Source organism: Mustela putorius, unplaced genomic scaffold (assembly GCF_011764305.1).
Source record: "Mustela putorius furo isolate JIRA1106 unplaced genomic scaffold, ASM1176430v1.1 tig00003987_pilon_pilon_pilon, whole genome shotgun sequence".
In the NCBI taxonomy this organism is placed as follows: Eukaryota; Metazoa; Chordata; class Mammalia; order Carnivora; family Mustelidae; genus Mustela; species Mustela putorius.
The window spans coordinates 16,658,339-16,730,232 of NW_025422126.1; the positions used below are offsets into that span (position 1 = coordinate 16,658,339).

General features: G+C 44.3%; 1 protein-coding gene and 1 long non-coding RNA gene across 5 annotated transcripts; one reads left to right on the forward strand and one right to left on the reverse strand.

Annotated features, from left to right (window-relative positions):
• Positions 1 to 8,879: 8,879 nt before the first annotated feature.
• PRSS23 (serine protease 23) lies at positions 8,880 to 30,009 on the forward strand. Of its 4 annotated transcripts, none has more exons than XM_004763552.3 (3): positions 8,880 to 9,011; positions 10,250 to 10,397; positions 26,381 to 30,009. In XM_004763552.3, the coding sequence occupies exon 3, from the start codon at positions 26,394 to 26,396 to the stop codon at positions 27,525 to 27,527; it is 1,134 nt and encodes a 377-aa protein (XP_004763609.1). In that variant the 5' UTR covers positions 8,880 to 9,011; positions 10,250 to 10,397; positions 26,381 to 26,393; the 3' UTR covers positions 27,528 to 30,009. The 4 variants fall into 4 exon arrangements, 3 of the variants coding, with proteins under 3 accessions (XP_004763609.1, XP_004763607.1, XP_004763603.1); XR_006604190.1 differs by lacking the exons at positions 8,880 to 9,011; positions 10,250 to 10,397; positions 26,381 to 30,009 and adding exons at positions 18,435 to 18,619; positions 19,849 to 19,899; positions 20,600 to 20,671; XM_004763550.2 differs by lacking the exons at positions 8,880 to 9,011; positions 10,250 to 10,397 and adding exons at positions 18,452 to 18,619; positions 19,849 to 19,899.
• On the reverse strand, positions 20,759 to 26,440 carry LOC106006941. The gene is made up of 5 exons (XR_006604191.1): positions 26,359 to 26,440; positions 24,721 to 25,388; positions 22,040 to 22,147; positions 21,266 to 21,381; positions 20,759 to 20,834 (listed from the first exon to the last, which is right to left on the reverse strand). It is a non-coding gene; the product is annotated as an uncharacterized LOC106006941 (long non-coding RNA).
• Positions 30,010 to 71,894: the final 41,885 nt, after the last annotated feature.

Consider the following 71,894-nt stretch of genomic DNA (forward strand, 5'->3'; position numbering starts at 1 on the left):
GATGGTATCTAGGTCCAGTAGTGCCCTTCAACATCAAGAGGGACCGTCCATCACCCTAGACCCTATAACGATCACTCAGGGAATAGACCTTCGTGAATGAGTAGATGAAAAAGGCCAGGAAACACAATTCATGAGCACTGGTATAATGGTCTTTGAATATTTGTGATTTATCTTTTGTTTCTTTTCTTTCAGCACCAAGGCCCTCAGATTTGAATCATTTGAGGAGTTTAGTAAGAATGCATATTCCCAGGCCCCAAACCCTGATTCATTTGGTTTGGGTGTTTTTTGGAAGAGCTTTAGGAATATAAGGTGCAACCAGAAAAGTATGCATACCGTAGTGTATAGCTTATTGAATTTTCACCATCTGGATATACCCATGCACCCAACAACTAGATCAAGAAACAGAATATTATTAGAACAGTTTTGGGAGTTTCAAACAAAAGAGTTCCCATGATTCTCATGACGGTCCCCTGAGCACTGAGAAACTCTTATGGAGTGATTAACAGTAAAACACTTAAAACTCTGCATGAGCTCCTGTCTGCCTCTTTGGGGACAACAAGGACAAGAGGACTAGGAAAGGACTCTCAGGGACTCAGTAGGAGGCATTGGTCTTGGGATGGGGGGTTTAAAAGGCCAACTGCGTCACCAACTGGCTGTCAAGGAATAAGCAGAGCTCCTAAGTTCATAATACCTGAAGAGGGGCCCTGAAGGCTGCATGAGAAAAAAGTCCACGGATACCAGGTGCAGGCTCAGGTTACTAAACTGCTGAAGCAAACAAGCTTTCAAGGCAAAGACATAGGGGCTCTGTGGACCTTCATCATTGAGCCACCTGTTTCCAAAAGGATGTGTGTACCTCCTACAGTTCCATGTGAACCAGACTAGAAAGAGGCCTTCAGAAATTCATTCCCAATCTCAATCTCTCTTCCTCTCGCTCCTACACACACACACACACACACACACACACACACACACACGCCCAAGACTTGCTTTGGAATGTTCTTTCCCATGCTCTAGTTAAGGTCTTTCAGTATGGGTCAAACTCATTTTGATTCTTGAAATACCTCTGCCTTTTTGCTCCTGTTTTTCCTTTCTTCAAAATTTTTGGATTCCCGATGTTCAAACCTCATGACAAAACTAGAAGTTGCAAACCGACCGTCCACAAAAATAAAAATATTGAGTGCTGAGAAAGTGAAGAGAAGGCATTGTTCTCATTACCTCTTCATGGCCCATGTGCAGATTCACAGAGGTCTGAAGTCAAATCAAGCTTTCTAAGGGGTATCGGGGAGGTTCCCTCTTGTATTTCCCATCCTCCAGAGCTTTACCTTTTTGACTGGGAGACTGGGGGTGTCATTTTGGCTTTGGACCTCAAACAGCTTTTCTGGTTTTCTACTGTTAAATCATTAACAATTTCTCCAACTTTAACATGAGTGAAATGTATATTCAACAGAGGGTTGGACCTTTGCTTCTGATTATGGACTTTGGCGCCTAAATTCCTTTTCCCAGAATTTGTCTTCTGTGGGAAAAGAGTTTGAGGTTTTTCCAAATAAGTCTGGAAAGGAGTTACTGGGCCTCGTAAGATTCAAGATTATAAAGATGAGTAAGTTTTCTGCATGATTCCTTGTCTCTCAGCCAATCAGGAGACAAAATGACAGTCTCCATCCCGTGACCCTATGGAAAGCATGACTATAAGCCACTCCCAGAAAAATCACACCGAGGGCACTTTTCATAACCTACACTCCCCGTTCACCCAATCACACAGTCATTCGCTCATTTATTCAACAGATTGTTACTGAGTGTGTACTATGTGTCAGGCATTATGCTGAGTATAGGTGGCCAAATGCAAGTTCTTTCTCTGGTCCCTTCTTTTTATTTCTTGGGGTGGGGGCACTTAAATAAGAGAAGGGAATACAAATCACTGAAATCATCTTTCCCTTTCCAGCTGCCTCAAGTCTTCTCAGGCCCCAGTTTGAAAGCTACAAAATTAGGAAAAAGTGATTCTCTCCCCAACAGGGTCTTCTCTCAGCATTGTTGTTAATACCTGTGCTTCTTTTGGGAGAAATAGTCAAATGAGGGCCAAGAGGCTCCTGGGCTTTGCAAATCAAGCTGCCATATTGCTGCAAGCCCACAGCACCCTAGGGCATGTTGGGGGTTAGAGGAGTGATGGGTTCTGGCCAGACCGGGACATGGGTCTGCTTTGCAGAATCAAAAATCCAGTGTTCCACCAGGATTGTCTTTTCTCATTTTCAAACTTTTGATCTCATTCCAAATTACATGTTACAATAATTTGCATCAGCAGGATGATGATCATTCTGGAAAGATGGAAGAGCAGCTTTGCCATATGTTTAAAAATGAACAGTGTGGGTTTTTTTGTCTTTGTGTGTATGTATGTGTGTTTTGTTTGTTTGCTTGTTTTTAAAGATTTTATTTATTCATTTGACAGAGAGAGACACAGCAAGAGAGGGAACACAAGCAGGAGAAGTGGGAGAGGGAGAAGCTGGCTTCCCGCCAAGCAGGGAGCCCAATGCTGGCTGGATCCCAGGACTCTATGATCATGACCTAAACCGAAGTCAGATGCCCAATGACTGAGCCACCCAGGCACCTCTGTTTGTTTTTGTTTTTGTTTTTTGCTAACAACTTAATTCAGGCAGTGTTTCTTCCTTTAACACTTTTTAAATTGATGTTTCCTACATCATAAAAACAGACCCCAAATTTAAAATCTCATAATGGGATTCATCATTTTTTCATAATGCAGTGCAGATGTACATACCTGACTTTGAAGGCAGTACGTTCTGTGAAAATGGATGTACATCCTTCAGCATGGGGGAGAGAAATTCACTTTACAGGTTGATCCGTTCACTTCACAGCACGAGCCTTTTCTTTACCAGAGCCATGGTGGCAGGGACGGGGGGGGGGGCGTTCTGAAAGGGGTATGCTTTCGTAGTATCCTTAAACACTTTTGTAAAATTTCAAAACACTGTTTAGACATCACCTGTACTAGGTAAAATGAAAACTGCTCAGTTCAGGCAGAGAGCCCCGGGTTATTTTTAGAGCCGTTACTCCACTTCAAATGGAATACAAATGACTTGACAATATCTGGCTGGCATTCAATGTTCTGCCTAGATGGTTCTGAAATAAAGCTTATTCTTGGTTCAAGACTTAAGTCAATGGTTTGTCCTCTGTCCAGCCCTCTCCGACAACTCTCCCCTCTTTTCCAGACTTGAAATCCCTTTGGCACTTATGTACCGTTTCTACTGCCCAGTTTGAATACTGCCCTAGAAATGGTCTTGGTTTTATGCATTTTATGAGCTCAGCTATGTGCCAGATCAAGCAACTTGCCTGCAAAAATTATTGCAGTTGGTGAAATGGAATGAGGAGCCATCACTGTTCTGAATCAGTATCTTTTTAAAGTTAGCAAGAATTCATCAAAATGATACCTGACTTTGGCCACAGAGCAGTGTTTTATAGTGGCCTACAGTTAGGCTATCTTCATGAACAAATTATTAAAAATACCAACAGAAAATAAAAGACCAGATATAGTTCTAAGCCAACCTGCAGGGATCTCTTAGAGCAGAGGGAATGTTTTAGGAATGTGCAATGGGAGACAGGTCCAGAATGTTTGTTGGAGCTGATGGGGAAGACAAGCTCTGTCTCTCTTCCACCACATTTAATCATCAAGCAATATAAATTAGTAGCTTCTGGGGGTTGCCATAAAGTGAAATCAGCACAGAAGTAAAACTGACGGGTAGGGAAGCCAAAGTCCTGATTGATGTCACGGGAGCCCTGGGATCCAACTGTTGCTGAGGGTGAACACCTATTTTCAGTTAAGTGAATAGGTATCCTGCCACGTTGCTGAATTGTTGTATGAGTTCTAGTAGTTTGGGGGTGGAGTCTTTTGGGTTTTCCATATAAAGAATCATGTCATCTGCAAAGAGAGAGAGTTTGACTTCTTCATTACCAATTTGGATACAGATGAATAGATAAGGAAGATGTGGTCCATATACACTATGGAGTATTATGCCTCCATCAGAAAGGACGAATACCCAACTTTTGTAGTAACATGGACGGGACTGGAAGAGATTATGCTGAGTGAAACAAGTCAAGCAGAGAGAGTCAATTATCATATGGTTTCACTTATTTGTGGAGCATAACAAAAAGCATGGAGGACATGGGGAGTTAGAGAGAAGGGGGTTGGGGTAAATTGGAGGGGGAGGTGAATCATGAGAGACTATGGACTCTGAAAAACAATCTGAGGGGTTTGAAGTGGCGGGGGTGGGGGGAGGTCGGGGTACCAGGTGTTGGGTATTATAGAGGGCACGGATTGCATGGAACACTGGGTGTGGTGCAAAAATAATGATACTGTTATGCTGAAAATAAATAAATGAAAAAAAAAGTGAATGGGTAAATTCACTTCTTCACTTAGGCAAATTTGGGTAAATGTTTTGTCATTTGTAAATGAAAGACTCTTAAGTCTCCGCTTCCCAACTGGTCTTTCTATCAGTTACCAAGAACTGTGATTTCTCCGTCCAAAATATCTCATATTCGTTGGCTTATCCCCATCCCGATGCTCATCATCTAGTTTAGGTTCTCATGACCTCTTACTTGAACATGCAGACTCTTAGTCTGTCCCTTAGCCTCTACTTTCTCTCCTTCTATCTTTCCAGAAGCTGCCCCCTTAATCCTCAAAAAGCAGTTTTAATGAAGACTCCCATTCCACTACCTAAAAACCTTTACTGACTCTCCACTGCCAATTGAATTAAAACAAACCCAGTCTTACCTCATCCCCCACCCCCAACATCTTGTTTGTCTCCTTTACTACTCAGATGGAACACTTCACCTCTGATACCTCCAGAAATGTGGGAAGAGGGGTTCCCCCACACCAAGCAGTTTTCCATGACACCAGCTGGGTGTCCTACAATTTAATATAATTCTGATACTGTCTACCTGGTAATAGTGTTAGATCCCACAGGTTAAGGGTTCAGTGCTACAAAACTACCACCCCCATTTTGATGCCAATGGCAAATAATAGGTCCCCAAGGTTTCCTCAACCTCCTTCTCAAGGTTGATTAATTTGGTGGAGTGGCTCACAGAACTCAAGATAACATTTACTCTTACTCATGTATTAAAGGATATAATAAAGGACACAGAAAACAGCCATACATAGGCATATGTAGGCATACATAGGGCAAGGTCTGGGAGGGTCCTGAGTGCAGGAGTTGGGGTGGGCCATTCTCAGGTATATGGATGTGTTCACCAATCTGAAGGGTCTTTGAACCCCATACTTATAGGAATTTATGGAGGCTTCATCATGCAGACATGACCAATTATGAACTCAGTTTCCAGCCCTTCTCCTTTCTCATGAGAATAGGGGGCTAAAAATGCCACATTTCTAATCATGACTTGGTCTTCCTGGCCACCAGCCCTCACCCAGGATCCATTCCAAAGCCCACCCAGAGTCACCTCATTAGAACGAAAGACATTCTTATTGCCCAGGAAATTATAAGGGCTTCCGGAGCCCTGTGTCAGGAGGGAAGTCCGAGACCAAACAGAACAAAAGATGCTCCTAGTACTCTTCTTACTTAGGAAATCACAAGTGGTTTAGGAGCTCTGTTCCAGAAACTGGAGGCAGAGGCCAGTATATATATTTTCTGTTATCTCACACCTACTGATAAAGGCCAGATTCTTCAGTCTGACATTTCCAATCCCTCCATAATCTAAGTGCAATGTCTATCTTCCCAACTTTTATTTCTACTATAGTTTTGTGCTACTTGTACTGAAGGATTGTGTATTCTGGTTGGATAGCTAAGTCCTCAGAGCAAGTCTGAGGTGGAACCAAGGTGAACTTGCTATTTCCATGCCTAAACTCCCAACTCCCTCATCAAATGACACCTTGCCCTAAGCCTTCCTAACCCCATGGCTGGAAACCATGTCAATCCTCTTATCTCTTCCAGCCTTAGGACTTTACCTCTCACTTCCTCTTATCTTTCTATGTATTATAGCCACAAAGATATGTTCTGTCTAGTCTTCTCTCCAGAATTTCTCCATCCTAGATAGCTATCCTCCTTCAGAAAGGGTCTGCTTGGGATTCACTTTTGTGTGCATCCCCATCCCTTCCTCCCATCGTAATATTACACATATGTTTATTGAATTGGTATAAATAAATGAATGAGGAAGGTTGTTTAATAGATTCTTAGGAAACTTTCTTTGTAGCAAATATGAAAAATAACTTAAATAACTGATCCATATATAAATAGATACTATTGGAGTTTATGAGGGTGCTTAAAATTTGGTTTTCTTAAGTACTAAATTTCACTTTTGCCTATTTTGCACTATTAATTTTCCAGCAGAGGGCGCCTGGGTGGCTCAGTAGGTTAAGTGTCTGCCTTGGGTTCAAGTTATGGTCTTGGAGTCCCAGGATGGAGTCCCGCATGGGGCTCCCTGCTCAGTGGGGAGTCTTCTTTTCCCTCTGGCCCTCCCCCATTTCATTCTCTTTTTCTATTGTCTTTCCCAAATAAATAAAATCTTTTAAAAATTTCCAGCAGAAAAGTGAAATTTAGGTAAATCTTTGGAAAAACCTTAAACATTTCAAATTGTCATCTTGGTGATGATCAAGCCCCACATACGAGTGTAATTGAGAAAGTGTCCTATGGCCAACATTTGAACCGTGTTAATAGACACAATACTATGCATCTAAGTTGTGTGTTTCAGTTTGCAAAATGCTTCCATGGTCATTACTCCATTCCTATATCACAACCTATAATATTAGTAGGATAAGAATCATCAGCCCTGTTTACCAACAAGAAAAAGGTAAGATCTAAGAAAGGCTAAGCAACCAGCAATTTCCATAACTAAGTAGATGATAGAACTAGAACCTCAACCCAAGATCTCTGACCCCTCGTCCAGTGCTCTTGCGATTACCCATGTTGCTTATCTCAGGCTAACTAAGGCAACTCATTCCCCTGAGAATAAAGGCCTTGTGGCCATTGATTCTGACCATTGCTATATGAGGAGAGACCTAGGGAGTGGCATAAATTTCTTGCTCCCAAAAGGGAGACATAGGAAGAGAAGCCCCCCTTTTTTGTTCCCCTGAATATAATTATATATGGCAGCTCCTTGTTATTTCTCCCCCTATCTTGCCACAAGTCTGAGGATAGAGACAATGCAGAAGAGGGTCAAGCCAAGAGAAGCAGAGTGCCACTCACCTGGAGCCACCCTATGCTAGACCTTCTTGATATGTGAGATAATCAGTCTCCTTATCTTTTAAACCAGGATGAGTCAGGGTTTCCCATTACTTGCACCTGAAATCATCCCAACACAAACAATATGGGAAACTTCATGATATATAGATTTGGGGTAGAGAGCCCTGGGTTTAAACTAGGAATATTACTTAACTATTTGTAACTTGAGGGTTATTTAGTCTGAGGCAATAGGTAGTGGGAAGTCTGGTGCATGGTAGATAACAAATAGCCATTACTGTTAAGATGAACTCTAGCCATACCAGCGCCATAAGCCCAATGTGGAGCCTGACACGTGAATCAATCTCACCACTTTAAGATGTCAAGAATCAGATGTTTAACCAACTGAGCCACTTAGGTGCCCTCCTGGGGGGCGGGATATATATATATATACATACACACACACACACATCACACACATATTTTTAGAGAGAGGGAGAGTGAACAGAGGGAGAAGAAGAGAAGAAAATCTTAAGCAGGCTCCACACTCAATGTGGGGCTTGATCTCACGACCCCGAGATCATGACCTGAGCCAAAATCAAGACTTGAAAACTCAACTGACTGAGCTACCAAGGTGCCTCCCGAAAAATATTTTTTAAACCATAATTTTACACAAAACAACTTTATGGGTTCACTCCTCCTTTCTTCTCTAGTTGGGCAGGCATTAGAGTAAGTACAAAGGTTGATTCCTATCAAGCTTAGATCAAGAAAACCCAACCTCTGAGTGAACCTCATTTCCCTGAAGCTTTGAGATCATTGGGCAGGGGATGAAAGCGTCGATGATAAACTCACTATTGGAGCTGAGGTCAGGGGGCTGCTACCAACATCGGAATTTGCCTTGAAGTCAGCAATCAACTCTTCAAAGAGTAGTCTAACAAATCAAAGACTTGTCATTTATTTGTTTTTAAATTTCCTGCAGAAAAGGTTTTAAGGATTTAATAGTTTCATTTTCTTGCACTGTTAGAAAAAGAGAAAGAGGGAGAGACCTTGCCATCTCTTGTCCTGAACAGAAAGGTAGCTAGAGTCCCCTTACTTTACCAATATGCTATTTATACAACTGTGAGATCACAGTAGTTTAGGATGGGCTGGGCCTTCCCGGGTCTTCCCGGATTAGAGCCGAGTGCCTTTTTCATTTTAACATTAAAACAAAAAAATATTGCACATCTTGGAATGACTGGTGCCACGTGGCGTGGTAAGAGCTAATTTTTATTGGCAGCAGAATCCCCAAACCTGTTACCTAAGATCCCTCTGTTTGATGAAGTGGTCCCACTTATCCGGAGAATCTGTCCTTGCTCTGACTTTACACAGTTGTCCAATTAGGGCCTCTGCCAGCCTTCAGTGAAGAGACAAAACATCTGTGTGCCCTAGGAAAAGCCCAAGGTCCCACGCTCAGGTCCGCGAGGAGAATGTGAGGTTCAGGGACATGGTGACTTCCGAGCCGCTTATTAATAGTGTTGGTTCATGTCTTGATTTTTCAGGCACAGGGACGATACCGTGAACTACTACTTACGGATGCCACGGGATCTAGGGGCTGAGTGTTCTTCTCACTAATTTTAGTCTACCGGAAACCCGGATAAAAAGTCACTCCTCCTTGAAGGAAGTCCCTACCTGCAGCTGCTGGTGTCAGTACGGGACTCTCCTCCCAGCGTGACCTTCATTGCTCTGTCAGGACGACAGGCTCTGGAGAGGCTCTGAACTTGCACTTCCTCCAAGAGCACCAGCCGAGGCAGAGGGCACCTGTGTGGCCACTGGCTCTGACATCCACTTGCCTTCCTGTGGGTAAGTTCCCCACCCCACCCCAGGCTCGTATGAAAGGCTTTCTCTGGAATTGGCCTCCCCGGTTCAGGCAGAGAGCGAGCCCTTCACAGCCTTCTGCAGGCTTTGAAGTGAAAAGAACAAGGGCAGCTATTCTTGTGGTTTTCCTAATCTGTGTACCAAGGGCCGCAGGAGCCAGGTGATCCTGTGTTTGAAATAAAACAGGTTACCGATCTGAGAACAGGAAGCAAACTGGGGCTCTCTCTAGACACAAACCCTTCTGCTTTACCTTGGGGCTGGCCATCCTGACTTTGTTCTCAAAACGTGGGAAATCCCTACCATTCCCAGGCATGGCTGTGGACGGCTGGTCCAGGGGTGCTGGCTTGGTGTATAATAACTCTCTTTTCTGTTGAGGGGAAGGAAACCCAGAGGCTGCAGACGGTGTCTAAGAAATGCCAAACAACTGGCCAAAAACAAAAAATAAGTCTCAAGTTTAGCTTTTTGTTGCCAGTTTTCAAGGTCAGATTGCCAGATGATGTCACTCAGAACAGCCCAACTAGCTTCCCTCTTGTCTCCTCCATTCAAAAGGGCTCCCTGTCACCTGTACAATACCATCCATTTGGAGCCTTGTTATATTAAATGGGGTTTGGTTCTGGATGTGTAAGGGGTACAAAGTAACCAACATGGGCTATCTTCCTCAACTAGCTTTTATACTAGTCGCTATCCATAGAGCTATTGGAATAAATAATAATAATGCTGAGTAGCTAACCGGACCAGAGAACCAGGCACAAGAGAACATGTTACTGTTTTGACACGTTTCCTAATTTAATCCTCACTCTGATCCCGTGAAGAAAGAATTGCCACTATTCTGTTTTGTAAATGAGGAAACATTGGCTTTCCCAGTGTGTTGGCTCTTCTCGGCCATTCTGTACCCTCCGCCGCCCTGCTCCGTGCCTGTGAGGCTGAGCCTTGCTCACACCGCAGCCCGGCTCCCCTGTGAGCTGACTTTGGCAGGCTCCAGGGATCAGAGGGTAGGAGGAGAAGAGGTCAGGATGTTTCTGTCTCACTCCATCCCTCCCCCATGTCGGATCCTTGCAGCGGCTACAGCCTCCCTGGACCATGCAGCTCTAGCAATAGGCCCCCTCTAACGTGTCCTCCCCTTGGGGCTACAGCATTTCCTCCCCGACCTCCCACCTGAACAGCCGGGATGGCATCTCCCTGTTACTAAGTTGGGTGCTCTCTGTCCTTGTTTTCTCCCTCAGCCCTGTTCTCACCTCTACTTGTAGCTGCTTCATGAAGTCTCTTCATTTGAACCAATCAGGGGCAAACTGAGACCAACTGATACATCCAGCAAAAGGAGTGCAGACCAGAGATTCAAACCCAAAACAGCCAGTGTTGGGGAGAGGAAAGGTAAGCAGATAGTGAAAGAAATAAAATTGGGACGTCCGTGGCTCAGTTGGTTGAGTGTCTCCCAGGGTCTTGGGATCCCTGCTCAGAGGGAAGCCTGCTTCTCTCTCTTGTCCCTGCTCATGCTATCTCTATCTCTCTCTCAAATAAATAAATAAAATCTTTTAAAAAAATAAAATTAAAAGAGCCATAAGAAAGTTGTAGAAAGTGTTATCGAAAAATCAAAGACCAACAAAAGTACTTTGTAGAGGATGAGTCATTGTGTTAGAGTTTTGATATATGAGTGGAAATGAGACAAGTGGATATAAAGAACAGAGTTTCAAATATAAACAAAAGCGCAAACCACGTTTTGAGAACAGAAGTAGTTTAGTACCAGAATAGGAGCAACTTTATGGATAGTGTTTCTCAAAATATATCCTAGGGAATTCTACTGTTCCATGAATGTTCTATCATATTGAGGAAAAAAAAAAAAAAAAGAGTCCACAGTCAAATAAGAATGGATAACTTTGATTTAAAGGAGCTTAACCAGGTTTCTCCACTCAGGACTTCTCAGAGCATTTGAAAGGCCAATACGCATGTTTGACTTTTTTTTTTTTTTCATGGACAACCTATTCTAACATCTTCTAGAGGTGTGGGAAAAAATAAAGTTTGGGAAATAAGATTCTACAACCCTGTAGGAGTCCCTGGCAGACTAACTCAGAACACACTGTGGCAGCCAGAATTCAGAGCATATTCCAAAGTGTTCTACAAAAAAGTCAATGAGAATATTACAAATTGTGAGCAAATAACCTAGAACACCATCATGTAGCAATAAAATGAGTTGTGAAATGAAACAAGCAGTCAAGCAGACATTAAATTTGTTATCTTGACATTTCTCTGTAAGGTAGGAATGGTGGATGGGCATTAAACAGAAATTCAGACTTATATCCCGGAAAACACTGGAGCCCTCGTGGTACAAATGGTACATACAATGTGTCCTGGTTTTAGTGACAGGCAGATCTGATATTTTAAGCAGATTAGATTTTCACTTCTTAATTCATTCAATCATTTGTTAATAAAAATCAGTTGAGCCTCTCCTGGGAGCCAGGCTCTCTGCTAGACTATTGAGGAAAACCACAGAGACAAGAAAGAAAAACAAGCAGAGTTCCTGCTGATAGGGAGCTCGGGATCCCTTGAGGTTGAACATGTACATATGTACACTTGACCCTTGGGCAATGCCTGGGTTATGGGGTGCCGTATCACAGTACTGTACTGTGTTCATTGAAAAAAAAATCTGCACATAAGTGGATCCACACAGTTCAAACCAGTGTTGTTTAAAGGTCAGCTGTAGTTACAATTTAAGATATGTCAATATGATTCTATAAAAACATAGAGGATGAATTTACATATCCAGCAATGAAGGATCTGGAAAACTTCAGAAAAGAGTTGATATTTGAGTTTGAAGGACAAGTAACATTTGCCAGAGGAAAAAGAAGAAAACTCTTAAAAGACCTTGATTTTTAGTATCCAGACCCCATATTTAACCACATGAAAGCTTGCTCCTTATAAGACAGAAAAGAGAAAATCCAGGATTTGTGGATAAATATAAACATAAAAACAAAATAATCCCCCCTCCAATGCCTTTTAACGTTACAGAGATTTGGGAGAAAATTGTATTACATAAATCTAAAGATAATATCAAAAGATTATTAATGTCTATTTCAAAGCCAGTGGCTCTGCTGCTTCTCCTTCAATTAAAGGAAGAAAAAAAAACCCTTTATTTTCCCTTTTGTTTTTTTTCATGAGATCCAGTAGTCAAGTTGGAGGACATTAGAGAAGCCCAGTGCTGGCCTCTGGAGACTTTTTGAATTGGACCAGAGAAAATGAGAAACACATAGTTACTTCAAAATGTTTCTAATTTTTCAGTTTAGAATAGTGCCCACGGTTTACAGGAAATTGCTAGTGCCAAAGCCTGTTTTTCTTCCTGATAATTTTAAATTGCTATATTCTTTTAAGTAGGATTAGAGTAAAGCTTTTCTTTGCTGTGCACCATTTTTTTTTTAAAGGGCACCATGTGTGCCACTATGGCAATTTAACTCTATAACTACTTTATTAATCTTTTGCATATTATACCTTCCCAGATTTATATTCAGAGTGTGCTTATATTTCTAAACATTTAACATGAGTAATCTAAACTTAACAAAAAGAGGAATTTTAACAAAGTTTTAAGTGCGATACAAACACATTTGTTTTATTAAATGCTATAAAGATTTTTTTTAAGTGGTTCTTTTTGCTGGCTTTTCAAAAAACTACGGCTAATTATAGGAGTTTATTGTGGTTTTATCTTTTTACCATGCAAGATTTTAAATCCACCATCACAAAGAAAAAATCTGGTTTTGCTCTCAAAAACACTGACAAACATACAGACCTGGTAATATCAGTGGTTCAGTAGATGTTTGTGGAATAAATAACTGATGGTACCACAGGGGAGCTTGGAAGAGGAGACTAAAAAATATAACCCTGACTCCCATTTGAATCTATAATTACTCCTAAATTCAGTTCCAAGAATCTCTTTGTTGCTACAGACCAGAGTTAAGACAGAAAGCCTTGAGAGTTGTTTAACAGGAGTCCCAAGACCATTTCTTCTTACAAAGCCTGCATTAAACATTTTTGCATTGATGCTATACCAACATAATTGATTGATTGACTCATTCATTCATTCAACAAATTTTAAAACATTTATAACATTTATTGAACATTCACAATAGTAGTAGCAGTAGTAGTAATAGTAGTAATAGGTAAGTTCAGTTTAGAATTTATTTTGTGCTGAGCCCTATACCATGTGCTTTGTACTGATTGAGTCTTTACAATAGTCCTAAATTAGCCCCAGGGCACAGATGAGAAAAATGAGGCACAGAAACTCATATACTTGTCCATGATCACCCAGAGACTAAATGAATTCTGAATTGGATCCAAGAGAATCTGACTCCAAGAGTTCCATATTCTTTGCTACGCCAGGATCCCATGGTAGGTGTGTCCGACGATCACAGAATACATACATCCTCCCTCCTGAGAGGATTACGGTGTCATAGACCCAAAGTCTGCTAGAACAGGTGATCTAGGCTCTCTTTTTACAGATGAGAAATAAGGCTGGTAAGTGAGCTGATTTACCCAAGGTCACATAGACAGGTTTAGAATGCCCCCCGACTTGTACCCCCCACCCCACCGCCAATCTCCTGTATTGTCTCTCTTTTCAAACTCTCTTTACTCACTACATGGAGCTGAAAGCCCTACTTAACCCAGTAACCTTCTAGACCCATACTATACACCACAGAAGAAGCCACATGATCACGAAAGAAACCACATGGAAACGATTTTTAAGTATGTAAATGTATCTCCTTAGAAATAATCCTCATTGATAACTTTTGAACTGACTTAAATTGTTGAAGCTGATTACAGAGCTCAGCCTCAGGAAAAAATAGCCTTCAAAACAGTATTTAGCTGTTTAGGTTTAGAGATGGCCTTGGGTTTCTCACCTACCGGCGTTTAGTCATCTTGTCTGCTGCTCTAAGGTCATTTAACAGGACATTACTTAGTGATTGCACAATAGGAATAAAAGGAAGAATCCAAAGGATGTTTAGAGCTGGAGCGACATCAGCAGCTGATTCAACCTCCTTATTGTAAGCTAGAGAAAAGGCAGATCCGGGAAGCAGCACAGCACCATGAGAGAAGAGTCGGCCAGTTCACTGGAGACCAGATTCTAACTAGCAGACACCCTGTACTGCAAAGCCTCAGTTTTTCCTACCAATAAGGTGTGTCTGTGATTGGGGGCGGATGTAATGCCTGAATATGAACTGATGAAGCTCAGACATGCCGGAAAGGAATCTATCAGCTGCCTCGAAGAATCCTGATTCTCTTGCAGAAGACCTTGACTTTCTTTGAGATCAATGTACTACCACAGAAGTCAGTATGACCAGGGTTTATAACTGGGACATAAACAGAGGAGGAAAAAAAAAAAAAGATTTCTACCAAGAACAAAACGTAATGCTAGCAATTAGAAATGTGGTTCCATTTTCCAAACGTTATTTTAAATACCCCAAGGTTTATCCTTAAAGGTTGATATGACTTTGACTGATTTTTTAACTGCAAGAGTTAAAACTTTCTAAAAAGATTTTTTAAAACATGATGAGTGGAAAAGTTGATGAGAGAATGGGACAGATCAGGCAGAAGTCCCATCCGTGTTACTCAGTAGTGTCACAGTGGGTGTCTTAGCGATCTGCTCTGGACCTCAGTCTCCTCACCTGCAAAATGGGGATAATCCTGATCTCTATTTTTTTCTGTTTGTCTTGAAGATTACATGCAGTAAAGTTTCTTTCACGCTACGTGGCACATAGTATGTATTCAATAAACAATAGTTATAATTTAGACAATCCAGTGCTGGTTCTGCCCCCTCATTCATCCACTGATTCGCTCATTTACACAGTGAAGGCACTCAGTGAGATGAAGTTTATTAGCTTCTCTCAATGAGATAAAGGCTTGCTAAAGCCTTTGAGCTCTACCTCAAACTCCATCACTTCTTGCAAGCCAAAGTGGGAATTAATGATTCCCTCTTCCTTGTTCTCTTGCTGGAGCCTGATCCAGTCTGCATCTCACTTGTTCCTGTATTTGATTTTTTGTTGTTGTTGTTGTTGTTGTTTGCTTGTTAATATCCACAGCATACCTTCCTTGAGGTGAGGGAGATCTGCTCCTCTTGCTCTCTCTCACAGTCACCTTACACAGAGTGAGCACTCAGGAAACACAGGGACTTGCCCTGAATGCATTTTTTTAAAAGATTATTTATTTATTTGACAGAGAGAGAGATCACAAGTAAGCAGAGAGGCAGGCAGAGAGGGAGTGGGAAGCAGGCTCCCTGCTGAGCAGAGAGCCTGGAGCGGGGCTCAGAGCGGGGCTCGATCCCAGGACCCTGAGATCATGACCCGAGCTGAAGGCAGAGGCTTACCCACTGAGCCACCCAGACGCCCCCCGAATGCATTTTTGATAACTGGACTGCTATGCACATGAAAAGTATTTGACAATTACGAACATGGATTTGAACTGAGTTCTTAGAAGCAGGAAGGGTTTGGGTTTTTCTGGTTTTGTTTTGGGAACTGGGGAGTGTGTCAAATACATAAAGACAAATACCTAGGCTCAGCAGGAGGGCATCTGCTATTTCTCTTAGAGATCAAGACACACTACAGATCTGTTGCTTGTGTTCCTGTGGCAATTACCATGATAACCTAAGAACCATGTAGTATCCCTTTCATTTCAATCTTGACAGCCTCAGGAAACAACAGGAATGGGTGGTGCTTGTTTAAGCCCCGAGTTCACGGGGATCAACTGTAGTTAGAGCTTCCTTAGATAGGGAGCATCAGACCTGAGATGAGCTATGGGAGTGGTGATAGAGAAGGGATATGCTCCTGGGTCCTTCCCTGCCTCAGTTTCTCTTTCTGAGTGATGGGAATAATGATCTTATTTTTCACCATCCTAGCTCCCCAAATTGGTTACAGTGTAATTTTTTAAACTATCAGGACAAAGGAGTCATGAATGTCAGTGTGGGTTGAGGTCCTGCTGAAAGAGCCCGCTCCAAAGCAGAGCTAAGGCTTGTTCTTCTCATATGACAGATGTAACTGTGGCTAATATTTATTCAGGGCTTACTCTGTGTCAGGTGGTGTGCTAAGCATTGTATGTATATTAATTCATTCAGTTCCTGAAACAACCCAATGAGGTAGTCTCCATTTCACAGAGGAGGAAACAGAGGAACAGAAGGGGTAAGCCAAAAGCTACACAGCTAATAAATGACAGAGGTCAGAATAGTACTCACATACTTAAACGCCTCTGATGCACTCTTAATTATGTTGCTGTACTGGCTTCCTCCTGCCATCTCTTTAATTTGGTGCCTACCAGCATGGTGAGCATGTAGCAGCTGCTCAATAAATATTTGAATTCGGGTAAAACTAATGATACTCAAGCATGGTTGAGAAGTCTCTCCCTTCATCCTCTCCTTCCAGTTCCAACTCCAGCTCCTCGATTAATACTTGGCTTTTAATGATGTTTTTCCAGTTGGGAGCTGTGATCCCTTGGAGATCCATAATTAACTTTTCTTTGTAGTTTTCATATCGATTGAATACAAACACATTCTGGATCGTTGGGATAACCATCTAATACCAAGAACTGCTTTGTGATTTCAGTGTCTATGTGTGCTGCGCCTTGGTGTCAAGAGCTATAACTTTACCCCTCATACTATTAAGAAAGGAATAGTGTAGAGGTGCCTGGGTGGCACAGTTAAGCCTTTGGCTCAGGTCATGATCCCAGGGTCCTGTCCAGCTCCCTGCTCAGCAGGGATTCTGATTATCCCTCTCCCCTTTTTCCGCACTTGCCTTCTCACTTGCTCTGTTCTCTCTCTCAGATGAATAAAAAATCTTAAAAAAAAAAAAAACCACAAAGTTAACACATATAATATTACACATATATATATTATATATATTAGAGCCAAGTGAAAGCCAAATATTATAATGACAAAGGGTGTGAGTAAAGGTGTGGTTGCTGGAACAGAAGAAAGAAGTGAGAAAATTGTGTCAATACTGAGAGCAGGAGAGCTACCCAGAGCTCAAATGTACCCCTATCTGGGTAGTCAGTACCACATGATGCTAACAGTAGTTGAGTAAACATTACTAATTTAACGTTATTGTATTGGGAAGGGATTTTTATATTTGATTTTTAAATTTGTTTTGGCTTTATTCCAGAATTGTTCATAAGCTGTAATAGAAATGTGTATCTGATTTAATGCTTATATATAGTAAGGTAACATTATAAAAGAAACTAATTTAAGCCAATACTGGGGAAGTTTGAAAAAATTTTGCCCTTAAAATAGTGGAGGGTATCGGTTTCTCTCACACTGAGAAACACCACATAATAGCACATGTTGGGGCTTTCCTATTTAAAATCAATTGCAGACACAAACACATTAGGTGTATCATTAACACCCTGGTGTGAAAGAGTATGTTAGACCCTCCCTTTCTGAGAGTGGGCTTTGATGAGAGAATGGACCCCTAAGGGGCCTGACGGAGAAAATGTGGCCTCTGTACACTGGGCAGGTCATTAACCCTCTAAACTTCAGTTACCCATCTGTGAAACAGTGGTTTCTGCCGCTTCTTCACCGCAACGGTTGATGTATAAAGCTGGTTCCTAGTTACATACTGATGGACTGGGAGAGAAGAGGAAAGCTCTAGCACTAGATTCTTAAATGGCGCAGTCACCGGCCTGGCTAGGGGGAGACCCGGCACTGCGGACTCCTAAGAGAACTCAAGGAAGCAGGCCGGCTGGGCGAGGAGGTGGCTCCACCAGCTGGTGCCCCTATAGAAAGCTGATCAGGGCGGTGGGTTCAGCAGCCCGCCCGGCACTCCGAGGCGGCCAAGGCCTGCCGTGCTCCGGGCCCCACGCACCCCGCGCGTGCGAAAAGGGATTCAAAGCACTGGTGGTCCTGCCCCCCGAACGCACCTTTGCGTTCCTCCGAGGCACTTGAGAAACTGGGTGAAGCGGGAAGGACTTCGGTCATCCCCTAAAAACTCAAGTGCACAGAGTTCTCCCAACTCGAGTTTGCCGAGTTTCCCCGTGCCCCAGGTGTAGCCCGCGTTCACCGGCGGGGTTGGGGGCGACCCTGGGGAGCACTCCGTCTTCGCGAGCAGGCAGCTGCGTGCAGGCGGCGAAGGCCCGAGACTCGCTCGAGAGGCTGCGGTCGAGCCCCGCGGGTGCGCGGGGCCGGCAGGGTGAAGGCGCCGGGCTCCCCGGCCGGGCGGGCCCTCCGCAAGAGCGGCGCAGGCCGGCGCCGAGAGGCCGAGACCCGCGAGAGCCGACGCGCCGCGGGAACCCACCTGCGCGGACCGCACGGCGGCGGAACCCCGAGCTGGCGGCCCCCAGCTCCCGCCCGAGGCGAGGGGCGGGGGCTGGGGCGGAGGCGCGGGCTGGGGGCGGGGGCTGGGGTGGGGGCAGCGGGCGCGCGGCTTCCCCGAGGCCGGAGGCGGGGCGGGCGGGCCTCGGGAGGCGCGGGGGGCGGACCCGCCCGCTGCCGGCGCTGCTAGCTCGCCCGCCCGCCCGCTCGCACTCGGTGGCGCCGCGGGGCAGGCATGGGAGTCGCACGCGTCCTCCCGGCGCCCACACCTGTTGGAGCGGCGCAGTGAGCCGCAGCCCCTGCGGGCTGCTCGGCGCGGGTGAGTGCGGGCGCGGGCTCGGGACGCCGCGGAACTCGCGAGGAGCGCGGCGCGGACTGCAGGGGGACAAAGGGCCGGTGCGCGCGGCGTGGGGTGACTGCTGGCTGCGGGGGGCACCGGGGACTTCGCCCGGCCGCCCTCGGGGCTGGAGGGCTGGGGCCCGCGGCCTGAAGGAGCTCCGCGGAGACTCAGGGGCAGCTGGGCGCCTGCATTCACAGTGTCACCCGGCCGCGGGTGGGAAAGACGGGTGCTGCCTTGGATGCTGGGTGGGAGCAGTGAGCTCTCCTCCAGCGGAGCGATGACAACACCCCCGTTTCCTCCGCGCCCGCACACCCCCCACCCACCACCAGCACTTTCTTTCCTGGGGTTTTGCATACATGTATTCCAACATGATCTGAACATTAATTTTTAACTGGGCGCGTGATTGTGAACACATCTTAGCCAGCAAGGAAAATGCCGCAAGCACAGGTTAGGAACTAGGATCTTTTCTCTGGAGCTTTTATTGATGGCCGTGTGCTTCCTTATAAACTGTGAACTATCACCACCGTTGGAAGCAAATATTTCTTGTTCGGCCTGTGGAACGAGTTAACTTTTAAATAAAAGTTTGAAAAGTTTGAAAAATGTTTTCGAAGAGGAGGGAGAATTATTATTTTGGTGAGGAAAAACCACCATTCCCCTCCGGAATACAAATTAGGGTTGCTTTCCAACATCTTATGAAAAAGCAGCTGATAAAATTCCGGGTGTTTTATTAACCTTCGGGCGACACCCAAGAGGCTTCAGAAAGAGAAACAGCCCCTGGCTGGTGGAAAGCTCCAGGTTGGTCGGGATCAGTGTGGGGATGGACTGGCTTCCCTCAGCGCCCAAAACTGGACTTAAGGAGTCCCTCCCTGTGTGCTCCTCGGAGCAGACAGGCCAATGCCAGTCACATTCACGTGGCCCTAGGGGAAGGAGTGGACTTTATAGTTTGAAGTTAGCCGTGGCCAAAGCCTAATGCCCGTTAAAGTGAGGATATTTATTGCCCTTGTTTCGGGATCCTCCTCGTGCGTAAAAGCACTGGAAATAGACCTTAGGACTGTGTCTCTCAAGAAGCCTGATGGGGGAAGGAATTTAAGAGAAATGCTACAAAAGCCACTATGTTTACTTGTGAAAGTTTCATCATATGTTTCATCATATGTAGACCTTCTGCATTCGAATAAATTGTTTCACTTGTGTTCTTCCCACGTAAATAGTCACTGTCATGCTTTCCTGTACCTGAGCTGGAAAGGAAGCTTTCTTGCCAGGTAACTAATATGGATCTCATTTTTTTAACACCAATACCTTATTCAAGTAGATGGTGAATTTGGGTGCACTTTTCTGTTTGTAGTATTAATACCCAGTACCCATTGGATCTGAGAACATTACTGGCCCCAGTCTGCAGTGTCTAATAGGCTCAGGTTCTCCCACATAGTTTTCTTCTCATAGATCCCTTAGGATTCAGTCCACCGGGCATTATTCATGCATAACTCCCACTGGCTCTGGGGAATTCCTTTCTCCAGGTCTCACCACTGACAGTTTGGTACACTCTGTTCTTGTTCTGCCACCTGGTTTGTCCCAAGCTCACTAGGGTAGTTCATTTTGCCTAAAAGTTGATACAGAAGAAGTTAAACTTGGGTTTGACCACAAGATTATGTTTAGGGTGCCCAGGCTTGTAAATGCCCTATATTTCTTTCCTGTCCGGGCTATAATTCTTTTTTTTTTTTTTTAAGATTTTATTTATTTATTTGACAGACAGACATCACAAGCAGGCAGAGAGGCAGGCAAAGAGAGAGGGAAGCAGGCTCCCCGCTGAGCTGAGAGCCCAACGTGGGTGGGACTCGATCCTAAGACCCTGGGATCACAACCTGAGCCGAAGACAGAGGCTTTAACCCACTGAGCCACCCAGGTGCCCCCGGGTTGTAATTCTTAAACCATTATGTGATTAGGTCTGTTTTCCTTTAACAGGTTCTGTGACTCTGGAAAATGAGACCGAGCCTGGCTCCAGAGAGTTCATAGAGCTTTGTTCATTTTTAGGTATTTGCTTTAGGAATTAGCATGGTTTCACTGTTCAGTATTCCTGCCGCAGATTCCATGGAAAACCCTTTGTTAGCCTTCCAGATGGTGTCCAAAACTTTTATCTCCACAGACTTGCCCACTGTTTGTTTCGACATTAGTGTTTATAGTGGTCACAGGAATTCATCTGTTGTACAAAAGAGAGTGTATGTCCTGAGGATTAGATTTTTTTTCCCCTCTTCTCCCAGCACTTGTTTGCTAGAGGAGTTAGTCATTCTCCCAAACACTTGCCCTCTTGAGGAGAGCTGGGTTGTTGCAGTGTTGAAGATATTGCAGTTCTGGGGCAGAGAAGTGTCAGTGCCCAAACCTCTAAGCAGATGGCGGTGGTTTGTACGTCCATGTGCACAGTCCCTTCGCCATTAGATTATTAGTGGATTTGTGAAGTAGCAGCATCCTCCTAATGTATAAATATTTTTAGATGGTGGACAGCAGGATAGTGGCTCATGCTGAGTGCTGGAGCACGGAATGTGTAACTCTTGTCAGTCAGAGATACAGAGTTGGAAAAGGAATCATTTCTGTATTACTAAGCATGGTTTAAAAAAAAAAATACTTGCTTACCTTAATTTTCCATTCCGCTTTGTCATTCAGGTGAAGTGATACATGAGAATCTTTGGTTGAGAACTTTACAAGATAATTATGTATGTGAGGAATCTTTATCCAGTAAAGGCTTATTCCTAGAAATGAAATGTTATAGACCTGAGTTTTTTCCATCTGGAGTTAGATATAATGAAAATAAGATTTGGAAGGTAAGATCTGGAAATCTTTGAGGTTTTTTTGTTTGTTTTGTTTTTTAAGGGGTGCGTATTTCAGACAGCTCTATAAAGATGAGGTGACTCATTTGTGAAGACAAGAATTTCAAGGTAATGGAATCCATTAGTTTCCTTTCCAACAGTGAGATGATGAATGTTGTTATTATATCTGTTTCTATCCTCGAGTGTTTTTTTTAAGTAGACTTAAATGGGCATAGTGCAGGCTTGCTTAGACTTTATAAAAATGGAAACAATACTTCTGTGAAATTATTCAGGAAATTATCATCAGGTGAGTTGGGAAATTAATGCAAAGCCACCAACCTAATTTTAAAGCATCATGGTTATCATTGGCGTCTTATGAATGGGGAAGGAGTCAGGGTAGGGTGTGATTGCCTTGGGAAAACGCCTTGATGGGTGAGATTACCCCCTCACACTTTTCTGAGAGCCTGCACACCCAGCCATCCTGCCACACCATTCTTGAAAGCCGCCCTCTGCTGGAGGCCTTTGTTTCCTTGGAGAACTGAGGAGGGAAATCTTGTCTCCCAGATAGGCAAGAGATTAGCAAAATAAATTTTCCTCTTACCCTCCGCCTCTGGCCTCCTAAATTCTGTGCGTGTAGCTCCCAAACAGTAAATGATGGTGCAGATCCTGTTTGTGTACAGCAGAGTGCTTGCCCTGGGCTTTTGTGACCCTGGAAAATTCTAAAATTAGAAAATCCTGCGTCTGAAAAGACCAGCACTAAAAAGACTAAAGGGATCATCCATTCAGGTTGTTACTCAGAATTATTTTTAAGCTATACTAAACACACATCTGGTAAAGGGGTGAGCAGTTTATGAAATACATAACCTTAATACAGATGTCAGCTTAAACCCATTTGGGAGCCTGAGAACAGACAACTTTATCTCCCAATTTATAGTCAGTTAAAAAACCATTATGTTGCATACCTCAAGCTAATATAATTATACTTCAGTAAAATTTTAAAAATAATAATAACAACAAACTTAACCACTTTGGAAGAATTTGACCTGCATTAGTCTGCTTTAATTTCTAAATATGAATTAAAGTCTTTTTAATGCAGTTTTATAGCCTTCAGAGTTACAAAGAGAATTTAATCAAGATATAAACCATCAGAACTAGGTCTTACCACAAGTTAATGAGTTCAGTTTAAGCAATAATATAGGGAACCTGCAGGTGGTATTTCTGAATAATGGAAGTTTCTGTTTTTAAGGGATCCGAAAAGTTAATTCCTAAAGGGTGAAATCTTGATACTACCCTGTTGATTTAGCAGACCTTTACTTATAGTTGGGCTAATTTCTCCTTCACTGGCTAAATGATCAGAATTTAAGTTATAAGGACTCTTGAATTAGTAATATCATTGAATGACTGTTAGGTATTAGTTAGATAATATTCTATCTAGAATATTGATATTGATATTTCTTAAAGAATATTAATATCCTAATAAAACTCTCTTTAGAATCCTCTACCAGCATTGTATGATTTATAAATGTTCCCAAAAGTTCTTGGCACAGTCACTTGTCCTCTCTCTGAGGAACAAATTCAGTCCTGTATTTTCGGAAGCCAAGTGAAGCCGTGGCCAGGGAGAGACCCTAACTGACTGCCCAGCCCTTATGCCCACGAAAAAACTTGTCTCCACTTCTCCAGACCCCTAACTCTCCTAAATGTTCTCGAGAGCTGGTTCCAAAACATTTTTTGAAAAGACCGACCTTAACAACAACAACAACAAACAAACAAACAAACAAACAAATCCGTGACCTCGTTTCAAGGACTGATACTTCTCAAATGGGTTTGCTGTAGAGGCAAAGCACTTGGGAAAGTGAAATTAGAGTTAATTTTGCCTAAGGGGAGGTTAATTCATTAAGACCCAGTTGCTAGTTAAATACTGCAGACTCTTTCCTGCCATTCTCTTCCCTGACACTCCTGCCAATGGACTATTTCAATGTTTGGATAAAGAGATGCCACTGGAGGAATTCTGCTACAGTAGATAATTCAGGCAGTGTACTCCAGCATCCAGTTCACATGTAAATTTCCAGTTTGAGACTTGAGGATGCATGCTCTAGATGGGGGCCATGGGAGCATGCTCTGCCCGCCCTGTCCCTGTTCTTTGTGCACCAAAAAGATTACCTACAGTTTACAAAAACTACTCATAGCATAATACCATCTCCACTCTCTCTCTTTCTCTCTCTCTCGCTTAAGAATCACATTTTGAGAATAGGAATACTTGGCAGCGTGGACCTCTGGATCCTGTGTTTTCTTTCTTAGATAAGCTGAAGTCAAATGTGGCCTAACACATCTGCTGGTCCCTGTTATCAGGCATCAGCATTCTCCACGGTAATCTAAGGGAGGAGGCAAAGGTGTGTAGGGGTCCAAGACACAGCCTTGTGGGAGATGCAGGATTCCTCCTAGTACATATCACACTTGGCAGGGATTCTAGTGTGGGGGGCATTTAGTTACCCAGACAGCAACTTATAGAGAAAAAGGCTGTCCAGGACCTAGGTATGTTTAAGGACTGGGTCCTGAGCCAGGAGATGGGAATAATCAGACACAGAGCCATTTCCTGAAGTTTCCTAAAAGGTTGTCCTCACCACAACTAGCCCACCGGGGAAGTCCCCATTAGGGAGGAAGGCTTTCCTAGCATTAGCATCCCCTCCCTCATCCATTTAGAGCCTTTAGTCATGATGGTATCTACCCTCCCCACCAGCAAGCACATACAAACACATATGTGCACATACACAGGTCCCCCGGGGTTTTGAGGATTTGGAGAAACCACCAGATGTATTACCTTCCTGCAGAAGAGCCAAGGGACTTTTCCTGTTTGGCAAAAGGGAAAGAAACAATTTCAAAGAATCAGGAAGAGCCAAGGAATTACCTTTTCTGGGAGCTCATTCCTTTTTAATCCTATCCGTTTTCTCTAACAGAAGTGGAATCAGAGAGAAGGAGCCAAGCAAAAGGATCTCAAAAAGGGGGGCGGATAAGCACACCTCTTAGTAATGTCGTGTGTAGATATTGGGAATGTGGGTTGGCATGCTCAGCTAGACTAGATCAGATCGATGGGATTTACCAGTTCTATGTAAAAGAAAGCAAAAGGTACCCAAAAGCTGCCAGCAGGTCTGTGCTCCCAAGAGGAAGAGAGTGGGAACAAGGAGATGGCTTCTTCCTCACTCCTGCCAGGTTCCAAAGCCTAGGAGACCTAACCCTTCCATGTCCTCCTTTCGGGAAAACGTCACCGTGAACACATTCCCTTACCTGCTACATCAGCTTTTCCTGAGCAGAAGATCCACAGCCAGTCAGAGCCAGCTGGTCCTTGAATGTTTATGGGAGTACTTCCCAATCTCGTTTTTCATTGCTGTTTTTCTGGTGGGCTGATTGATCCAGCTCTTTGAACATACATTTCAGGAGAAAATCTAAACTTCTTCAGTTAGTGTACACAGCCTTGCATAATATGGCTCTTGCCCCCCTCCCCCGCCTTTCCCACCTTTGCTGAGCTAAGTACAGTTTCTGAAATGACTTGCACGGTTGCACGTCTCCGTGTCTTTGCGTACTCCTGTCCCCTCTCTCGAAGTGTCCCCTTCACCCTGTCTTAGATTATCTAACTTCTCCTCACCTTCACCACCCACCTCAAGCATCACCTCCCCTGGAATGGCTCCCCTGTTCTTGATCCTCCCCACACCTGGATTCCATGCCCTTTTCCCCCAAGCCGCCCCACCATCCACATACATCTCTGTCATTAGCACTCAGCATGCATCGTTCCAGAAATGTGGTTTTTGTAGCTACGCGAATCCCTCACTCACTCTTCTTCGATGAATACAAGTACTCATTTAGTAAATCCACTCAATAAATCTTTGTTGAGCGAGCATTAGCATAGGGGCCAAATTCAAGGCATTCAGTGGAGCCAGGAACATAGATACAAAGACCTGAAAAGTAACCAGCAGTAAAGCTCACAATGTGATACCTGATGCTACGTTAGAGCTTCAGATCTTTGACAGAGATTCTGTTAGCAGGCCACAGAATCCAAAGGACGAAGGAATATCTTGTTTGCTAGAGGCTGATGACTCTGGAACTAAATTCATAATAGTTAAGATTGTTTTAAATTTAAAAAAAAGAAGAAGGGGGGTTCCTGGGTGGCTCAGTCATTAAGTGTCAGCCTTCCACTCGGGTCATGATTCCTGGGTCCTGGGATCGAGCCCCGCATCTGGCTCCCTGCTCAGTGGGAAGCGTGCTATTCCCTTTCCCACTCCTCTTGGCTTGTGTTCCCTCTCTCGCTGGGTTTCTCTCTGTCAAATAAATAAATAAAATCTTTTTAAAATTTTCAAAAAAAGAAAAAAGTCTCATGCTCTCTTTGGAGTCACTCCCCACTTCGAAGCAATAGGAATCCCAGCGTGTGCCATGCTGTGGAGCTATCCCTCCTCCAAGCCTTGGTCCCTCAGTTAGCTGTGTGGTTGAAATTTACAGGAGCAAGTTGCACTGAAGATTTTCCAAGCGCAGGCTGTACTGAGTACGGCAGAAAGAAGGAAAGAGGGGCAGGTGGACCAGGGAGGTGGGAGAGAATAAAAGTTTAGAACCGAGCACAAAGAAGGCCAGACATCACACAGAACCCGGGGCTCCCAGAGCAGCTCTTCTGGGGACGAACGACCGTGTGCACGCCACCTGGTGCTGGGCCATCCTGAGGGGCATCTGAAATGTAGAAGGGAATGAACACCCCGTCTCAATTTGAGCACGGGAACGTTCCCGGGTTCAGCCTTGGATTGTAAGTAAGACCATTATCTTGGGATTCCTCTCCACACCCTGATTCCTGAGGAGGGTTCACAGACTTGGAAACAATGACAGGCATGCTGCCGGGCTGTTTCCTCAGCCAGCAGCTGCTCAGCCCCTTGCCCTCCTGACCTGCTTATCTTTGTTCCTACAGAGTGGTGCTCAGCATGGCGGGGATCCCAGGGCTCCTCTTCCTTTTCCTCCTCCTGCTCTGTGCTGTTGGGCAGGTGAGCCTTTATAGCACCCACTGGAAACCCACCTGGCCTGCTTACCGCCTCCCCGTGGTGTTGCCCCAGTCCACCCTCAACCTGGGCAAGCCAGACTTTGGGGCCGAAGCCAGATTGGATGTGTCCTCCTCATGCGGACCCCAGTGTCATAAGGGGACTCCACTGCCCACTTACGAAGAGGCCAAGCAGTACTTGTCTTACGAGACACTCTATGCCAACGGCAGCCGCACGGAGACGCAGGTGGGCATTTATGTCCTCAGCGGTGGTGGGGGCCAAGAGTCTTCGGGAAGGTCTCGGAGGAAGCGGCAGATTTATGGCTATGACAGCAGATTCAGCATCTTCGGGAAGGACTTCTTGCTCAACTACCCCTTCTCCACATCAGTGAAGTTATCTACAGGCTGCACGGGCACCCTGGTGGCGGAGAAGCACGTCCTCACGGCTGCCCATTGCATCCACGACGGGAAAACCTATGTGAAGGGGACCCAGAAACTTCGAGTGGGCTTCCTGAAGCCCAAGTTTAAAGACGGCGGTCGCGGGGCCAACAGCTCAAGCTCTGCGGGGCCGGAGAAGATGAAGTTTCAGTGGATCCGGGTGAAGCGTACCCATGTGCCCAAGGGTTGGATCAAAGGCAATGCCAACGACATTGGCATGGATTATGACTACGCCCTCCTAGAACTCAAAAAACCCCACAAGAGAAAGTTCATGAAGATTGGGGTGAGCCCTCCAGCCAAGCAGCTGCCGGGAGGCAGGATCCACTTCTCTGGGTATGACAATGATCGACCCGGCAACTTGGTGTACCGCTTCTGTGATGTCAAAGACGAGACCTATGACCTGCTCTACCAGCAGTGCGACGCCCAGCCCGGGGCCAGCGGCTCCGGGGTCTACGTGAGGATGTGGAAGAGGCAGCAGCAGAAGTGGGAGCGGAAAATTATTGGCATCTTTTCAGGGCACCAGTGGGTAGACATGAATGGTTCTCCGCAGGACTTCAACGTGGCCGTTAGAATCACCCCTCTCAAATATGCTCAGATATGCTATTGGATTAAAGGAAACTACCTGGATTGCAGGGAGGGGTGACGCAGTGTTCCTTCTTGGCCACACTTGATGGTCTTCGTGTACTTATTTTAGGAGATGCCAAATGTTGTCATTGGGGTGTGTGTGTGTGTGTGTGTGTGTGCGCGCCTGCGTGTGTGATGTGTTATGATACTTTTTACCTAACTTTTTAAAGTTGCAAGGTGCCTGGCTTTATGATTTGAAAACTGGTTTGTGTATCCTGTATCATTTAAGGAGTTTCAAGGCATACTTTTGCATAGAAATAAAAACAAACACACCACACTGATGTTTGGGACAATAGGGAATATTTAGCAAGTAAGTTAATCTTTCACTTTTGGAGAACTTTGAACTTTTTTCATCTGAACTTGTTTCAAAGGTTTATTATATTAAATATGTGGCATACGGGAGATAAGAGATTCTTAAATTCTTATGTGTGTATATATGTGTATTTTCTCCTGAGATTCATCTTGGGGTTTTTTTTTGTTGTTGTTGTTGTTTTTAATGCCTAGTCGTTAACATTTCCAGAGGGCAGTGTTCCCCATACAACTCTTAGGAAACTTCACGATACTTCGTAGACAGGCGGGTATAATATTTTGGATTTGGAGGTGTTTGCACAGTAGTCCTTGATAAGTAAAAGAATTTGTTGACTATATTGGTACACCTTTTAAACTGTGTCTTACAGTAAGTCAGTATCCCAAGTTGCTTGCAGTTTTGAAATAGTTTCCCTCCCAAAGACTGTTGCTGTCCTTCTGGAGAAGACCCAACCTATGGCCCTGTCAGCTTTGTGATGCACCAGAGAGGGCAAGACCATTTATGCCCAGCCTTCCACTTCACAGGATTTTACTGATGTTCCTTGAACTTGCTCTTTTCCAGAAGACAATCGTCAGAGCCCAATTAGAAAAAGCTGTGTATTGCTTAATGGTTGTGGTTCCACTAAAAACATTCATTTTACCCCCGGAATATAGCACATCTCATGTTTTATCATTTGGATGGAGTGATTGCAAATGAATTAAATTCCAGAGAGCATTGGACACATAGTACGGCAGAGGTCACACCGGACTGAGCCCTTGTCTGGAGCCTGGCACAGGCCCACAGCCGAATCAGAATTGTTCTACAGAGTTTTCAGTGTGCTTTCAGGGAGTGATGGACTTGAGCGATTCAGAAACTTCTCTCCTTGACTTCACTTACTATAGTAAAAATATTTGGACGGTGCTTTAAGAAAAACCAAGAGGATATTCCCCCCCTCCAGCCCCTGCCCAACTGGCTTTAAAGGGCCTCTTCTACTGGGTTACTTGAGGCTACAGGCACATTAACAATCAAACACCAGTAGTAAAGATGGAAGTCGGGAGAATGCAAAGTGGATCAGAATTCCTGCTCCAGCAGACGTCTGTATGAATGTTTTACCCATAGGATAATCACAGTTTATAAAGAAGAGAATGTGACTTATTTTATGTCCTCATTTTATGCCTCTTAGCCTGAGCACATCTTCCTAAATGTCTGGGGTGGGGGGCGGGGGGAGCAGAAGAGCAAAGGGCTTACAGGACAGGCGTCTGCTGGGCTTGTACGTTAGGTCATAATCAGCCTGAACTGTAACGCTCTGCAAGGACATTCAGATATGGCACGGAAGCTTCAGCTTTCTCCGGGTGGCTTTTGGCTTGGGTTTCTTGAGCTTTTCAGAAGAATCCTGATTAGACATAAGAAATGGACAGCCACAGTGCTTTCTTCAAATCACATAAGAAATACCATGCATAACAAAGAGAGGTAAGACGGCCGGGGTTCTTCTGAGTTCCAGTACAGTTTGCTTTGAAATCTAGCAGGAACCAAGCATGAGGAAGAAGAGAGGTCTGCCTCCCCGTGTGTGGTATTTGGGGGGTTTTATTTTTGCTCTTGATTGATGCGAAAAGAAGTTCACTGAACACCTAGACAAGACTGATTTAAAAAAAAAAAAAGAAAAGAAAAAAAAGATGCTCCTTTTGTGAAGCACCTGATTTCCTGTTTTTGATATTTTGCAAAGTTGAAACTTCAAAATACTATCAATGTTGAGTTCAAAGAGTTGTCATTTACTCAAGAAAAATACCCACATGCTATGTACAACAGAACTCATAGATGGTAAAATAACCCAACGTGTCCATCTTTTCAGTGGTAATAAAAGGAAGCATGGCGTCTGATTGTTGCTGAATTGGAAATAAAAAAGAACGGACTCATGAAATTAATATAATTAGTGTTTTACATGTATTAGTTATACATGGTAGGGATGTATTTCTAGTAAGGTTAGTAGAACGGCATTCCTAAAAGTATGCGCCATAAACATTCATCCCTCCAGACAATCTCCAAAGAACAAAAGGGCACCACCATTGGGGGTGGGGGGGCTGCCTCCCGGTACTCCCTTTCCTTAGCAGGGATTCACTTGCCTGTTTGCACTTTGAAAGCTCTAAGAAGTCCTGTAGTAAAGAATCATGGTAATGTTTTAAAATCTGCACTTCAATAAAGACCTTTGATCACTGAACCCTTGTTTTCTCATGTAATGCCAATGAGCGAGTTAGTGTTCTAATAAGTCCATTGTGGGGATCTCTGTAGCAGCCCTGGACAAGGAGATTGTGCAGGAAGTATGACGAGCCCCTAGTGGCATCAAGCATTGGTGCCTTTGGGGTGTGGCCGGAACATGGGATCCAGATTGGGAAAGGTTCCAGGGGTAAAACGGGAGAGAAGAAACTTGCAAATCATTTGTCACTGCGAGTCAGAAGGTTATGGCAGAATCCGGGACATTTTTCCCCCATAGACTTTATTCAGAATTTTGAATTTTAGAAAGGATCTAGTCCAAAAAAATGAAAAAATATGGCTAAAAAGGAAAAGAAAGATGAGCCAGCCAGTAGTGGAGTTGCAGGTGTTTTTCTTTTCTTGTTACTTCTTTTGGACTGAAAGTGGATTTAAAATGACTGGAAAGCAAGTTGGAACCTCAAGATCATGGTCTTCTCTTTGTGTGACCCCATGTCCCTGTTCAGTACCAGGGCAAGCCCCCGGGGACACCAGGCAGTATTTAAGGTAGCGATCACTCTCTAACACCTACCGGAGCCTCTGGTCCAGAGCTTGTCAAGGACGACACGTGCTGCTGAATGGTGGAGAGTCAGCGGGGGAGTTCTGACCCAAGTCCTTGGCGCTTCCTTTCAAGGGGCTGGTCACTGTCCTAGACCAGGGAGGCTAGTAGATAGGCTCTGCCCAGGCCTGGCTCTCCTTGATTTGTCTGAGTTCTTTTCATGCTTGGCCCTCTTAGTCCTTGTTACAAACCAACTCAAGGATGCCTCGAGGTTGCCACTGTCAGTTTATTTCTATTTGGTAGAACGTCCATTTATTTTATCTAGAATGGAGTTTTTTTGAGCCTGAATGGGAAGTCTGTGAATAATGAGTTTAGGACAGCAGGCATATACCAGGTGTGTCCCTGAAAATCCAACATGTCTGCTCCACTCTAACTGGTAAGCTCCTCAGAGCACTGTCTGGAAAGAATGCAGACCGACAGCCATTTTGGTAACCTCGGAGCAATGGCGGGGCTGCAGCTTCCCGCCTGTCTCATACCTGGGTTGTCATGGGGTTCCTCCTGCATGCCGCCTTTGCCTGGAGCAGCATTTAGAGGGCTTCCAATGGAGGAAGGGAATTAAAAACTTTTTTGCTGGGCTGGCATTTAGAGCAGATAGGTGGTAAACACTGACCATTTCTAGCAGATAACATATCAGTTTATAGTCTGCTGTTAGCCCAGAGGAAGAAAGAAACCAGCTTCCAGGAATAGAATAAATAAGGCTAAGAGTTAAGACATCAGACTGGTGAGGGAACATGATGGCCTTGGAGTTGGGCAGACTGATTCCATAGTTGCTTGGTTCCTTTTGGTGAATAAATTTCAGTGCAGTTTAATTAAAGACTTAAAACCCTCCTATCTGATTCAAAGATCCTCTGTCTTCAGATCCAGCTCCTCCAGTGGGCTAGAGTGGAGCAGAGAAAGAGGGAAAGGGCAAACATCTGTGTCCTCTCAGTGACTGCTGCTCCTCAGGTAACACCAGCTCTTCCACCCTCCTTAGCACATACCTGTGGTAATGTAACCAACCCTCTGCCCTCTGAGGTTGGTACACAATTACCTGCCAGACAGCCCCCTCCAGTGGTGAATCAACAAAATACCCCAAGCCCAGGTTTGTTATACATAAGCTGCTCTTTGAAGATCCAGGGGAGGGAAAGTTCCAGGCTGAGGGAGCCGAATGTGAGGGCCCCTAGCAGGATCAAATTTGGCCTGTTTAAGAGGAGAAATGAGTGAAGGGGATTAAAAGGTACAAACTGCCAGCTATAAAATAAGTAAATCATGAGGACGTAATTACAGCACAGTGACTATGATCAAAAATACTGCATTGCATATTTGAAAGTTGCTGAGAGAGTAGATCTTAAAAGTTCTCATCACAGGAAAAAAAAATTGTTATCACTGTGTATGGTGGCAGACATTAACTAAATTTGTGGTGATCATATCACAACAAATACAAATATACAATTATTATGTTGATACCTGAAACTAATATTATAGTGTGTGTGTGTGTGTGTGTGTGTGTGTGTGTGTGTGTGTGTAATATTAATTATACCTCAGTAAGGAAAAGAAAAATAGAATGACACTTTGGTTTGGGGCCTGAGCCTCTAGATAGAGTCCAGGTATCATCTGCTGAGATGGTGAGAACTGGGGAAGGAAGGGACTGGGTTTGGGATTCAGGGAACGAAAATCAAGAATTTTTGTGTTGGTCATGTTAGATTCAAAAAATAGACACCCTAGTGGAGGGGCACTTAGGTGGCTCCATCGCTTAAGTGTCCGAGTCTTGATTTTGGCTCCAGTCACGCTCTCAGGGCTGTGGGATCAAGCCCCCGCGTTGGGACCCCGCACTCCGTGGGGAGTCTGCTTCTCTCCTTCTCCCTCTGCTGCTCCCGCCCACCATGTTCTCTCCCTCAGGTAAATAAATCTGTAAAAAGGAAAGTGGAGATGTCAGGTAAGCACTCCAGTTGCTCAGGAAGGCTCTCCGCTTGGGAGCTTGTGAAATTCGCTGGAAGGACCTGAATCAGCATGTGGGATTTAAAACCGCAGGACCAGATAACATCACGAGGGTTGAGAATGGGAGCATGAGGCTTGAGAAGAGGACTGAGGACAGAGTCCTGGTCCACCAGTGTTTAGAGGTCGGGTTCATGGAGGATGAGGAGGAGGAGGAGGAAAAGGAGGAAGAGCAGCCCTGGGGCTGGGAAGAAGCAGCCCATGAGGTCAGAGGAAAACCACGAAAATGTGGTCTCACAGAAGCCAAGGGGAAAAAGTCTAAAGTGGAGTAGGTGAAGAGGAAAAGCCAAGGGAATGTCCCTCTGGCTGCACTGGGCAAGGCAGTGGGCTGTGGGCAGCAGACCTGAGAGGGGCCACATGGTCCTCCACACAGAACATGGCCTTGTGCAACTCTGGGCTCCCAACTGCCGGAGCCCGGGCTATGCTTGGTCAGTGCTTGGCGTGACTGATGGATGGAACCCTCCCAAGGAGCCTTGGGACAGCTGTGCCCCCAGGAGGTGTGAGGATCCATGGCCACACCCTCTCTGGGAAAATCTGCTTTTGGAAGGGCCAGGAAAACATAGGTTTAGGGACGCCCAGGGGCACGGTCCCTTCCTGCCCAGCCTCATGTTTTCTGAGGGCAGAAAGTGCAAGATGACTCTTCAGTGTGGTATGTGTGTGTGTGTGTGTGTGTGTGTATCAAGTGCATAAACATACCAAGTTTCCTTTAGTTTTGATTTATCACTGCCTGTTGTCATCAGACTTTAAAAGGACTCAGGCCAGGACCCCTGGCTGGCTCAGTCTGGTAGAACACGTAACTCTTGATCTTGGAGTCATGAGTTCGAGTCCCATGTTGAGTGGAAATGACCAAAGGAAGACATAAAGGACGAAGGCGCTCTCTTCCATAAACAGGACAGTTTTGGGAAGCGTTGAGTTCCAAACCAGGGAAGCAAGACTGAACTCTTTGCACTGGAGAGAAAGAGGAGAGCTCAGAAAACGAAATAAACAGAACGAGTGGCTGGGCCTGGAGCCGCAGCTGAGGGCACGGCAGCCCCGCTTGGCTCTCTGCAGAGCTGTCTCTTCCCTGGCCATCTTCTCTAAAAGCCCCGCCCTACCCAGCACCCCTCACTTCCCTTCCCTGCCTCATTGTCTCCGCTGAGCACTAAGGGCTGTCTCCCCCACTCTGCTGTGTTCGTTTCTCTTCTTTGTCCTTCTCTGTCCCTAGAATGTAGTTTTATGCAGTCAAATGCTCTACCCCTGAGCTATACCCCCAAGAATGTAGTTTTATGAAGGTGAGGATTTGTGTCTGACTTACCCCACACTTGGACTGGTGCCTGGCACATGGGTCTCCATACACCATGTTTTATATAACCTGTAATCCCCTGACTTGGGATGATGGGGGTGTGGAGATTCCTTGTGTCCACATATATTCCAGAATAAAACTTGGGTGATGGCTTGTAGGCGTGTCTTCTAGCCTGTATTGCATTGCTATTATTTATGTGTTTGTTTCTCCTACGAAACCTTTAAATCTTATAAAAGCAGGGGCTGAACCCTGATCTTTCCTGTATCTTCCATTGGCCCCTGGTCCTCCACGGGAAATACATGGTGAGAAAATGAGTGGATGTCTGTTATAACTTAGCCTGTGGTCCAGAGACTCCTGCCCCTCCCACATCTCCTAAGTAGTCAGGCCATATGTCCCTTAGATGTCTGTGCTACCCCTGTCCTCTCCAGCCCCTCTGCCACGACCCCAATTCGGGCCCCTGCCCCTCTCTTCTTTGTATCATCATAGGCGACTCTGAACTCAATCTTGAGCTCACCCACAGCTGCCCAAGGCATGTTCTCAAAGGAAGATCTGATCAGGCCCCTTACTCTGTGTCCTGTGGACTTAGCCTCTGACCACTAGAGGTTAATGCTTAGTTTTCTTAGCCTCAGATCGACCCCCTAATCCAAGATGGTGGTCGGGTTTAGCCTCCATTGCTCCCCAGTCCTACAACCTGCTCCCCAGCAATTTGCACCAAACACATCTGTGCTTTCAAGCCTCTCTCATTGCCCAAGCTCTCTTCCTCTCCCTGGGGAGCCCTTCCCCCACCTCTTCAATTATTTCAGTTATTCATTCCAGAAGAAGCCCTTCTTGAAGGTACTCTGGGCTCACCCTGGAGACGCACCCCTGTGCTCAAGATGTTCGTGTATCATCTTCTTTAGAGGTCATTGTAATCGTGGCTCTTGCTCTGCCTCCTCAGTGGTAACCTCAATAACTACCCTTTTTTTTTTTTCTTAACGACCCTCTTTCTAAGACTATCTTAGTGTCAGTGAAATGGAATTGCCACCTTGTAAATGGAATTAATTGAATGTTCTCCTCACATTTTAATAGATCTTTGAGTTAGGATGTCCTGCCTGGTTAGTACATTTCTTTCCTGGGACTTACTAATATTTGCTTTCCATCCAGTTTCCTGATGTAGAAAATGCCATGTTTGGTAAACCAATATTGCTCAAGTATGACTAATATCCTCCACGGATAAGCCATTCTTAGACATAAGGACATTGTCCTTTAAAAGTGACACATGCAACCACTCCAGGACATTTAGCAGACAGGCCAAACACAGAGCCAGAAGATCCCACGGAAATGCAGCCACCTTTTTCCTAGCCTCAAGGGAAAAATGTGTTTGTCGGTTGACTATCATTATATCCACAAGAATTCATTCAGTTCCTTTATTACATTTTTATTGATCTGCTTCTTAGTCCTCATTAAGTTCTTCATGCTATTTAATAACCATATTCTCTGCATTTTCATACATCCACAATCTTAAACATGCTAAAATGTTATGGAGATTTATCTGGAAAAAATTTGACTTGAATGTCCAATTATTTATAATACCCACCATGTGAGAGGATGAAACATACAATGATCACATTTGAGTCTATGAATCTGGATATTAACATTTGTGATCAGTTTTCTTTTCTGTCCATATTTTTTCAAATAGCCCATTTTTCTTGAAAGTTTAGCTTTTTGGAGTAAGAAAGAGCCTTTGATTTGATTTTTTTTTAATTATCTTCTTATTGTGAGTTGCTTTTTCCCTTGACATTTTCTATTTCATTGATAGGGTCCCTTGGATCATGTTTTTCTTGACTCTGGAGCTCTGTAACCCCTTTATATAGTGTTTCTTTTAGATGCTGTTTAAGACAGACAAAATTCTCTTTCGAAATGTTATCGATCTGTCCAGAGAATCAAGTTAGTGATTTAGGTTTTTAAAGCTCTTTAGAGGATTACAACTGAAAAGGTAAAAAACAAAGCAAGAAATTTCTGTGACTGCAGAGAGAAATATAGAACTTTTCTAAGTGGCTAACAGGCATTTTTGAGACAAAACTCTAAACTTCTATTGAAGTGCCAATATTCTGGCTCACGGATTGTGGCCATGTTCTAGAGGTGAGATGAAGAGGCTTGCCTGGTAGACCTGAATGCCAGTTAGAGTTCCTTTTTGGAGAGCGTCTCACTGTTCAACTCTGCTGTCTGTCACAGGTCCATTGATTTTTTACAGCCAGTGAGCACACATCTAAGGATCCTGCAATTTCCTCACTGATTTGTCCTTATAATGAATTTATACTGAGTGAAGGCAAGTATTAAGTCATTCATTCATGGAATCAATAAGCATTTAGTGACCACCTATTTTATGCCAGATACTTTCCAAAGTGCTTTATACACATCAGCTCATTTACTTCTCTCCAACAAACCTATGAAGTCAGCATTGATTTTTTTTCTCTGTTTCAGAGAAGGGGAGATGGAAACATAGAAGTTAAGTCACTTGACAAATATACACAGTTAAAATTTGGAATCTCATCTTACCAGTGTGCCTCCAGAGTTTATGCTCTTTTTCTACTTACAGCAAGGGACCGTGGAACTACTGAGAATTTAGCAACTAACTATGCTTCTTTGTTGGGGGATGGGACATCCAGCAATGTAGCACAGAACAAGAGATGTTTGAACCTTGATGAAGCCTCTATTTAATCCCTGAGAGCAACTGATTAGCAGATACAGAGTTACTTGGAAAGAAGACGCACTAGGAAAATAATGTGCACATATTCGCAAAGCCATATTACACATCCAAGAACTTGCAACATGAGTTCAAGTATAATACAAATCAGTATGACTCTATTCATTTCACCTATTCAATGGAGTATTCTCAGATATCTTTTATACTCTTGTCACATCCTATATATATTGATAATTAAAATTTTGGGACACCTAGATGGCCCAGTCGGTTAAGCATCTGCCTTCAGCTCAGGTCCTGACCCTGGGGTTCTGGGATGGAGCCCCACCTCCGGTTCCTTGCTCAGCAGGGAGTCTGCTTCTCCCTCTCCCTCTGCCTTTCCCTCCCCCTACTTGTGCTTGCGCTTTCTCTCTCTCTGTCAAATAAATAAATAAGTAAAAGCTTTTTTTAAATCTATTTTAAATGGCCATCACTTGGAAGGTTTTCAGGTGTCTTGGTGAAGGAATCTTAAAATTTTAATTCTAATTTGTCTCTCGTCATGATAACATAATTCTAAACAACTCTTTATTTAATACACATTCCTAGCCATTTTGGAAGACCTTTCCTCTCTAAGTCACGATAATCCACCTTCCAAAATGGCAGTTTTAAATGTCATCTTGCTCTATACATTCAGGCCAATAACCTCAGATTTCTTCAAGCTTCTGAAAAATACACTAAAAACAGCCTCTCTCCCCAAGAAAACTTTCCTCTGCCTACTGGGCATGACATTTGCTCATTCTTGGATCGCCCCCTAGTGGTTTGCTTGATTTATGACCACTTTTCAGATAACTACTAGGAAACGCCTGGTTGCTTTGGATGTTTCTAGTTTTGTTCCTTCCATACCTTCTCACCTTTGCCCAGGGAAACTGCCAAAGACAGCATCTTGAAGTGAAAAGTGAGTAGTGTGCAGAGTGCCCCAGACACGGTGGTGATCAAGACAAGCTGCTGCCAATGGTGGGGATTAATCCTTCCCTGAAGTCTGTGCTCTTGTTTTTCCTCTTTGTATCATGGCACCATGTTTTTAGTTGCCCTCCCCTCACTCTCTTCCCTCTGTCAACATCCCACTGGACTGGCGCCAGGTAATTGAAAGATGAGACAAGGACTTATAGGCAGTGCTGTGCCTCGAAAATGCCAATGAAGCCCGTTGAATGCTGCTGGGTGGGAGCCCCATCCCCTCACCCACAGAAACAAGTCACCACTCTAGAAGCCTCAGTCAGCCCCAGACTTCTTGGCTCCTTCTGTACAGCGAGGGCTGTGACACACTGGCCGAGCCACTTGGGTATTACCCAAATGACATGAGACTCCTCTGTGTTTCTGCCAGCTTTGGGTGGGACCCGGCCAGCGTGATGGACCTGACCCTCTGCAGAATGTGGGTCCCAGTCTCCTGCACCAAGCAGACCAGAACCAGATCCTCAATGCAACAATCATCACTCTGAACAACCTTCTTTAATAAGCAAAAAGCCAGTAACTGGCTTGATTTAGTAGATAAGAATACCAATAAATTTTTTGAAGTATTTTTAAAGTTTTTTTTTTTAAAGATTTTATTTATTTGAGAGAGAGAGGCAGAGAGCACAAGCAGGGGGAGGGGCAGAGGGAGAGGTAAAGCAGGCTCCATACTGAACAGAGAGCCCGACACAGGGCTTGATCCCAGGACCCTGAGAATCATGACCTGAGACAAAGGCAGACATTTAACCAATGGAGCCACCCAGGTGCCCCTTGAAGTATTTTTAAGGAAAAACCAAAACACTTGCTTTTGTCCGAATCCTAAGAGGGTTGAAATCACAGATGAAGTGATGATTGAAAAAGAGAGGATCCTTGTATATGAAACAATGTCCATAAAATGGGACTAGTCATTTCTTCCCAGCACAGCTGTGAGAATTAGAGATAGAGAATGTAAAGGGCCTGTGTAATTAAACAGCACTTGAAAGAGGGCCATTCATTCACTCATTCAGAAAATATGTATTGAGTACCTGTTCTGTGCAAAACACCACTTAGATAAAACTGAAAAGATGTGTGTGCTTGTGAAGCCTGGGTGGCTATTTCTCATCCCACACATCAGGAAGACAACTTAGCGGGAAAAGGCCACCATCTTTTCAGGACTTGTGGTGTCACGCTAGAGTGGCTGGCGTGTCCTGTGTGGTTGCAGAAAGCAGAACTAGGACCAGTGGGTGGACTTTCAAGGTGGTTCTTTTCACTCAATGAAAGGAAGACCCTGGTTGTAACCATAGCTCATCAGAAATGGGGTGCGTCTGCCTCCGGAAGCAGGGGGTGGGTGGGCTAGGGGATGTTCTATCAGTGTAAGTATTTTATAAGGAATTTATGACCTAGAATCAGGGATCTCTGTAGGGTGGGCAAGATGGGGATACATGAAATCCATGTTGCCTTCTATCTTTTAGTTCCAAGATGGCGGGACTGAGATAGAAAGCCTCGGTCGTTGGCCAGAGAGTCAGGGAGCTCTCTGGGTGGGAGCCCCATCAGAGAGCTGTTGGCTGTAGATGAGCTGAAGCCATAATTCCTGTCATCTTCAGCCTCCAGGAATGGAGTGCCTTGAGTCCAGGTCACCCTGGGTCTGGATCCGGCCAGGCTGAGTGTGGGGAGGACCCTCTCAGGAGATGGGGAAATTTACTGTGGTAAGAGAGTCAGGAGGCCATACTGAGCAGCTGGACACACACACACACACACACACACACACACGCACACACACACGCAGATGGCAATAATGATCACACCTTCAGTTTCTTCAGAGCCTATTTCTCTTACTTGAGTATTTCTAATCTTTTAAAAGCACCCTGAAAAGTAGGTGTGTTCATCCCATTTTGCAGAACTGAGGGCTGCACAGCTAATTAGTAGCAAGACCAACACTAGCATTCACTGTCTCTATCCTTCCTGTCCCCCATGGTGCCCCTCTAGTGAGTGGAATGAGTTCTTGACTGAAACAGGACGCCTGGGTTCCTCTCCTGCTCTGCACCTCACCCTCTACCCCTCGGTGGGAGAGTAGGCTCAAGATTTTCTAATCCAGTTCAAGAATCACCTCCTAAGTACATATGAGGTTCAAGAATCTGGCTAGAGGCAGAGATACCAGGTGGCCTCCCCTCATGGAATTCACAGAAGAGTAAAGGAGGCAGGTTCCTACATAGGTCGCTGTGAAAGAGAGTGCAATTCATTTTAATGGAGCAAAGCTCGCTCATAAGGTGACAGGGAGGATTCAGAGCAGGGGGCCTTGGGGAGGAGAAGTGGAAGCCAAGAGAGGGCCTGCCCAGAAGGAGGGATTGAGAACAGTGAGGCAGAGCCTTTGAGTTCTGAAGTTGTGGTAGAACCCACTCTCCTCTCTGGAGTTCTAATCCCACAGAAACCCAGTGAGTAATGGCCAAGGACCATGTGTGGCTATCTGACCCTATTTTCGAGGTGTCTAGATGATTTTCTTCATTGTGATTTAAATCTCACCTGTTTCTACCACACCTCTGCTCTCAACACTTCCACTGAGCTGGCGGGCACTCAGAATGAGCCATGAAATGAGAAAGAGGCTTGGTGCCCATCCCATTGGGATGTTGATTTAAATGAATACGGCCCCTTGACCTTGTGTGTTATAGAAAGTATTGCTGATCCAATAAAGCCGAAAAAGAGCCTTAGGCAGAGTGGGCTAGTGGGAAGCCATGGCCTCCCTCCCTCTGTGGGCAGAGGCAAACAGGGCTGACAGTGCAGTTGGGTAGCCACGTGAACGGAACAGCTCTGCAAATAGATCGACATCACCAACAAGTTTCCAAAACAGGAGAAAGCACAAGCAGCCTCCCTCCAGCTCTTGTGGATCGTGGCCCACATTCTTGTAAGGAGGAACAGTTCCACAGCATCACTGAATCTGGAATCTAAATATTTACTCTAGGGGCTTACAGAAAGACTGTTAAGTCATGAATGATGTCCTGATTTTGTGTTCTCATGTGCAGGTCAGTCTTTATGTTTATTGCAGTGGAGGAGCGTGTGTCTCGATCACTCTTTATTCCTTCCAATATTTCTTCCAGCTTTCCCTCTCTTTTCCCTCTCTTCCTCTCTCTTTCCCTCTCTTCACCATTTTTTCTTAATTTGGTCTCTGGAGTTTATAGAATACTTTATCACTTGACACCCCGCTTGCTCCCCTCTCATAATGGCCCTGGTCATCACCTTCATAATCATATTTTTGTACAATGATGTTTTGTTCTTCACAGTTCATAAAACACAGATTCATGATCTCATGAACCCCCCGCCAAAGGCGCCCTGAGGTCAATAAAACAGTTGCTCTTATACACATTTACAGGTGAAAAAACTCCAGGCTACAGAAATTAAATCATTTGCTCCAGGCTGCTAAGCTCAGTGTTCGAGCTTCAAATTGAGTCCAACTCCCCTGCTGCTTAACTGTGTTTCAGCCACTCCCTGACATCAGCAAAACCCCAACATTTGGGCTGTGGCAAACCTTATTCAAGACTCAGATTCTTCCTTGATAAAACTTAAACAGTTTTGTAAACATATTAATCATGTGATTTATAAGTCAAAATGTATATATTAACATCACTTATTTGGAATCTCAATAATCTTTTTATAGTTCAAAATGCCCCCCCAACACATACATATACACATAATCTCCAAGATGGGATTACCATTATGTAGTAGATGCTCAGAGTTTTTGTTGAAGGGATGAATGGATGCATGCGTGAGTGGGTGGACAGATGGATGGACGGATGGACAGATGGATGGAGGATAGGTAGATGGATGGATATGGGACTGGCCCTATTCTGGGTCCTGTAAAATAGGCAAGTGCCCTGCTCCACGTCACTCACAGTTGAGTCAAGAGGTGTTTCCCAGATTTCCAGAGAATGCACTAAGATTTCCCAGGTATTACAAGCAATCCTTAAGTGAATAAGTAATATAACCAAATCATTTCAAAAACATATGATAAAAAGACTTTCAAAACACTTATAGCTCTCGTATGTGGATTTTAATGTCGGACAGCAGCCACCAAAAGCAAGAGTGCTCAGGTTCTGCCATCATTTAAAACAACCTCTGCCTAGTGGAAGTGCCCCAACTGTGGGCCTCCCATTTCAAAGAACCACTGGGTGTTCTTATTATTCAAGTGTTAAGATGTTCATGAGATGATCTTTGAGCTGAGATAACTAAAAGGAGGGAGAGATGAAGGGAGGGAAAGGGAGAAAGAGAGAGGAAAAAGCATTTTCAAAAGCTTGACTTTGGCGTGGCTGCTGCCCTCAGTAACACCATATATCTTTGCCAAGTCAAAAAAAAAAGGAGCTGCTAAGATAGGGGTTTGTTCTCAAATAGGTATGGCAAATACATAATTTACTTTTCTTAGCTCCAGTGCAGGACGCTTGGCCATTCAGACACCTCAGAGGCACTGGCATTAATCCAGTACCTAAATAGCAGCCCCACTGCGGTCCCCGGGAGGGTTTTGCACAGGGAGATGTATTTTGCTCAGTTTTTTCTTGGTGCCTGGGAGCAGGGAAGCAGGGCTGTAGTGGAAAGAACAGTGGGACTGATCAGCTCCGTGCAACCTCTGATTAAAGGAAACTAGCCAGGTGACAACTAATGCTATGCAGAATCCTGGATTGGCTCCTCATCCTGGAGGGAGGGGGCAGGAGTCATAATGGACACGATCGGGGCAATAAGCAGAATTGGCATTGGACTAACGTATAGTACTATAGCAAGGTCACTTTCCTTGCTTTGGCAGAAAATACCCTCAATCCTAAGATAAGTGCTCTTAAGCATTCGAGGGGGAATTGGGACTGTTTGTTACAGTAGTGATAGTAATGATGACAATAATGGTTCTTGTAAGAAAGTGGACCCGCTGTTGCTGGAGACTGAGGGTATGGGGAGCATCTCTTTGTACATAGGGATTCCACCCCCCATAGCCTTCTATATCCATGATGGCTAGAGAGCAAAAGCTCGGCAAATCCTAAGTCCCATCATAGTGTAACTTACTGCTGAGCAAGAGTGGGTGGAGAGGTTCCAGAATTTGAGGAGTCATGTCCAGAAATTCAGACATGCAGGATAGTGAAAGTGGGTCACTTGGTCCTTCCCAGGTGGGATCTGTCAGTGGTAGGGACTTTTCTGGGAGTCAAGGGGTAGGACAGGTTGTCTTAGGTAGCATCCTTTGTAAGGACACAATGATCTCACTCTGCTTAAAGGAGTGGGACATAAAGCACCTAACCTTCAACCTCACCGATGGCCACTGTGATGGTCAATTTTATGTGTCAACTTGACCGGGCTGAGGGATGCCCAGATAGCTAGTAACACACTGTTTCTGGTGGGTCTGTGAGGGTGTCTCTAGAAGAGATTCGCATTCGAATTTGGTAAACTGCGTAAGGAAGATCTCCCTCACCAGTGTGGGCAGGCATTGTCCCATCTGTTGAGGGGGAGAAAGGATGAGTTTGATCCCTGCTTGAACTGCAACATTCATCTTGTCCTGCCCTCAGACCTCAGCACCTGTGGTTCTGGGGCTTCGGTTTGTATGAGAACTATACTACCAGCTGCCCTGGGCCTCCAACTTGCGAATGGCAGATTATGACACCTCTCTCTCTATCTGTATATTTATAGACATCCTATTGGCTCTGTTTCTCTGGAGATCCCTGACTCATACGGCCAGGCATCCTGCTAAGCACATCAACACATATCACTTAATCTACACAATCCCCATTTCACAGATGAGGGGACAGAGGCTCGGAGCACCTAAGTAACTCACCGAAGTTCACACAGGCAAGTGATGACAGAATCGTGTTTGAACCCAGAGATGTCAACTCATACCTCTAGCAGCTCTGAGTGCAGTGAAAAGCAAGAAGCAGTCAATGTATGTTTGAGAAATGGCCACCAAGTACCATGATAGGGACTCAGAAAGTTCTTGGAATAAAAACAGCTAGCATTTTCCTTGCAACTTTGAAGAGTGTCTGGAACTGAAGCTAGCAAATGTCCACCACATTTGTGGTCCTCTGGGAGAAAAGCAACCCCAAACGCTGGCTGGGACTACTGTGTGGTCACTGCTTGGAGGACACTGAAGCCCACAGAATAAACAAGAGCTCGGATGAGCCCTTCTGCTGTGAAAAACAATGAAGTCTCACTCTCCCACCCCCGTCTGCCCTCTGAGAGCTGGTGAGCTTCACCCATCTGCAGGCCCCCAGCCAGAGCCCCAAGGACATCCACCATGAGAAGGTGCTGCATAGTCTTACTGTCTGGCCACCCCCTCACTCACTCAATCCATCTGTTCATTAATATATGCATCAAGTACTTATGGAGCGTCCATTCTGTGCCAGACAATGAGATAGATGCTGGCATAAAATATAGCAATACCTAAATCCGGGCCTTTGGGTGTGCTTAATTGTAGGGGGTAGTCATTGTAGAACCACTAAGTAAGAGTCAGATTTAATCTGGGAATCTGTGATAATAATAACTCTCCCTTATTAAGAGTTCACTGTTGGCAAGTATTCTGCTAGTAATAGAAATAGACATAAATCATTGTATAATGCTATAATTATATAAATATAAAATGCATATATTATATGATATAAATTAAATGTCTTTGCAATATTCCATGTGAGATGCTATTATCATTTCTAATTTATAAATGCAGAAGTTAAAGCTTGCAGAGTGAGCCTAAGTCATCTGCTTAAGGTCATATAACTGCTAGACAACAAGATTTAAAGCATCTCCCTCCAAAGCCCAGGGCCTCACTCTGTATATGAGGCTGAGACAGTACAAGAGAGGGTTGAGACCATGAATTTTGGAGAGAAATGACCGGGTTTAAAATGTCAGCTCTGCCAGTTTTGGGTTGTGTGATCGTAGGCAAATTACCAATTATCCCGTGCCTCAATTTCCTCATGGAGAAGTTGAGGGCAAAGGCTGTTGTTTGTCTCCATGAGCCCGTTATAAGGTTGAAATGAGTTAATAAATGCAAGACACTTTTAAAATGCTATATAAGGATTCCCTGTGTATGGAGAACCCATAATCTGACAAGGAGACCTCAGAAGCTTAGCTGGCAGTGACCAGAGCTAAAAGAGAAATGAAAATAAATAGGACGGTAAAATCGGACAGGCATCAGGAAATGGGGACATGGGCCATGAACACTGGGCAGTTAAATTCAGATCAGGAAGAACAAGGCAAGTAAGGATAAGAGGTCGGAGCCAACACTGGCTTTAAGACATGAGTTATATTAAGGTTGTCAGAAAATATGTGCACGTTTTTAGACATTTGTTTCCAGCGTTCCATCTATGTTCAAAAAGAATTTGTTTGGAGGAAAGGAACCCCATTTGGTTGAGCAAAAGGAAGTCATTCTGTTCTGTATGCAAAGTTTCTCCCTGGGACTGGAAACCTGGAGACAATGTATCAAACGGTCATTTGAAGACCTTCAGGGTAATTGGCAACACAAGAACGTGACTCCTGTAAGGGGAAAAGGATGAGATGAGCTCCGTGATCACACTGCTTTCAGCCAGAGGTGCTCTCCGGACCGCTGTGCCTGATGGCGGCACCCAAGCAGACCGGGGCCATCTTGTGGGGTTGAGGGGATGGAGGCCGTGGAAACCGAGGAGGCTGGAATTGTGAAGCAGATACCAGAATGCTGGAGGATGTACAGAGAGCCGTCGAAGTTTTCTGTGAGCCGATAGGGTGTTGTTTCCATGCTACATTGTTAAGTGAAAAAGCCAAGAGCAAAAGAGTTTATATAGTATGCTACTCTTTGTGTAAGCAATAAGAAGAAATAAAGCATACATGTATCTCCTTATAGATTCCCCCCCCCAAAAAAAATCATAAGAAAAAGCACCAGAAATCTCTAGAAGATCTCCTTGAACTTGCTGCTGAAAACTAAGCCCTGAATATATAGGCAGAAACTTCAGAGGGAGGGAAGGCATGGGATAACCTGGGACGCGTTGTTGGGCCATAAAGGAAGGATGGGCTCAAAAAAAAACCAATGGGGCTGACCCAAAGGACACAGAAGTTCTAAGCCTTACTGCCCTTATCCATCATGATCCTCAAATCTGGGACACTCTGAAGATCATAAGAACTAAGGACAAGAAAGACATGATTCATTGCATGAAAGAAGAATCCGTGAGTTCATGCTGATAATCAACAGATAATAAACAAATCAGTTAATTTATAAATAGGGGAGAAAGGAGAGCTCTATCTTATAGTATGAACTGAGTGCTAATTGATAAACGTGGAAGGATGGGTGGAGTTGGGGGGATCACTATTTTATACACATCATAGTAGAGTTCAAGCAAGATCATCAGTAGCTTCCAACTAGGAGGGAAAGGTTCATGAAATGCCAAATACTTGCATGATCACAATGCGCCTCCCTCAGCTAACAGTTGCAAAGTGGAAGAATCCTAATCACGTGGTGGAGAAGCCGGACAGCATCGTGACCAGGTCATCAACATTAGCCTCACCAGGGAGGGAGAGCCAGACCCGGTGTGCCTTGAGGTGGGAGACCCGGAAGGAGCGTGTCTAATCCAGCTGCAGAGGTATAATCCGAATCTAATCTTTAGGAAATATTAGAGTCTAATTGAGAAAGTTTCTGTAAAATAACTGGAAAATTGTGTCTATCAAGACAGATAAAGAGAGACCAAGGAATTCTCTTCTAGGAAAAGACACTGAAGAGAATTGGATAGGATACTAGATCTTAAACCAGAGGGAAAGAAATGCTATGAATGATGTTACTGGGACAATCGATGTCATTGGGGTCTAAACTGTAGACTCAATTATAGAAATGGAATAAAAACTGTAGCAAGTATTATATACCTGTTAAGTTTCATGCATAAGAGAACTGCGCTGTGCATATCATCTTAGGAAGTACACCTTGAGTGTGTGGCGGGAGGGTGGGTAGGGGCATAGTGTAGCCACTGCCTTCAGACAGCTCAGAAAAATAAAGTACATCCACACGTGCATGTGTGTGTCCACAAGAGAGAAAGACAAGCAGAGACAGAATCTTAAATGTAGACTAAGTTTAAAATTGATTAACCTGAAATTTATGTGGGAGTTCCCTGGGCTACTCTGGCAACTTTTCTGTAAATTTGGAAGAATTTCCAAAGAAAAAGTTAAAAATAATAGAGGCAGCCTCTAGCCTCAAGAGGGAACAAATCTGTGGTCTGTGGTGGAGTTTACACTCCAGAGGCCACTCTCTGTGGGTCGTGCCAGACAAGATCATGGGACCGTATTCTTGCTTGGCTGCCTTCTTTCTGTCCTGTCTTGCTCCCTTCTTTATGGGATTCTCCTAGAATTCATCCTGTACACCCAAATGCCTATGTTGGGCTCTGTTTCTCAAGATTCCAACTTAAAACACCTATCCCGACCAACCCTATTCATCCTTCATTTTTAATTCCCCTTATCCTGGGGAAGGTTGGAAAATGGGCCCCTTGGCCCCTCCACACCCTCATTCCTGGAAGCTGGGAGTGTGAGCTTATATGGCAAAAGGGACTTTGCAGATGTGATTAAGTTAAGGGTTGGAAGTCGGGATATTATTCTGGTCTCTGAGAGGAGGAGGAGAGCGTTGGCGGGAGCTGATCTAATGGCAGGACTCCCTATAAAGAAAGAGGAGGGAAATGGACACCTGGGTGGCTCTCTTGGTTGAGCGCCTTACTCTTGATTTCTGCTGAGGTCATGATCTCAGGGTCCTGGAATCAAGCCCTGAGACAGGCTCCCTGCTCAGCAGGGAGTCTGCTTCTCCCTCTCCCTTTGCCCCTCCTCCTCACTTACCAATAAATAAATTTTCTTAAAAAGAAAGGAGGTGGTTGGGGCGCTTGGGTGGCTCAGTGGGTTAAAGCTTCTGCCTTCAGCTCAGGTCATGATCCCAGGGTCCTGGGATTGAGCCCCGCTTCGGGCTCTCTGCTCAGCGGGAGCCTTCTCCCTCCTCTCTCTCTCTGCCTGCCTCTCTGCCTACTTGAGATCTCTGTCAAATAAATAAATAAAAATCTTTAAAAAACAAACAAAAAAAAAGAAGGGAGGTAGGAGATCAGGAGAAGGTTTCTGATGACAGAAGCAAGTGTTGGACTGATGCGCTTTGAAGAGGGAGGAAGGGGCCAAGGAATTCAGGCAGCCAGAGAAGCAGAAAGAGGCAAGAAAATGATTTCTCCTCTCGGAACCTCCAGAAGGAACCAGCCCTACTGACTTCTTGACCTTACAGCCCAGTGGAACTTGAAACTGATACACAACTTCTGACCTCCAAAACTGTGAGGGAATAAATGTGTGTTATTTTAAGCCACCAAGTTTGTGATAATTTGCTACAATGGCCATAGAAAATGAATATACTCCTCTACCTTTCCTGTTTCTGTTGCACTTATCACCTTGTATGATGCCATATAACTTACTTGTTATACTTTACTATTTTGTCTTTCTCCTCACACTAGATGTAAGCTCCGCAGAGGCAAGAACAGATATCTGTTTGTTTTTGTTTTGTTTTTTAAAGATTTTATTTATTTTTTGACAAAGAGAGAACAAGAGATCACAAGTAAGCAGAGGGGCAGGCAGAGGGAGCAGGAGAAGCCGGCTCTCCACTGAGCAGGGAGCCTGATGTGGGGCTCGATCCCAGGACCCTGGGATCATGACCTGAGCCAAGGGCAGTTGCTTAACCGACTGAGCCACCCAGGCATCCCAGATTTTTGTTTTGCTCATGGTTCTATTCAAATACCTAGACCGGTGTCTAGAATTCAGCAGGTGCTCAGTTAAATCTCCTGAATATTCCTCATTGCCCTCCTCTCCAACTATCCAAATTCTAACTCCTTCCCGGTTTAGCTAACACCATGTGCTCCACGAATCCTTCACTGACCCTTTTAGGTCACAGCTGTCTCTCCCTCCCTGAATTCCAAGAGCATACCCTCCCTGTTCCTTTTATTCACACTTAATCCTTGCGGCTGGCATGTGGTGTGAGCAGAGACTCCCATCAGACCGCCAGGTCCAAATCCTGTCTCCATCACTAACTCACTGTGGGGCATGGCAGTGGGCAGATGTGTGACTTTGGTAGATCTCTGTAGATAAGGGCCTGGCACATAGTGGGTGTTCAATAAATGGTAGTCCGTACAGTGAGCCCCCAATAAATGTTGCCAAGAATAGAATATTTGCCTTATGAGTTCTTTGTTTTCTTTGTTTCCTTATGGTTTCTTTGTTTTATTTTATTTTTTAACTTTATTTTTTCAGTATTCCAAGATTCATTGTTTACACACCACACCCAGTGCTCCATGCAACATGTGCCCTCCTTAATACCCACCACCAGGCTCACCCATCCCCCCACCTCCTCCCCTCCAAAACCCTCAGTTTATTTCTCAGAGTCCACCGCCTCTCATGGTTCGTCTCCCACTCCAATTTCCCCCATCTCACTTCTCTCCATCTCCCAGTGTCCTCTGTGTTATTCCTTATGCTCCACAAATAAGTGAAACCATATGATATTTGACTCTCTCTGCTTGACTTATTTCACTCAGCATAATCTCCTCCAGTCCCATCCATGTTGATGCAAACGTTGGGTGTTCATCCTTTCTGATGGCTGAGTAATATTCCATTATCTATATTGTCCACATCTTCTTTTTTTTTTTAATATTTTATTTATTTATTTGACAGACAGAGATCACAAGTAGGCAGAGAGGCAGGCAGAGAAAGAGAAGGAAGCAGGCTCCCCGCTGAGCAGAGAGCCCGATGCTGGGCTCGATCCCAGGACCCTGGGATCATGACCTGAGCCAAAGGCAGAGGCTTTAACCCACTGAGCCACCCAGGCACCCCTGGACCACATCTTCTTTATCCATTCATTTGTTGAAGGGCATCTCGGCTCTTTCCACAGGTTGGTGATTGTGACCATTGCTGCTATGAACACTGGGGTAGAGATGGCCCTTCTTTTCACTACATCTGTATCTTTGGGGTAAATACCCAGTAGTGCAATTGCAGGGTCATAGGGTTCTGTTTTAATTTTTTTTAAACTCTTCTCTCTTCCTGTAACATTTCCCTCACTACATTAGGAATCTCTAGAGGAGACAATGTTGGCTCCAAACATCCTAGTACCCTCATAGCACCCAGCAGGATACAGGAAATGCACAGGTGCTAACCTGAGCCACGGTTGGACACCTGGGGAGGTGAGAATATTTGCGGGTCACAAGATATTTCTTGTATGGCAGAATCCTCATTTTAGGAATTTAAGGTCTCACGGCAACTCAAAATGCTTACAACGCTGTACTTTTTCTCTCTCTTTTCCACTCACCAGATTTTCCCAGATCTGTTTTCTTTTTCACAAAACCCCTTCCTAGACTTCAAATACTTCAGCATTCCCCACCCCATGCAGTTTTAAAATTTTGACTTCCTCACGATTAACAGAAAAAGAAGGAAGAGACAGCCACCAGCTGTGAGCAGAATTAAAATCCAAATTCAGCCTGAATTAAAATCCAATTGAGCCTGCTGAAGCAAGCTCCCATCATCCTTCCGTATAGCAGGGCCATGCCTGACACAGGAGCCACGTGCTTTCCAAATACCCACGTGGGTATTCAACCTGCGATCACTCAAGCTCACGTCCATGACTCACGTTTAAAATGTATAATCGTAACGAGAGTAGCTGTCATTTGGGGGGGAACTGACTTGGTGCCTCATGTACCGAGGGTATTTTGCATAAATCATCTAGATTTCCGCCCCCGACAGCTCCATGAGGTATGTGTTCCTACCCTCATTTCACAGATGAGATCACCAAGGCTGAGACATGAAAAACCTTGGCCTCGAGCCTGTGGTCCTGGCCTCACATGTACCACACAGCCCATTAAGGGGATTATTTTCCCTGGACTCCTTTTCTTCAAAGCCTGGGGTTCCTGGCCTGACCGAGGACCTGGCAAAGGTAGAAAGAGGGCGGGGGGGCAGGGGGGCAGAGCCAGGGCTGGGAATCAGGCAGTTACCACAGGCCCAGGCCTGGATGGGAGATGCAGGGTCCCAGGAAGGAGCCAGGCGAACACGGGGAGGCTTTGAAAGCCCAGTGGCCGCGGGGCTGGAGCCATAACCCAGAGAAGGTACCAGGCAGCCGTCCCCGAGAATCCTGGCAGGTGTGGTGCCCCCAGTTCTGGCCAAAGACTCTGTCTCTCTGGGGCCACCTCCCCCGATCACCAGCTCTCACGGTGACCCTCAGGGTCCCTCTTGTCCTGCGGCAGGCTCTCATATTTTATAGAATGTGTTAATTTTATACAGCTGCTGTAACAAACCATGGCACACTTGGTGAATTCCAGAACTCAGATTTATCGTCTTATAGTTCTGTGGATCAGGAACCCCAAAATGGGTCATAGAGGCTAAAACAAGGTGTCAGTAGTGGTGCATTCCTTCTGGAGACTCTGGAGGAGAATCCGTTCCCTTACCTTTTCCAGCTCCTAGAGGATGGCCTCGTTACGACCCTGCTTCTCACCTTCAAGCCAGCAGGGAACAGCTTTCGGTCTCTCGGATTCTGCATATTGGACTTCTTTCACTGTGACACTCCTGCCTCCCTCTTATAAGCACTCTCGAGATCAGATTCGGCCCACCCAGATAATTCAGGGTATTTTCCCCATCTCAAGATCCCTAACGCAGCTCAGTCTGGGAAGTCCCGAGGCCACATAAGATAACCTATCGACAGAGCCCGAGGAGCAGGATGTGACCATCTTCCGTGGTGGTGGAAATGGGCAGCACATTATTCCCTTTCTGCAAAAGGGACATAGCAGGAGCTTGGTGGATATTTTTTGCCCTGGAACTGGCCCTCCTGCTCTAAGGAGGCACCGTGATGCCGTGAGGAGCTCACAGGCGCCGAAGCCGGATGGGTGTGAGATTCGATTTCCAATGTATGGTTTATCATGTCTCGGGCAAGAGACTTAACTTCTTTGAGCTTCAGTGCCCACCTGCAGGAATGACGGCCGCACTTACCTCCTAGGGTTCTTGTGTGGTTCAGAGACAATGCGGGGAATGTGCAGAACTGATGAACAAGGGGCCATCCTAGCTGGCTCTCTGCGTTCTCTGAGGGCAGTGACAGGAGTGCTAACTCCAGAAGTTTGAGGCAGAATGAGTCCCTGCCGGGGGGCCGTTGCAAAAATGCCTTTAAAGCCTTTCTTTGCCAGAAAGCCTTTCTTTCCTGCAGTGCAGGAAGAAGGCGGTGAGCTGTTGTACAAGGCTCAGGAGATGGTCAGACTCTCTCTGGCCATCGATTCATGGGTTTACACTCCTCCATTTGTGGGCGGCTTCTCTCAGGCAGCTGATTCCTGGTTTGGATCCCACTGAGGACTCCACGCACAGTGCCGGAAGCTCAAGGAGCTCCTCCTACCCATCTCATGATGCCGAAGTGTTCTCAAGTTCAGTGGGAAAAATGGGACTGGGCCAAGAGGACAGCTGATTACAAATCCATTTTCCATGCGTGGAATAAATGGAAAATGTCAATGGATCACACATCATCCTTGGAACTGAAGTCACAAACGCAGCCTGCGGAAGCCCACGTGGTACTGAATAAACAAATTCATGGCTGGGAACCTGGTCCTCAATCCTCACTTCTTTGATTTCACAGTTGAGGAGCTTTGGGAGTCATTCTTCAGGTTTCTGGAGCTGGAGAAAAGCCTCCTCTTCTCCTGTATGGCCTCCTAGATCTAAACTGAGCTGGAATATTTCAGTGGTTGAAAGCCTGTCTCATGTTTTTCTGTATATTTCTCTTGCAGCTAAAAAAAACAGAGCACCAAAGGGGTGAGAGCTCCAGCAGCACCTCCCAGATTGGCCGCTATGAAATAATCCTGTTTCCCCCACTAGTAGTGAGCAACCTGAGGGCAAGGGCCACCTCTCCTTTATTTCTGTATTCCCCTTGAAGTCTAATACAGGGATTGGAGCACAGTAAGTCTTCAATAAATACTGCATACTGACTCAACGAATGAACGTTGCTCACCGAGGTCAATTGACTTGTTTAAGGTCAGTTGAATAGTAAGCAGCAGGGCAGGGACGGAATTCATGTCCTCCGATTCTGACCCTGGACTCTTCCCCCCAACACTGAATGAAAAAAAAAGTGAACCAGCGACATGTGAATGTCTCAGCCGACGCCTGGAGTTCTCCAGCCAGCCAGAGATTGTCAGAGGAGAGAGGCAAACTCATCCATTCTTCATAAAATTCAGCTCCTTTGCTTTCTGTGATGCTCGATCTCTCTCTCTCTCATTTCTCTCTCCTACCTCTCTCCCCCCCCCCTCCACTCTCTTCTTCTTCTCCTTCTCCTTTTTTAAGGGATTAAAAAATATGACACCTCAAGAATCGGTCTTCCCCCTCCAACCAAGCAGAGCATGAGATGGCTCCATTTGACCAGCAGAGGGCGCGCTCGGGTGCGCCGAGCTTCCAGGGACCCGCTGACAAGTCCTCATCATGTCGTCCTTGGCTAAGCAGAGAGGATGGTTTTTTGTTTTTTGTTTTTTGTTTTTTGTTTTTAACAAAGGGAAAACAAACAAACAAACAAACAACCTGAGCTAGAAGTCTTTTCCAAATTACCCCACCTGTGTCGACAGCATCTGTCTTGTTGCTCAACCGTGTAGTTAGTTGCTCTTTAGGAGGCAAGTCCTGGAAGGAGGTGTTTGCATCAGTCCTGGTCCTTTTCCGGTATACCGATTCTGAGACCTGCAACCTAAAGAGTGACCTGGATAGCCAGCTGGAACCAAGGAAAGACAGCTGTGATGAGATCTTTAATTTTGGAAATCTGAACGGGAAGGGACTTAGAAGTCATCCTTCTACGGAGAGCCAGAAAAGTTTGGCTGACATTGCACAGCAGATCTGGGGCTGCAGGGGACCCTCACCTAACTGCCAGTGGTAGACAGTCTGGATTACATTGCTGCCCCTCTGAAGAGTTGCAGTTTTATTTCAGCGGGCAGTTTCCAGCTGATATCTTGACCCTGGTGAGACTTGGTTTTGCGTTTTATTAATCGCTCCAGCATGGCCCTTACCCCAGGACCTGATCCTTATCCCGAAAGCACGGCTTTCCTGATGTCTCAGCCAAATTCCCTGAGTTTCATGAGATCCCTTCACTGGAGCTGGTTGAATGTACAGCGTTTCCGAGCACTGTCTGATCTCAGAAGCCTTGGCTCAGCTCTCAGCCCTTTGGGGGTTGTTCCCTCCCAGGCCTTCGCGAGTCTGTTCGTGCGCAGGAGCAAACTGGTGTTCATTCAGAGACCCAAAAGCTTCTCTATGCACATATCCGAAGCTCCTTTTCCGCACAGTGTCCTCTTCTCCTGCCCCACAAGTTCCAGCACCCCCTCCAGGGGAAGCCCACCCTCCAGGATCTATTTCTTCCATTCAGAGAAAACGTGGGCTGCCTCTACCCAGCAGGAACCCGGGGGTGCTTCAGCGTGGTAATTATGTAAAACAACTAACAAAATAGTAGCATCAATTCTCCATAATGGGTCATTGTAATTTGTTCTTTTGTAAAGGCTTAGAAAATGTTCAGTGAGTATAACAATACTTCATTTACTGGGCCCTGTGTAAAAACCAGACAATATTTTCCAGATATAAATACCATTTTTTTCTGAGTTGTTTCAAGTTCTTGGAAATCGAGTGGTTCGACTAGGAACAATGGAGAATTTCATGTCTCTCCCACCCTCAGCAGGTTCCTGACTCTAACATCCCCTCATTTATATTATTTATAAACATGTCTATTCTCCACACACACCCCTCCATTCTTTTTTTTTTTTAATTAACATATAATGTATTATTTGCCCCAGGGGTACAGGTCTATGAATCATCAGTCTTAAACATTTCACAGCACTCACCATAGCACATGCCCTCCCCAATGTCCATAACCCAGCCACCCTATCCCCAACCCCCACCCCCCAACAACCCTCAGTTTTTTTCACGAGATTAAGAGTCTTTTATGGTTTGTCTCCCTCCCGATCCCATCTTGTTTCATTTTTTCCTTCCCTACCCCCCACAACCTCCTACCCTACCTCTCAAATTCCTCATATCAGATCATATAATTGTCTTTCTCTGATTGACTTATTTCACTCAGCATAATACCCTCTAGTTCCATCCACATCATTGCAAATGGCAAGATTTCATTTCTTTTGATGGCTGCATAGTATCCCATTGTGTATATATACCACATCTTCTTGATCCATTCATCTGTTGATGGACATCTAGGTTCTTTGGGTAGTTTGGCTATTGTGGACATTGCTGCTGTAAACATTCGTGGCACATTCTTATCTTAGATGGTTCAGCTCCTCTGCCTGCAGAGGCCTGTTTTATTCATATTTGTTTTATTCATATTCACTTATGGACAGTGGCACAGCACAGAGTAAGTTCTTTCAAGTCTTATTAAATTTTTTCAGTGGAGTAAAAAAAAAAGCAGTTTTTCACACAAGAGAATAAAAATTAGAGTTATGCATCTACCGCAGCAAAGCAATGTGTTGTAAAAGTGAAAATACAATTATCCCATTACTGACTCCATACTGAACAGCCAGTTGGGGGTAGTAGAAAGACATGGGGAAACAGAGACCTGGTTTCAGATCCTAGCTCCCGGCTGTTACTAAGTGAGGGACCTTGAATAAGTGACAATTACCCTGCACTTCAGTTTTTTTATCTATCACAATTGAGTAACAACAATGGGGCACCTGGGTGGCTCAGTGGGTTAAGCATCTGCCTTCGGCTCAGGTCATGATCTGAGGGTCCGGGGATCGAACCTGAGACAGGCTACCTGCTCAGCGGGGAGCTTCTCCCACTCCCTCAGCCCCTCCCACTGCTCGTGCTCTGTCACTCTTTCTCACTCTCTCTTAAATAAACAAAACCTTTTTTTTTTTTAAAGGAATACTAACTACCTCACAGGGTCTATTGTGAAGATTATAAGGAAATAATATAGCTCAAGAAACTAAGTTCCCCACCATTCTACTGATTCAGTTGCCCGTTAATGAATTCTGGATTTTTATGTAACACCAGCAAGTTTGGTGGACATTACAAGGTAGATCAGGAGCGATCGTGGACCTCACATATATAATGTTGTCTAGACAACCGTCTCTCTTCTTTTTGGGAATAATTTCCCTCCCCCGCAATTGCCACTATGTGATTTGCATAGGAAATTTCACATTCTTACAGTCTGTATCTCTGGCTAGAAATGATTGATCCAGAGGTAAGCAAGGCTGGGAGTGGCTTGTACAGGGCTGCCTAATATAGGACACCCAGTTAAATTTGAATTTCAGATAAACCATGAATTATTTTTAGTATAAATAGGTCCCTGATACAGGGGACCTTTTTTTTTTTTTCCTCTGCATTTTTATTTGCTAAATCTGGCACCATTGAGCTTGTGAGAAGCTTGGACTCAGTGTGAACACAGGGATGGCTGTCAGAGTGCAGCCCTGGGGCCGTTGGTCAGTCACGTTCCCACAGTCCATCTGCAAGGCACGTTGGTTGATGTAGTTCTTTATCAATGTGTAACAAACCATCCTCAGTTTCCTGGTATAAAACAAAAACCATCATATTATGCTTGTGGATTCCATGCCTCGTGAATTAGGAGGACATAGTTTATTCCTGCTCCACAATATCTAAGGCCTTATCTGGGGTGCAAATAGCAAAGGATGACACAAGGAGCTGGAGGATTAAGTCATCTGGAGGCTTCTTCATGCCTATATCTGGCTTCCTAGAAGCTGGTTCAGTGGGTTCAGGTCATGGTCTCAGGGTCTAGTTCAACCAGAAAGCCCACACACATCTTCATGTGGCTTGGAATCCCTCACAACATGGCTGCCTTGAGCTAGTTGGGCTTTTTACATGGTGGCTTAGGGCTCCAAGCATGATTGTTCTGGTAAATAAGATGCAAACTGCATGATGTTTTATGACATTGCCTCAGAAGTCCTACAGCCTTGCTTCTGGTGTTGGTCAAAGTATTCACAAGCCACCTTGTGTCAAGGAGAGGGGATCTAGATCTCACCTTTAGGTGTGAAAGGATTTATAGTCATGACTTAGAGTGCCACACTAATTAGGTGACCAAACCAAGACCTTTTCTATTTATTTATTTTTTTGAGAATGTCATTTTTAATAACTCTGCTTGCCTCTTAATGTCTATCAGAGACCCTCTGTAAGGAGCTCTGGCTCTTTCACAAAGTAAGAACTCAAATGCCTGCCATGTCCACGGCATAAAATTCTTTTCCAAACATCTGTTCAGGCCATCCTCAGCAGCACCGACATGACCACTAACTTTTTCTGCACTCTTTCTTGACTAAATCTCTGATTAAGAATTTAAGCAACTGTGTACCATAGCAGGACCACCAGAACAAGCTTAATTTCTTTATAGACGGAGACCTCCAACCTCATCAATTATTCTGTCATTCTGCATAAAGCTGTGGGTAGAGGTTGCAACAGCTGTGACAATGTATAGCAGGAAAATGAGAAATTAAAATGTTTTTCATCTTCAGCGATCTTGGGCAGATCAACTATCATTCTCATGGTCAAGTTTCTACAGATTTCTGACAACCGGTGCATCGGTAATAAGGAAGCAATTGGTTGAGAAGCACTTCTTCCCTGTATGATATGTGCACGACTGTGTAATTAAAAATAAAATAAAACATAGGGCAGATGCAGATTTTTATTTTCATTTCTACCTGGGTAGACTTTGGCAAGTCACTCCACAGAGCCTCAGTTCCCCCAGTGCACAACGCAAGTAATAATTCTGTCTGAGTGGTTTAGTGCAAGGATTAGAATAATAAATTTGAACTAAAGCAGCCAAAACATCGCACAGTGGCTACCGGGATATAAAAGGACATTTTGGAATGAGTCAATATCAAGCGCTTGCCATGTGCCAACACCATAGGGGACACAGTGATAATCAGGGTGCAGTTCTTGTCACCAGAGACATCATGGTCGATTTAGTGGGTCCCATACGTGCTGCAAAGGAGCAGATTATCTAAGGTTGAGTTTTAGGCAGGATGCTTCCATGCGTCCTCTGGCTAGCCAGCATGTGCATCAGTTTCCTTATCTGTTACAAGAGGAATAATACTCCTACTCTTCCTACCTCACAGGATTATTTCAAATATCCTAAGATGTAGGATGTGAGTGCTTTGTAAATGTGAAAATATTAAAGCTGTGGTCTTGCCTTACTAGCCAAAGTGTGGCCCAGGAACCACCAGAACTGGCATCAGCTGGGAGCTTATTAGAAATGCAGACTCTCAGGCACCTGGGTGGCTCAGCCTCTGCCTTTGGCTAGGGTCATGATCTCAGGGTCCTGGGATCGAGGTCCACATTGGGTTCTCTGCTCTGCAGGGAGCCTGCTTCCCCCTCTCTCTCTGCCTCTCTGCCAGCTTGTGATCACTCTCTGTGTCAAATAAATAAAATCTTTTAAAAAGAAAGAAAGAAAGAAATTCAGACTCTCAGGCCCCCACCCCAGACCTACTTAATTAGAATTTCCAATTGAATAAAACCCTCAGGTGACACCTATACCTATTAATGCTTGCAAGGGTGGTCCCGAGACTACTGCATTTTGATGAAGTAAAAAACAAAGCAGTTTAAGATCCATTATAAGGCAACCTAGCTAGGGTACCATGCATAAGATTCCAATAAAAATTAAAAGCCTAATTTCTAAGGATTTCAGTTAAAAGGGAAAAACAGGGATGCCTATAGAAGGATTTGCAGGATTTGTGGGATTTTGAACACATGCTTCAGTCTTATCACCCTAAGTTTACCCAGGGTAAACTTAAGAGGTTCCAATGTAAGATTGAATTGTATAAGCTCTCTTCCCTGCCTGCACAGCTAGGCCTTGGCCAAACAGGTTGTTTTTGCCACCTCAATGACCAGGGCACCTTGTGGTATCCTGGGCTCACTATGGCAATTGCACAGAAACCAAGATGGCCACCCATAGGTTTGTTCAGGCCAGCGTGCTGAGCAGATGTCTAGTTCTCACAGTGCATCTCATTTACTCCTCTGTCATAACCTTGTCCATTTTGCTGTTATGTGCATTCAAGTCCATCTCCTGCAATGCACTATGAGCTCCTTGAGGTCAAGGACAACATCTCTTATCTGGAATGCCCAGCTCTCCGTGGGAGGCGTTTGTTTCAGGCTATCAGAAAGGTCCCTATTCTGGCCCACCAGAATGGCCCATGAAGTGTGTATACTCTTCTCCTTACCCAGTTCTGTGTATTTAACTCTTCTAAGATTTCTTTTAACAATGATTTGTAATATTGTGCAAGTTTCCACCTCTTTTGTTAAATTTACTCTTCAAGATGACGTTTAGGCTGTTGGTGTGAGATCATCCGTTCTTAAAAATAGATTCCCTCTAAGCATTGCTCTAGTGTATCTCACAAGTTTTGGTATGTTGTGTTTTCATTTTCACTTATCTCAAAGTGCTTTCTAATTTCCCTTGTGCTTTTCTTCTTCGATCGTTAGTTATTTAGGACTGTGTTGTTTAATTTCACGTATTTATAAATTGTAAACATATGGATGCTTCCTAGGCACCTCAAATTTAGTAACCAAAATTAAACTAAGATTTTTTTTTTTTTGGTCTCCCTTCTCTACTTTGCCTTCTCACCCTATATTCCTTAATTTTTTGGTATGTGTCTATATTCATTTCCCAAGACAGAAGCCCTAGAGTCATCCCATATTATTCACTTTTCTCTTATGGGCATAGCCAATATATAGATCATCTAGTTTTATTGCTTCTCTATCTTCCCCCCAAAATCTTGGCATGTATCCCGTTCTCTGTCTTCCTTCTGCACCAGTGCTATTGTAGAGACTAGGTCCTCTCCCTCTCTCCCTCTCCCAGATTATGATGATTTTTACCTCTTAGTCTCTAGTCCCCAACACCTTGCATTCACCTTCCACATTGCCCACAGAATATTGTTACATTCAAAATTGATCATACCCATCATTTTCCTGCTCGAAACTCCATTATCAGTAGAATAATCCCTATATTCCTTTGCATAACATAGTGCCTTCAAGGTAAGGCCACTGTCCCAAACCCGCTCCATCTCTAGCTCCATGATGGTTTATACCACCATGCCTTACTCGATCGTCCCAGAACGTGCTAAGTTACTGAACATGTTTTCTGTCTTTCATGCTTCCATGACCTTAAATGATACTACCTCTCCCAGAGAGCTCCTCCCAAACTTGGCAATCTTCCAACTAGCATCTTTCAAACTCAGCTCAGAATCTGCCTTCTCTGGAAAGCATTCCCTATTCTGCCAGACAAACTTAGGTGCTTCTTCTCCATTCACAGTATACTGAATCTATGTCTCCAGTAAGGCAGTTATTTTATTTCATTGCACTCATTGGGATGTTTGTGTTCCAATTAGAAAATAGTTTCTTGAAGGTAGAACACATATTTTGTCTCTGGATTTCCAGTGCCAGAGGAAAGGCTGGCCCAAAACAGGTATTCCAAGACTGAATCTCCCACTGTATCATACCCTACCACGTACAATATAACAGCATTAAATTTCCCTCACTACCAGTGACTCCCGAATGTTTGTTACAGACTTACCTATTTCATCACCAAGTACTTTATAGGCAAAATTAAAAAAAAAAAAAATGGAACAGAGACCAAAAACCTATTCTGGTACTATCACTGCATAATGTTCTTCACACCATAAAACACTCTTTGTCTAATTCTGAGTCCATAAATTAGCTGATTACTCCTATTCACTTCCCGTGATAGTTAAGTGAACTTGGTTGGACTGCTGTGTCGAGATTGATACTGAAATCTGTGGAATCTGAGTAAAGCAGATTGTATTCCATAATGTGGATGGGCCTGATTGAATCAGTTGAAGGCCTTCATAGAATGAAAACTGACCTCCCCTGAACACGGAATGCGGCCAGCAGATGGCCTTTGGACTTGAACTGACTCTTCACTGGGTCTCTTGCCCACTGGCCCACTCTTCCGATTTTGGACTTATTAGCCTTCATAATCACATGAACCGATTCTCTTTCTCCACATACACACCCCTTATTCACTCCACTTCTCTGGGGACCCCTGTCTAATACCTAAGAATCTTTTCCATTAGCATAAGCATTAGCTTTTTTTATGCTGCTAAAGAAAGATCAATTATTTTAAGAGAAGAATTCAGTAAATAAGCTCATTGGTTTTTCTACAAGCAGAGCAATTTATTCTATTCTTGCTGGTGAAATGGCAGGTATGGGGTATGTGGTAGTGAATAATGATGGTGATGATGACAATGAGAGCAGCTAACATTTACCAAGTGCTTCCTCTTTGGCGGGCATTGTGCTAAGCATTTCACGTGTTATCTGTGAAACGGGTGCATTTGAATAACTGCCCTCAGCTGGGAAGAGCTGCCTCATCCGAGGTCACACTCCCTCTGGAGAGGGACAACCTCTTCCTAATACCAGGGCAATGGAGGACACCCCAGCTCCCTTCCTACATTTGAAAACAAGTCTGAAGGGCCAGCCAGCTTCAGAGGGTCCCGTAAGACTGGCTGAAGGCTTGAAGACGCTTCTCAAAGAACTTAACCCACAACAACTCTGCTATGAGGAGTAAATGAAAGAATCCACCAAAAGTCCTTTGCCTGAGGCCTGACAGAGAGCAAGTATTCAAACGATGGGATTGTTAATCATCAACCACCTAAAAACATAGGTACAGTTGTTATCTGCTTTTCACAGATGGAGGAATTGAACATAAGAGGGGTAAGTGACTGACTGACATATAGTAAAATTCAAGAGGGATTGCAAGTCCAGGTGTGACCGAGTCCAAATCTGTGCTCATCCTCATTAGGCTCTCCTGTCTTCTTTCACATCATCATTCTGGAAACTCCAGATGCAATATCTGGAGGAAGGTACATGACAGGTGGAGACTGAGTTATTGCAGCAAAGTTCAGAGCCAACCTCGGTTGGGAGTGAACTACACACATGTGCCAAGGCTATCCAAGAGGTGAAACGCCAAATCAGAAACCCCTGGAAAGTGACAGGTAAACAGTTGGGAAAATCAGGGCTGATGCAGGAGGAAGATTTCATAGCCCCAATATGAAGAAACAGATGAGAAGGTTCAGGAAATATTCCTTGCGAGGACTTGGGACACATCTTTACGGAACACCTGGAAAAGTCAAATATCCCTGACACCCACTGCAAAAACAAACAAACAAACAAACAAACAAAAAAACCATGAACTAGGAGCAAATTCAGTTCCTCACATAATATTTAATGGGCATCTAACTACATAATCAATCCCTGTCTTCAAGGAGCCCACAGTCCAGGGTCCTGCGAGTGCAGGTGGGAACATGCAGGACATAGGCACATTCACTAAGCAGCTGAATGCATACAGTGCAGCTGAATGAAGAGTCAGTAGAGAGACCAAGCTGGCAGAGAAGGCATGCTTGAGAAAAACCCTGAAAGACTTTATGGAGGAAGTGACTTTTTGTTTTTGTTTTTGTTTTATAGAGAGGGTGGGGAGAGGCAGAAGCAGTTAGAGAGAGAGAATCCCCAGCAGGCTCCACACCCAGCATGGAGCCTGACTCAGGACTTGACCTGAGCTGAAATCAAGAGTCAGATGCTCAACCGATGGAGCCACCCAGGTGCCCCGAGGAGCTGACCTTTGAGCAGGGTTTTGAAAGAGAACAGAGCTCTCTGCAGTCACAGAGAATGTAAAAGACTAGTCTATTTTCTAAAGGGGAAAAGGACACCCACTATTTGTTTTTCTCCAGGGTGTGGAGAGCACTCCACAAGGTGTGCAATTCCTGTATTGTCTTGTAATAGATCATAGGCACTTGGTGGTTTCCATATTTCAACAACTAGAAGAAAATACTCCTGGAGAAATCATTGTAAATCCAAGCACTTCATCCTTTGAAAGCTCTATCATGGGGCAAAAGAAATGTCCTTTGAATGTACGTGTCATCAAACTCCAGCAGGAGCCACATGTGCACGGGGAAGGCAGCCTGGGTTCCCTAGAGCTCCGCAGAAGAAACAGATACTTTGCTCTGTTCTCAGGCTGTCGACCATTCCCAAGAGATTGCTTGATCATGTCTAAGCCATGTGCCCCCCAGAGACTTAGTGGAGAGCCCCATCTGTAAGTCCTGGTAGCCGTGCTGGCGTCTAGACCACAGGAATTCTGTCCTCAGGCTCTGACCTGGAGGCATTTGAAACCACACGGGGAAGGTGGCTTCATGCTGAATGCACGGTTACTAACAGGTGCTTTGAAGCCAGAAGAGCTGCTGAACTGCCACAGAAGGAAAAGCTGGCCAGTTCCCACTACTTACGACCAGATGGCAGCTTTGGGCTCGGGGAACACTTGCTGCCCAGATAAGTCTCGGCTTTTAGCTATTACAGTCCTGTTGCTTGTAATGTGTGTGGGTGTGACTCACGGAGGCACCTTAGGAAGCCTGGCCACCATGAGGAGGGGATGCGCCTGCTCCTAGTTCTTGGGAGGGGAAGCTTTAAGGAATTCAAGAGAAATGGAAATGGTACTTTCGGCCCCTCTTTGTCAATAACTAGTTCTCTCTTAATAACTAGTTAAGTGGTTTGGGGTAAGTCCTTAGGTTACTCAAATTCGGTGTGGACGAAGGGTACCACTGGACCCTCATGCAAACTTTGTCTACAGGAGTGGTGGATGTCAGCGGACAGGCACAGTGAGCACCTCTGAGACCCAGGGATCAGGGCAGTTTGGGTCCCTTCTGCCTGAAACTCTGGGGAGTAGGCTGAACAGCCAGACAGCTACACCTGTCACACTCTGAGTCTTCATGATCAGACATGTTAAACCCTGGACATGACCTTCAGGTGACAGAAATCTCCCTCCCATCTTTGAGTCTTCCTCTACCTTGCAATGGTCCTGCCCTTAAAAATTATCTGGAGAGTTCTTTAAAAATACCTGTGTTGAGGACCGTACCCCAGAGATCCAGAGTAACTGGTCTGGGGTGGAGGCTGGGAAATCTCCTTTTTAAAAGCTCCCCATGTAAGTCTAATAGGCAGCTATGGTGAGAAGCTTTGCCCTGAAATCTCTTACCATTGCATAAAACATAACTTTTTATTCAGTGTTATGCCAGAATATACTACCACCAACAAAAAAGTAGTACTGAGGTGCCTGGGAGGCTCAGTCAGTTGAGCATCTGACTCATGATCTCAAGGTTGTGAGATTGAGCCCCAGTTCAGCCTCCACGCTCAGTAGGGAGTCTGTTCGAGATGCTTTCTCTCTCTCTTTCTCTCTCTCGCTAAAAATAAATGAATAAATCTCTTTTTTTAAAGTACTATTACTAATAATTGCTTAAAGTATAATTGCAGGATGTCTCAGTGGCTCAGCTGATCAAACTCTACCTTCAGCTCAGGTCATGATCCCAGGGGTCTGGGATTGAGTCCTGCATGGGGCTCCTTGCTCAGCGGGGAGCCTGCTTCTCCCTCTGCCTGTCGCTCCCCCTGCCTGGCGCGCTCTCTCTCTCTCTCTGACAAATAAATAGAAATCTTAAAAAAAAATAAATACAGTATACTGGCTAGCTTTTATAGCTTATCATCCTGAAAATGTCCTTAGACTCAGTATCGAAGTCACCAACCCAGAGTAAGCAGGTCATATGCGGGAGAGCTTGCATACACCCGGATTTTCTAATTATGTGAGCTCAGCCCTTTCACAGCTTCACCCTGACTCCTAAATTACCAAGCCTGTTTTCAGTTATCAGACTATTTGAGGCCCGTGAGACATTTACAGCGGGACCTCGACCACCAGACTGAATTGGAACAGTGAGGTAATTATCGGAGTAATTCAGGCAATGGGGCTTATTTTTCCTGAATTACCTGGATAATGACCTCAAGCCTAATAAGATGGAAAGAATCCAGAGCCACATTCTGATAGTTTTATTGCCCCCTCAATGACGCATTCTTATTTAAAAGCCCTTGACTTAAAGAATTAAACTGTCGATGCTTGCATCTTCCTCGTTTGCCACAGGATGCCTCATTAGTCATCTGGCAGAGATAGCAGCTTCTCGGGGTTCAGGGATTCCATGGCTGTTGACTGCTCCTCCTGGCGGAGGAACGCAGCTGTCTTGGATTCCTGGCGTGTTCTCTGTGTCTCTGGGAGTCGTCACCTCAGCTAATGAGGTGACAAAGAGGAAGGCTTCTGGGTGTTGAATTTTCATTTCTGCTTATCATTTCTTCCTTAAACTACAGAACCAAACACACGGCGGTCATTCCTGTTTTCCCTGGGCTAGACCGGGCTGGGTCTGTAACGTGAAGTGCCATATCTGTGTGGCAAGGCTTTGCCTTTCACATGAAGGCACATGACTGGAATCTGGAGAAGCTATTCCAACTAAAGGGACAGGAACTGCCTTGCTTCTGCTGTTGTCACTGTCTTCCTCATGGATATGACCAAACATCTCAGAGAAAGGGGCATCTGTCCTATTTCCCAAGGAGAGTTCTTCCTCCTGAGCACTTGGTCATCCCTCCGGAACCTTGGTTCATCAGTCATACCTGTCTCTCATCTCTCCTCAGTCTTTGCTCTCTACTACCTCCTTCCCTTCTGCAGAGGGCTCAGTCTTCTCCAGCCCTGGCAAGTAGCAAGCAAGGTAGCAAATGAGCCTGGGTGGGACCAGGCCAGAGCCAGTGGTGCGTGGAGTGACACTATTAGGAGATGGGAAGGAAAAGTAAAAGCCAGATAATGGAGCCAGGACAGAAACATTCAGATCAATACAACAATATGGGGACCAAGGAAGACCAGGACGCACTGGGAAAACATGGGTTTGGTGTTGAATCCTGGCTCCTTCACTTTCTGGCTATAAAATAACTTTAAAACAGTGCTGTTATTAAGACCCACCTCCTGAGGTGTTATGAGATTGAAATGATTTACTGCATATAAAATTGCTTAAAGAAATTTTACACTACATAATTGTTACTATGACTATGGCAAAAAAGGAAAGCCTGGCCAAGAACGTTAAATGCTTCTCTGGAATCAGGGTGGAAGAGGTAGTAAAAATCTGTCTCCTAGTCCCGCCCTTTAAACTTTTAAAAATTCTCTCCATGATAAATGTATCTTACCTAGTGTTCAAGAACACGTATTCATTCATAAAAACCTTATTAAATAAATATTCAACTGAGTAAATTTTGAAGATCTAGCAAGTGGAGGGGTGCTCCAGAGGGCTGTGCAAAAAGGAAAGCTTTTTAAGGTAGAGCGGTAGAGGAAAAATTATTAGCAAAGAATCCACTGAAAATTCACGCCCATCCTGAACTTTAGAATATTTAGAATATTCTAAATAGCTTATTTAGATAGAAGGTCTTTGCAGATGTAATTTAGACAAAGGTCACGATGAGATCCTGCTGCATGATGGTGGACCCTAATCCAATGAGTGTGTCCTTGTAAGATACAGAGAAGTTGATGTGCAGATGGAAGCAGAGATTGCAGGTGTACTATGATAGGCTAGGAATACCAGCAGCCTCCAGATGCTGGGAGAATCTGAGAAGGATTCTCCTCTAGGCTTCCTGAGAGTCTGGCCCTGAGCACCTTGATTTCAGACATCTAGTTTCTAGAACTCTGGAAGAACACATTTCTCTCATTCTGAGCCACCTGGTTTGTGGTAATTTGTTAACAGCAACGGGAGGAAACCCATACATGTGCTTATAGCTCCACAAAATATCCTTACTATGTGTGATGCACTTCGATATTTTCTATCCATGCTGGTTGTGACCAACTGAAATTGATATCATGACCCTCTGAGGGGTTGTCATCCACAGTTTGTCATCCACAGAACAGAAAAAAAAATGGTCTTACTTTGTGTCTCATTGAGGATAAATGTGGAGTGAGAAAGGATATTTGGACTTGGTCATTAAGAGTCAGTGCTGGATCCACATTAAATAAACACAACCAAAAAGTTGGTGGGGTTTGGAGAGAAGAGTCAATGCTGACTAGCAAGGGAATAATTCAAGAAGGGATGGTAGGAGCTGATGGTTAGAATAGAGGTTTGATCATTATAACAAAGACCCAAAGTAGCAGTGGCTTAAATAGTGGACTCCTGTTGTTAAAGAATAATTACTTTTTACACAAAAGGTAAAATCTGGGGCACCTGGGTGGCTCAGTGAGTTGGGCCTCTGCCTTCAGCTCAGGTTGTAATCTCAGGGTCTTGGGATCAAGCCCCACATCGGGCTCTCTGATCAGCGAGGAGCCTGTTTCCCCCTCTCTCTCTGCCTGCCTCTCTGCCTACTTGTGATTTCTGTCCATCAAATAAATGAATAAAATCTTAAAAAAAAAAAAAAAGGTAAAATCTCAACTCTTGTACCAGCATAAACTGAATACATGACATAGATCCTACTGGATCCCTCATCATTAACTGATGAGGGATCCAGTAGGCTATTACTACTAGTTCAATGGAGAGTTCAAAGTATCACACTTACATAGGTCAAACAGGAAGGCTGAAAGTAATTTATAAATACACGTAAAATTGGCTTTTTCCATGGGGCAGGAGTGAGGAGCAAGGATGAAGGGAATTGACTATCCCCCCACTGGACAGAATATGTTCGCCTGCGGAAGAGAAATAGTCCCTTGGACCACTATCCATTGTCTATAACTTAAGCGCTGTGAAATAGTTCAAAGATAATGAATGGTAGAGATAACCACTGGATAAGCTCCTCAGGACACCCCTGAATCTTTTTATGGCTCATTTCAAATTATTTATTTTTTCCTGGCACTCTCTTATATGAGAATGTAAGTATTCTAGAATATGTACATTAGAATTCTAGAATACATCAAGATCAAAAGCTTTTGCATATAAAGGAAACAGTTAACAAAACCAAAAGACAACTGACAGAATGGGAGAAGATATTTGCAAAGGACATATCAGATAAAGGGCTAGTGTCCAAAATCTATAAAGAGCTTATCAAACTCAACACCCAAAGAACAAATAATCCAATTAAGAAGTGAGCAGAGGACATAAACACACACTTCTGCAAAGAAGACATCAGATGGCCAACAGACACAAGAAAAAATGCTCCACATCACTTGGCATCAGAGAAATACTAATCAAAACCACAATGAGATATCACCTCACACCAGTCAGCATGGCTAAAATCAACAAGTCAGGAAATGACAGATGCTGGCGAGGATGCGGAGAAAGGGGAACCCTCCTACACTGTTGGTGGGAATGCAAGCTGGTGCAACCGCTCTGGAAAACAGCATGGAGGTTCCTCAAAAAGTTGAAAATAGAGCTACCCTATGACCCAGCAATTGCACCACTGGGTATTTACCCTAAAGATATAAATGGTAGTGATCCGAAGGGGCATGTGCACTTGAATGTTTATAGCAGCAATGTCCACAATAGCCAAACTATGGAAAGAACCTAGATGTCCATCAACAGATGAATGGATAAAGAAGATGTGGTGTATATATATATATATATATATATATATATATATACACACACACACACACACACACACACACAATGGAGTACTATGCATCCATCAAAAGAAATGAAATCTTGCCATTTGCGACGACGTGGCTGGAACTAGAGGGTATTACACTTAGCAAAATAAGTCAATCGGAGAAAGACAACTATCATATGATCTCCCTGATATGAGGAAGTTGAGATGCAACATGGGGGGGGGGGTTGGGGAGTAGGAAAAAGAATAAATTAAACAAGGTGGGATAGGGAGAGAGACAAACCATAAATGACTCTTAATCCCACAAAACAAACTGAGGGTTGCTGGGGGGAGGGGGGTCAGAAGGGGGTGGGGTTATGGACATTGGGGAAGGTATGTGCTGTGGTGAGTGCTGTGAAGTGTGTAAACCTGGCGATTCACAGACCTGTACCCCTGGGGATAAAAATGCATTATATGTTTATTTAAAAAAAAAAATTAAAGAAAAAGTAACCCAACGGAAAAATGGGCAATTCACAAAACAGGAAACTCAATGGCCATTTAATATATGAAAATATTTTTAATCTTACGGCTAATAAGAAAAATAAGATTAAAGCAATGAGATATCATTTCACATTAAAAAAAAAAAAGAATTCTAGAATACTGTGGAGCTCCCAGTGCTGGAGGACTAGACATTTCTATCTTATTTATTCCTCCTCCATCCCTACAGTGACACTTTTCATCTGCGTGGACTAAGATGGCATGCCAGTGCCACAACCACATTCCTTTCAACAAGAAGCAGGGGAAGGGGAAACAAATACCCTTCCCTTTAAGGGTATAACCTAGAAGTTGTACACATCACTTCTGAGTGTATTCTGTTAGGCCAGAACTTAGTCATATGTTCATTCCTTGCTGCAAGGGTCAGCTGGCATGTGTAGGCTTCATTCCCTGTGGCCGTGTGCCTATAACTGGAGGGCTCTCTTCCTAAAAAGCACAGAGAAAACAGAAGTTAGAGGACAATTAGTAATCTTAACCAAAGGACCGAAACCAAAATCATGAGTTTAAGGATTCCTAAATAATAATGAAGAAATGAAAACAGAACATCTTGGTTATTCCTTTGAGAATTGGCAAGAAAAGGAAGAAGTAGTCTAGGAACCGGAAGGAAAAGTCAGAAAGAAGGGAAACAGGGTTGACTTTTCCTGATCTTGAACTCCAAAGCTCACAGTACAAACGCCATCCCTTCTATGGAGTCTTGCCTAATCCCCAGAGCTAAAAATCTCATTATCTCCTAAGCTCCCAGATCCCTTGATGTATGCCATTCGCCTCACTGCTATTTCTGTCTGTGTCTTATCTTTCCTGCAGGCTCTAAGTACCTCATTTATCTTTTTGACCCTCACAGCTTCTAGTACACGGTTTTCCCCACAGCTGACTTCTTTCTCATTTATCACCTTCCTCTTGGTCTCTCTTCAGTATGAAGCAAGAGAAGAGTCTAGTATTTCCCTTCCCCTTTCAACAGCACACAGAGTTAACAGTGGTCTTTGAATAGTACTCTTTCCTTCTTTCACTCTGGATGATTGTGAGAATTGACTGTTCTCAGACCTCCGCATGTAAGCAGGAGTTGCTCAGGAGAGAAGTGTTGCTAATATAGGGAAGAAGAAATGGGTGCTCTTTCTTGCTTCTCGTAATGTGTGTTTCTGTATGTTAATGTTTTGTTGTGTAGCTATTAATATACTAGAGTTGATAAATATGTTCAGGGTCCTTCTGCAGCAAAACTGATTATGATTTCAAAAAAAAAAAAAAAAAAAAGTAAGGGGCGCCTGATTGGCTCAGTCTGTTAAAGCCTCTGCCTTTGGCTCAGGTCATGATCCCAGGGTCCTGGGATCGAGCCCCGCATTGCGCTCTCTGCTCAGCAGGGAGCCTGCTTCCTCCTCTCTCTCTGCCTGCCTCTCTGCCTACTTGTGATCTCTGAGTGTCAAATAAATAAATAAAATCTTTAAAAAAAAAAAGTGAGATTTCAGATCTGAGTTTGATAATCATGGCTTCAAATCAGACTTCATTTTGATCTACAGTAACACATAAGATTTAATCAGAGAGTAACATGCCTGTCTAAAAATGTAAAATGACAGTCTAGCATATTAGAAATTCAGAGAAACTTAAGGGGCACCTGAGAGGCTCCGACTCTTGATTTCGGCTCAGGTCATGATCTCAGGGTCCTGAGATTGAGCCCTGTATCAGGCTCTGGACCCAGTGCTGAGTCTGCTTGGTATTACCTCTCTCTCTCCCTCTCCCTTTGCCCTTCCTTCCCCCCACTCGCAAGTGCTCTCTCTAAAATAAATAAATAAAATCCTTAAAAAAAAAAAAAAAAGAAAGAAAGAAGAATTTTGAATACACAGTAAAGATACAAATCCTGATCCTGCTGCTTACTAGGACTCATGACCTTGGCCAAGTCACTCAACTTCTCTGGATGTCTCCCTTCTCATCCATGAAACGGGGATAATAAACCCACCTAGCAGAGCTATTGTGACATATAAAGCTCCTGTCTATAGTGTATCATGAACTCAATGGCATTTATTTTTCTTTCAACCCCAAACTGAGAGTATTTGGATTTTTTTGACTGCCTTCATCCTTTTTAACCAAATGCATGGTATTGCTGTGGAGATAGATCTGTAGTCTGCAGAAGATACGTCAGGTGTATGTCCAGTTTAGGCTATATTAACAAATGCTTCTGGTCAGCCCATCCATCATTTCAGGCAAATTATCAGAAGTATCACAGTAATTTGTATAACGTAACAGTTCATCTTCCTGTGGTGTGGGTAATTGGGGATTGGCTTACGGTCGTAAGTATACAGCTTTTAAAAACCTACCTTTGTTTCTTATTTACTTTGGATGGGGGATCTTTTTTAGGCTCCTTAAAACTTTAAGTAAGTCTCAGAGCCCCCAGTTAAAATGACCAATTACATCGTATAGAAACTCTCCTTTTTCCACACATAATGATAGGGCAGATACTTCAGAATGTATATAAGTGGTGGTATTTTAATAATTTTGTTGAGCCTGAAGGTGTGGTATCAAACACAGCATGTTCCTTCCACTCAGGAGTAGAAGAATGGGGCAGGCAGAGAGGAATGACTTACTTGGCCTTCCTGTTCTTCAGTAAGGCATTGGCCCTTGTCAAAGAGAACACATATACACACCACACAAACAAGGACTCCCATTTACCTTATTTTCAAATTTAAATTATAGTATCCGGTCATTCATCTTTGTCACAGTCCGCCAAACAGTTTTGCAAGAACATGTTTCATAAACAAGCTCTCCTTTCAGCATCGGCCAGGAAGGTTAAGGTTTAGGATCCTGTGTGATAGAAAACCTTTTTGTAATTCTCCCCCAAACATCTGTTCAGTCGTTCATCATTAACATCTGTCACCTATTTCTAGGCTCAACCCAGACAGAGCTATGTTTTTCTAACACACTCCATTCCAAATTGTTACCAAGTGATTCCTACTCAGACTAATCTTGCCCAGGGATTGAGAAGATGTCTTATTGGATCAAATTCGTTCTCCGATAATGTAGCATCTACCCTGCAGCCTTGGAAAAGACCCAGTGGCTTAGAGGAAGGGAAACTCCTCGTTATATGCTAGCACTTTCCTGCCTCAAATTGGTAGTTACACTGAAACTTTTAATTCTCTTTAAAGCTTCCAGATTAGCAAACATTATCCCATATATCCTATATGTTTATGTATCAAACTTTGGCCCATGAAGGCCCATCCTATACCGTATTCAAGCCCCAGCGGGGTTACTTTGCAAACAACTGTAATAAGAACATATGAAAGGTTTTCTAACTTGACCCAATTATTTGCATAAAAAGGCAAGAAATGTTGGCTCATTCGGAAAGACATCAGAGTGGTTAAAAGCATGTAGGCCTGAACTGAGATCTTAGATCTTTGTCACCTCTAAGTCAGTTAGCTTTGGTCACTTCAGTTAATGACACTGGGCCCTCATCTGCTTAATGGAGAAAATGGGAATCTTATTTTTATATGAGTTAAAAGAGACATTGTAGGGGTGCCTGGGCAGCTCAGTGGGTTAAAGCCTCTGCCTTTGGCTCAGGTCATGATCTCAGGGTCCTGG

What these genes read in the sequence shown, in the direction of transcription:
- PRSS23 (XM_004763552.3), top strand. Translation starts at nt 26,394, where the DNA reads ATGGCGGGGATCCCAGGGCTCCTCTTCCTTTTCCTCCTCCTGCTCTGT.